Below are 72,089 nucleotides of genomic sequence, written 5' to 3'. Positions count from 1 at the left end.
GACATTAAGTTTGGATGGCAGCCAACTTTCTCCCAGTTAGTCCTAGTCCTAGTTTTTGGCCCTCATGATTCCTTTACTACAATAAGCTGCAATTTGGGACCTTTTATCCTCTAACTTACACGCACTAGCTAGAAATCTAAGTGTCTTTTGATTCAGCTCTAACTTTTTTTTTTTTTTTTTTTTTTTGTCTAAAGCTTTTTCAACTGGACTATTGTTAAATTAAAAACTATTCTGATTTCTAATTATTTAGAGACCGTGATACATGCTTGCTTGTATTTCTTTCAGACTTAATTATTGTTATGCACTTGGGTGTTTCTCAATGCTGGTTCAAAAAGCTGCTGCTAGGCTTCTGACTTGAACCAGAAAGATCTCTCCTGTCTTGGCTTCTCATTGCTGGCTTCCTGTTCAATACAGGATCCAGTTAAAAGTTTTAAAGTTTAAGGGCTAGCATGGTTTGGAACCTCATGTCTGATCTAATTTCCGTACACTAGGCTTCTAGACCTCTACGGTCATAAAATTTACATTTTATGCATTTGGCAGATGCTTTTATCCAAAGTGAACCATAGTGCACTTATTACAGTGACATCTCCCCAGAGCAGCCTGGGGTTAAGTACCTTACTCAAGGACACAATGGTGGTGGCTGTGGGATCAAACTTGCAACCTTCTGCTTGGTGTTCTGTGCTTAATCAAATAGACTGCAGTTAACTGTTCCCAGGGCACTTAAATTGAAAGGTGATCGAGCCTCAGTTGCAGCACCATGGCTTTGGAATAAGTTGTCACTACATATTAAATCCTCAAACTCTTTTTAAATCATTTTTAAAGTCTTGTTTGGTTTAGTATTTGAAACTATGTAAGTGTAGCATTATTATTATTATTATTTTTTTTTTTTTTTTTATCTTGGTATGTTTTAATTTTGTGTATTTTATGGTAAATCTCAATGCCATTTTATCTGGTTTATTTGTTCAGGTATCTAGATAGATATAATTAGATATTTATCTATCTATATATAATATTTATTTATTTTAAATGTGCCATAAAAAGTGACTAAGGAGAAATATCCAACATCAGACTGGACTGAGATGGAGGTAGTTGAACATGTGATGGTTGAGTGTTTGAGCTTTGACAGACTGCAGGCATTTGTAAATACTACTATTCTGTGAGGGGTCTTTCAGCAGACATTCAGAGACTGAAGTTTCCTGGCCTGGAGAACAAACCAGTGTCTGTGGTTGTGGAGAATGTGAAGACTGGAATGAGCTGTAGCGAAAACTGATCAAGATTGAGGCATTGGGTTTACAAAGGCTTGCGGATACACTGAAATGATGCAACCAGAAGGTCTGGAGTGGACACCAGCATGGTAAATATCTGCCTTGTTTTTGATAAGTGCAACATTTCAGTAGTAATGTAAAAACTGTGCTTCAGAAATTCTTCAAATATTTATGTAATGGCTTCAGGTGATCCATCAGTGGAACCCTTGTCAATGTTAACTGATTTAGAGATTAGGCTTGCACATTGGTAAACCTCAATTTGTGGCATTTAAATTCCCCAGTTAACAGAGAGAGATTGGATAACTTTTGGGGGAAAAAATAAATCATGGAAGGTGTAAATATAACACCTTGATTCACAGCATTTGTCTGCATAAATTATGACAAGTTTGTTCTATTCATTGGATGTGAGACAAACATCTGAACTTTGAGAGTTGGCTCCAGGATGGAGTACTCCAGAATTTTTCATTGCATGGCTAATTTGTAAATTCAAATAACTGAGCATATATGATGTACTGGTTGGCAGAATTGCATAAAATCTTACATTTTATTATGGCGAAAACAACATTCCCAGGCCATGAGTCAATGCTGTGCATTGAGCCGCAGTAGTTTTGCTACTTAAACATATATTTTATCAACAGTTGATGAGGGGGAACCTCAGGAGACTGCCGTAATATTTTTGCAGGGGTTACCATAAGTCCTATGGACATGGGATAAATGACACCGGGAGAATGAAAGGGGGCCAGACTGCTGGTGCTTTAACGAAAAATCTTGCTCATACCCATCAATACAGACTATCCCAGGAGAGGCAGAGCAAGAAATAACCTTGGTTCTTGAATCATTGGTTGAACAATGGGATATTGGCCTACACTATGAAGCTTCCCCTGTTAATTTTTCATTTTTATTTTTTTTATTTTTATTTGGATTTAAAATTTATTAAAAAAATAAAAAAAACAGGATTGATGAAACGGCACACACACAAATTGTCTCCCTAACCCCACACTACAAACATCCAGTGGTCCAAAATAAAAGTATACACGCGTACAAAAAACGAAACAAAAAACAAATTAAAACAGACGAGAGAGAGTGTGCGTGTGTGTGTGTGTGTGTGTAAAAATCATACATTTAAAACTACAAATCTCCCTCCACTGCCCCTCCCCGAGAGCCTTTTAAAAAGGCTAAATAGCTTTTATTAAAAACCTGTTGCCTAACCTTCTATATGACATTGCTTCAAATGCCGCTATGCTGCCCATCTCTGTGTGCCACTCTTGAAACGAGGGCGCTCCAGCCGACTTTCATCCCTTAAGTATGATCTGTCTGCCGATCATAACACTGGCTAGGACCCTAAATTCCCCTGTCTTGCTGGTGGGGGAAAACAAATGTATGGTGAGTGGTTTTGTGAAGGACTGGAGATTAGTGAATGGATAGTGCATCCAAGGTCAGGAATGGTATGATACTAAGCCTATTTCATGTTAATTCCTTAATGCAAAACTCTGTTCCTGGAGAGCCATCAATTTTTTTATTTTTTGTCTCCCTTATCTTACTAACCTAGTTCGGGTCATGAAGCCCCTTGCAAATCAGCTTATGACTTGAATCAGGGGTGTTTAAATGTCAGTGCAAATCAGCGTAAAAAATGATCAACATTTTGCATGAATACAGCTTAATCTATATATATATATACCCAGGTAATATGCAGTTTACAGGAACAAAATGTAATTTTCTTCGGTCACATCTTCTGTTAAATTTCTGTTATCTCCTGTGGTTTTATAGTCATGACATCCAGATGAAGATGTGGTGTATATTTGGAGATAGGTGCGCATATCAGTGAATATCACAATGCACTGCACCGCTCCTGTTTTTATCCATTACTATGAAATAATGACAAATAATGCCTAATCCTCTGAGAGCACTTTACTGTTTTTCATCTCTCAATGCAGTTTTCCGTTAGTATCGTTTCCCAGTTGTTCGTCTAGTTTCTGTGGCTTCTACTATTGTGTGTTTTCCCCTGGGGGGTGTGTGCACCCTGAGGCAAAAATTCGTCATTTTAAAAACTATATCTATATACACACCTTGTGCCTCCATAACATTTTTATACATGCTCGGATGCAAGCAAAAATTCAGTTTCAGCATCCATCAATGTCAGGAAAAACTAGGGGAATCCACAGTTAACAACATTCCACAGTTAATGTAGCCTACATGTTAAACTTCATCTTAAGAAATGTATCCATTTTATTAATGGGCATTTTACAATGCATATCTTGTACATACAACTATCAATGTATTAGCTGATTTTGAAAATGGGCTTCATTTTAGTTTTGACTCTTTCAGTTTCAGCCTCACCCACATCTGGTTCTATTTGAACACAACATTTTGCCATTGCAACAAATACAGATAATGGCTTTGCTGGATCTGGATTCATCTTTCACTCATCATTTAAAGAACTTTTGACTCTGATCACAGCTGTATTCAGTGGTATGTTGTCAGCACTTATATGCAAATTTTGTCTCTGGCTTGGGGATAACTGTCACATCTGACTCAGCTCTGAGTCAATTTTTATGTGATAAGACAACTTTGTCCCTTATTCCCAACTCTATTTTGTCTCTTGAGTTCTTTTAGCACCCCAAAGTTACAATATTCTGCCAATACGTGAACAGCAGTAATGAACAATTCCGTGCAATCAATTCCTGCTGATATCTGCTGTTAAAATGAGCTCTTTCAAAAATCACATTGTTTTCCAATGTAATGCTGCTCAAATGCATCTTTCACTTAATTTTTTTTTCAGCAGCAGTAATGATTATAGTGAAGCAAAAGTGTGTAAGCCCCCTAGAGCAACACTGACGCTTCACAGGATGTGTAAAAAATCTTGGTCTTGCAGATATTTGGAGACTTTTTAACCCATTTGGTAGGGATAAAAATTCATCAGTCCATAAGATTTATTCTAGAAATATATATATATATATATATATATATATATATATATATATATATATATATATATATATATCTCCAAGTACCTCATTTCATCTGTTGATTTGCTCAACTGGAAACATTTTGGTCTCAGATCATGCCCTGGTGAGTTTAGAGGTGTTGCCACATGGAGAAAAGGAAATCATATAGTTGGGGCTTTTAATGTATCCCTTTTGCAAAATCCTGAATTCCAACAAATGCTAAAGGCTGAAATTGGTGTCTATATGGAGATTTAACTGGACCTCAGTATTCTCTGTGGGCGTGGCTTGGGAGGCACTTAATGCAGTTTTTAGGGATCAGATCATGCAGTATACCTCATTCATCAAAAAATCCAAAGCATGGGAACTCTGAGTTGGAAGGGAATATTAAATGTGACCTGGTTAAAATATAATACTATTTTGTCACAGAAGGTGGAGTTTTGGCTATTCAAGGCAAGGCGGTCATATTTTGAGTCTGGGGACAAAGCAGGGAAGCTTTTGCCTAGATATATAAAGCAGAGAGTGTCTTTTTTTTTTTTTTTTCTACCATTCCCTCAGTGAAATCTGCTGGTAGTGAAATATTTACCTCGGCCATCGATATTAATAGTGCTTTTAAAGAATTCTATCTTGATCTCTATAGTTCCAGGTTTTTGTCTACTTATGAAGACATTAGAAACTTTGTGGAATCATTAGAACTCCCTAAATTGACGAATGAGCAAATAAAATTCTTGATTCTGAGATAACCTTGGAGGAGCTTGGTGATGTAATTAAGGCCTTGCCTACAGGCAAGGCTCTGGGGCCAGATGGCTTTACCGCTGAATTTGTTAGATCTTATGCTTCAGAAGTGGCTCCACTTTTGTTAGAAGTCTATATGGAATCATTAAAGAATGGAAAGCTTCCAACCATGACAAGCCTGGATCAGTCTGATTCTTAAAAAGGACAAAGATCCAAGCGAGTGTAAGAGTTACAGTCCAATTCCCCTGATCCAGGTAGACGTTAAAATATTGTCCAAATTTTGTCTAACCGATTAAGTTATGACATCTCTTATACCAGGTGGGGTTTATTTGGGGCTGCAGCACTTCTGATAACATTAGGCGTTTCATGTAGCTAGTGAGGAATGATCAGATTCCGGTTGCTGCCATCTCACTTGACGCTGAAAAGGTGTTTGATATGGTAGAATGTGATTATCTTTTTTTAAGATTTTGGAAATATACGGGTTCGGGAATACTACTTTTTTTGGATGGATTACGTTACTTTAGACACCCGGTAGCAGCAGTACAAAAAAATGGATTAATTTCAGACTATTTTACTCTGGATAGGGGCACCCGGCAGGGTTGCCCTCTTTCCCCATTATTGTTCTGTCTTGCCCTGGAACCATTAGCAACCATGATAAGAAGGGAAGATAATTTTCCAGGGGTGGTGGCGGGAGGTGTGGCGCATAAGCTTTTGCTTTTACGCAGATTATATTTTATTTGTCTCCAACCCCATTAGATCTATGCCTTGCCTCCATAGAATTATTAATTCCTTTTTTAAGTTCTCAGGATACAGAGTCAACTGGTCTAAATCCAAAGCTTTGGCTCTGACAGCGTATTGCAGCCAGGCGCTTTCCAGTGGCCCAAACAGGGCATTAAGTATTTGGGCATTTTATTCCCAGCAAATGTGTCTGATTTAGTTAGTTAATTTTGACCCCTTAAAAGGTTTTCGAGTGATGTGGGCAGGGGGGGCTTCATTACATTTATCTATGATTGGGAAGGTTGATGTTATTAAAATGAACTGTATTACAAAATTTAACTACCTGTTACAATCTCTCAATCTGCTTTATTGCCAAGTACGCTTACACATACAAGGAATTTGTCTTGGTGACGGGAGCTTCCAGTGTACAATAATACAAAAACAGCAGCGAGACACGGATAATACAAAATAGACTAATTACACACACAGGTAGTGCAAATCTAATACAATGTTATCTATTATGTACAGTTCAAATACTCTCCCTGTTGATGTTCTCCCCTCTTATTTCAGACAATTTGATAGCATAACGAAGTCCTTCATTTGGAATGGTAAGCATCCTTAGATTACATTTTAATAAGTTACATAGGCCAATTGACGAGCCTACCAAAGATCATTTATTTTTATGCATTTGGCTCATTGGTCACTTCCACCTGAGAGAGCCCCTCCCTGGTTTTGTATTGAACAGGAAGTTCTTGCCCCTATTTTGCCATTGCAAAGCCTTTCTATCAAACTAATCTGAGAAGTTACACCCCGTTTTCTCGCATTTGCACTCTGTATGGACAAAAGTGTCCAGAGTGTTTAATTCAGACATTTATTAAAATGTTGCCTCAAGCATATGGCTGAACCCTAAATTATGTATTAAGTCCCCTTTCTGCTGGTCAGAGTGGATTGTGGGGGGGGGGGGTTACTACACTCAATGACCTATATGAGAGTGGAGTGTTGACATCTTTTTAAAATTTGGTTCAACATTTTGGGATTCCCAGATCTCAGATCTGTAGGTATTTACAGCTGCACCACCTGCTCTGTATTTGTTTTTGGGAGTAGCACACACACCCCTAAAGCTGCAGATACTCTTGGAGAGGTGATTTCTGCTTTTGGAAAAGGTCATGAGGCATCGGTGTATTACTCCCTGTTAATTCAGAGTCTGGGGGGTGGAGCTTTAACTTCTATCAAGAGATTATGGGAGAAAGATTGAAACTTGGTATTGGAGGGAGTGTGGGCTAGGATTCTAAAAAATGTCAAGTCTGTATCTAGAGATGCAAGGGTGCGCCTTATGCAATTCAAGATTTTACACAGATTCTATTGGACCCCCTCTAAATTGTATAGGCTTGGTCTTAAAGACATACCCACCTGTTGGCGATGCCAATCGGAAGATAGAGACTCAACCCATGTTTTTTTGGGGGTGTATTATGATCCAAGAATTTGTTGAAGGTTCAAAGTTGTATGTGTGACGTTTTTGGCACTTAAATTTTACTTTGCCCCAGACTCTGTATTTTGGGTGATGGGGCGGTCATACATTTGGGGGATGAATGCATAAAAAAAAATTGGGTTCTGACCAGTATCGTGATTGGCAGACATTGTTTTAAGGGGATGGAAGTCGGTTGGTGCGCCCTCATTTCTGAAGATGTGGAGGGTGGCAGCTTTCGAGGAGGTGGCAAGTACAAGGCTGGAGTTTAGGGACTTGTTTGTTAGGAAATGGGGCCATTATTTAGCATTTTTAGGGGACTCTCGGGGAGGGGATGTGGAGAGAGAAGTTTAGTTTTAATTATATATGATTATTATATTTTTGTTTTATTTTTTGTGTGTATTATGTGACCACAGGGGTGTTCATTGGGGGTCAGGGTGTGGTTGGTGATTGGGGAGGGATATTAGTGGGGGTTAAATGTTGATTTGATGTTTGTGTATTTTTGAATCAATTATAAATGTTAATTGAAAAAGTGAAATTAATATAAAATGTGTTTATTACAAAATTGTATAATTACATTTTTTTTAAAAAATCAAATCAGAATTGGAATGAGCTTAATTGCAAAGTATGCTTACACATACAAAGAATTTGTCTTGGTGACAAGCTTCCAGTGCACAAACAATACAACAAGACAATAATAGAATAGAATAAAAATAAAAAGCGAATAGAAAATATAAGTGTATATATAGAAATACACAATAAGACAAAATATAGAAGTACATATGTACAAATACAAATCTGTTATAAACAGTGCAAGGGAATGTAATTGCAGAAGAGGTCGGATATGTTAGATAAATATAAATAGGCTAATCTGTGAATTGCACATAATTATTATTGCTCAATGTGGCAGTTTTAACTGTTCATGAGATGGATAGTCTGAGGGGAAAAAAAACTGTTCTTGTGCCTGACTGTTCTGGTGCGAAGTGTAGTGCCGGCCAGAAGGCAACAGTTCAAAAAGGTACTGGGCTGGGTGAGTGGGGTCCAGAGTGATATTTCTTTTTTTTTTAATTTTTTTTTTTTTCTCAGCCTTTTTCCTCACTCTGGAAGTGTACAGTTCTTGAAGGGAGGGTAGGAGGCAACCAATAATCCGCTCAGCAGTCCAAACTGTTCTTTTCTAGTCTTCTGATGTCTGATTTTGTAGCTGAACCAAAACAGACAGTTATTGAAGTGCAGAGGACCGACTCAATGACTGCTGAGTAGAACTGTGTCCGCAGAGACTGTGGCAGGTTGAACTTCCTTAACTGGCACAGGAAGTACAACCTCTGCTGGGCCTTTTTCACAATGGAGTCAATATGGGTCTCCCCACTTCTGGTCCTGTGAGATGGTAGAGCCCAGGAACCTGAATGACTCCACTGCTGCCACAGTGCTATTTAGAATGGTGAGCGGGGTCAATGTTGGGGTGTTCCTCCTGAAGTCCACAATCATCTCCACTGTTTTGAGCGTGTTCAGTTCCAGGTTGTTTTGGCTGCACCAGTGAGCCAGCCGTTCAACTTCCCTTCTGTATGCAGACTCGTCATCATCTTGGATGAGGCCGATGACAGTAGTGTTGTCTGCAAACTTCAGGAGCTTGACAGAGGAATCCATGGCGGTGCAGACATTTGTGTGGAGGGAGAAGAGTAGTGGGGAGAGCACACATCCCTGGGGGGCGCCAGTGCTGATTGTGCAGGTGTTGGAAGTGAATTTCCCCTGTATCAATAGCTGCTGCCTGTCTGTTAGAAAGATTGTAATCCACTGACAGATAGAAGTGGGAACAGAGTTGGTTTAATTTAGTCCGGAGAATAGCTGGAATGGTGTTGAAAGCTGAACTGAAGTCCACAAAAAGGATCCTTGCATATGTCCCTGGTCTGTCCAGATGTTGCAGGATATGATGCAATCCCATGTTGACTGCATCCACAGACCTGTTTGCTCGAAGCAAATAGAATGGGATCCAGAATGGGTTAAGTGATTGTCCTTCAGGTGGGCCAACACCAGTCACTCAAATGACTTCATGACCACAGACATCAGAGCAACTGGTCTGTAGTCATAAGGCCTGTGATTTTGGGTTTCTTTGGGACAGGGATGATGGTAGAGCGTTTGAAGCAGCAGGGAACTTCATACTGCTCCAGTGGTCTGAAGATCTGTGTGAAGATGGGGCCAGATGGTCAGCACAGGATTTTAGACAAGTGGGTGAAACATTGTCTGGGCCCTGTGCTTTTTTTTGTTTCCAGAAGACCTGGCGCACAACCTCTTGACAGATCTTAAATGCAGGTTGAGTAGCAGGAGGGGGAGGAGGGTGGCTGCAGCAGGTGTTGATGTTTGTGTGAAGTGAAGGTCAGAGCAGGTGTGAGACTGGGCTTTTCAAATATACAGTAAAACACTTTGAGGTTGTCAGCCAGTTGTTGATTTCCCTACAGTGTTGGGGGATGGTTTCTTCTAGTAATGTCTTTCAGACCTCTCCACACTGATGCAGGGTCTTTAGCTGAAAACTTGTTTTTCAGCTTCTCATTAGCTGCTTTTAGCCACTGTAATCTCCTTTTTTGTCACTGTGTTTTTGGCCTGATTGTACAAGACTTCTGTAAGCATCCTCTTTGGCTGGACGAAGCTGCCTGAGTTTTGCTGTAAACCATGGTTTGTCATTGTTGAACGTTAAATAAATCCTAGTAGGAATGCACATATCTTCACAGAAACTGATATGTCACGGTATCTGTGAGCTCGTCCAAATTGGTGTCCGCAGCTTCAAAAACACTCCAATCAGTGCAGTCAAAGCAGGCTTGTAGTTCCAGCTCTGCTTCATTGGTCCATCTTTTTACAGTCTTTACTACAGGTTTCTGCCTGTAGGTTGGAAGATGATGAGCCAGACAGTGATCACAGAGTCCCAAAGCTGATTTAGGGACAGAGTGATATGCATCCTTTTAATGTTGTGTTGCAATGATCCAGTATACTTCTGTCTCTGGTGGGGCATGTAATGTGCTGTCTGTATTTTGGCAGTTCACAGGTGAGGTTGGCTCTGTTAAAATTGCAGAGAATAATACCGGATATAGTTCTGTGTCTGTGATCTAATCAGCCAGCTGTTGCAGCGCTGTGCTCACACATGTTTGTGGAGGAATATTCACTCACCAGAATAAACGAGGAAAAAATGAAAGGCTTACATTTGATAGAGTGCTTCCAACAGCACATCATCTTTAACGTTGTTACATCTGTACACCCAACTTTCATTGATTTGTAAAAGCATGTTCCACTGCTTCTCATTTTCCCCGTTAACTCCGCAATGCAATCCACTCTGAACAGTTGAAAGGCCGGCAGATGTAATGTACTTTCTGGAATGGCTTCACTCGGCCAGGTTTCTGTGAAACACAAGGCAGCAGAGTTTGAAAAGTCCTTGTTTGTATGGTTAAGGAGATGTAGTTCGTCCATTTTGTTAAGAGAGTGGAGATGTGCTAGATGAATACTTTGCAGTGCTGTTTGAAAACCACGCTGATGGAGCTTGACCAGCGCTCTGGCTCACTTCCCTAGGCGCCTGAACAACACAGCTGCGCCTCCAACTTAAATGTCCAGCAAAACGTCTGAATAGTTAAAACCTGGAAAAAGATTGTCTAGTATATGCTGCCGAATGTTCAGCAGTTCATCCCTGGTTAAACTAATTGGAAAAAAATGTCTAAACTGGACAAACAAAAAAGAATTGGAGAGCTCCACACTAAGGCTGCCATCTGCGGTGCCATCTTGTATTTCTTTTTAATAAAGTCTAAATACCAACAAATTCCAGATTAAATGAGTTTAATAATGTATTATTGAAATGTATTTTAATATTTAATGTAATGTGTTATAGAAATATTTTTAATATTCTGTCTCCCTGTAATGTTCTGTGTGCACTTGTTTCTCCGAAAATCACCCAAAAAAAATAAAGCTCATTCTGATTTTGATTCTGAATGCATTTCCTTTTTATAAAAAATCTATTCAATATGATTACAGTTCAAAGGTGTTGGCTTTTAATAAACAGTATCCAAGGGTTAATTTCTTGCAGCACCTAAATGCACTAACGATGGCTTTTAATAACCACTGCCGTTCATAATTTGGCATTCAGCTTGAGCAAGGCAGCTGAATAAGGAAGTGTAGACACCCTTCCTGTCTGGACTCGTTGCAGGAATGTGCTCATGTTTTCACATGTCATTGGATCATCTGCAACATTCTCACATTTCAGAAGCGCATGGATCTAATGAACCTCAATAACATAAATGAATCTAGCATAAACATTTATTTGTTTATGTGCTGTTATAAAGCAATACAGCAGAAGGGTTATAATCTGTTAATTTGAGGAGATTGACGTGCTGGTTAAAACACAAATCTGAATGAATGGATCCTGCACAGAAGATGAAGCTCATTTTAATAACCACAATCTCACATTTTCTTGCGAATTTCCAGAGCATGCTACAGGACTGTGGGCAGGACTGAACATGCAGTAGTGTGATTTTTAATAAACCGCTTTCCACAGGAGCCTGAAACACCAATGAGGTTCTGCTTTTGAAAGAGACCCAACCTACAAAACCAACATCTCGAATTCTCCTTTTTTTCAGTAATATTTTCCAACTATTTTACAGGGGTCTTTCTTTTGAAATTGAGAGAAACTATAGCTGCAAGCAGCAATAATCTGGGCCAAGCCCTGCTGGCATTCAATAAGCACAATACAAATCCAGTGCTACAGAGGCACTATGGCAAGACAAGACTAGATGCATCTCAACGGTGGCAAGGACAAATTAAGAGTCAGCACACAACAGCGTTAGATTAGCATGCTTAATTTTTGCATGCGTGTAGCATAACTAAATGGCCTTAAAAGATAGAATAGCCCTATTAAGCATGTTAACTAATTAGCATGCTAAGCTATCATACTGTGTAGCATGCTAACCATGCTAAAGACTTTTTTTTTTTTTTTTTTTTTTTTTTTTTAACTAGGTGGCACTGTCTCCAAGCTTCTCATGTACCCTCAGGACATAATGTCAAAGATGGCCTCTTGTCCACAGGAGTCCCTGTTTGTTCCTGGCAGGCAGCAGATGCCCTCACCCTAATCCTAACTATATGCAGCCTGTATGGCAGAGTAGCCTTCCAGGGACAACGTATGGCACCTTTCTCCCATCGCGGGCAGCCTATGGCAGTTGCCATACCTTGGCTGCCTGGTCAATGCAAAGGAATACATTTTAATTACAGGATTTAACAGAGTTTTAGGTGCCACCAGGACTTGCTAAGGGTGCCACAAAACTTCTGCTCAGTTTACATTTATGCATTTTGGCAGACACTTATCCAAAGCATAAGTTGTGCCCTGATTACAGCAGTATTATTTGGTATAAAAGTACAACATTGATCTCCAAACATAACACATACACCACCTTTGTCTGCCAATAACCAATTAAGAGCCTGTCTATTTTGCCATGTCATTCCGCTTGTTTCGTGTACTTGTTCTCCTAATGCAGATAAAGCATCATCAGTGTAATTAAACCTTTGTTGATTATAGTAAATATAATTGATCCATTCTGTGTTTTTATTTTGTGTGATCCAAACGAATATTGATTCAAACCCTGCTTTGACTTCATCTCTAGCTTTAAATTCATTAGGTATATTCCTGGGTTGACCAATTGAATCTATATACACATTAGGGTCTGTTTTATAAGCTCTCTTAGTTCTGTTCTTATCTTCCTTTATTAAATGTCCTAATTCCCACTGTGCTATGGCAATTTCCTGGATCAGTCGTATTCAACACATATTCCTTTCCATCCTAGTGGTAAGGAGGCCCCAAGTCGTTCTTTTCCACAGACCCAAAAGAAGTCTGCCACCACTATTGTTTGATCCTTGTATAACACTATTGAAGGTAACACTATAGTTTGATTTTTACATTCTTCTGGATACATTTTCATTCCCTTTCCTAATCCTTGTGCTTGAAGTACTGGAGCTCTTACAGGTACATTTGATCACCAAGCATTTGTTTTGTCTAAGTACCAAATAGTAGCACATCTTCCCTTGAATTTTCCCATATCAAGAGTTCCTTCAGGCTTATAGCACTCATACTCTTGGCTATAATCTATGTTGAACCATTTTGGGATTTCTACCTTTTTCTTTTATTTTAATTTTTTCTTTTACATCCCAATATCTACACCAATCTCCCCAATGTGGTTTATTAAATTGCTCCTTAAGGATGGAATTACCCACAAAAGCCAAACACTCACCTAAGCAGTAGGGTCTAAAATGCTTTTCTAGATGACAAAAGTTTCTATTAAATTCAGCACATTTTTGATAGTCATGTGGATTTTGAACTACTATTACCTTGTTTAAGGGTGATTTTAGAACACAGTAAGCAATTTTCCATACCTGTCTCTCTTGCTGTATACGTTGCCCATTCGTTATTTTGCGCTGTTTCCCATAAACTATCTAATTCATTAATTTTTTCATTACTATTAATATCATTATCAGTGTTTCTACGTTGTTTTGATATCTTCTGTTCTTTATTTAATTCTTGTTCTGTTGGGATTATTACTGAGTTGTTACTGGGTCTGACCGAGGGCTGAAAAATCAATTGTAGGGAAGTCTGATTTAAATTGAGCAGTGGTGTTGGCTGTAGCTTGGGCTTGTATTATCAGATACAGTAGACATGTGATGATCATTAGACATGCTACTGGACTCATTCCTTCCACTATCTTGATTCTTTCTGCTTTGCTCAGCTTTTTGTGCATCTCTTTCTGAGCTTTTGCCATTCTGCACTTTTTATGCTGTGTCTCTGGTCTCTCCTCACTTTCTTCCTTATTGTCTGTTTCAAATCTCTCTCCTTCTCTTTCCTTCCTTACTCTGGGAACTCTTGTGCAGTGGTTTAGATGATACCAGGTGGTGCTTCCTTCCACTTGGACTGCTGTTGGAGTAGCTGTCACCACTTTGTAAGGTCCTTCTCTCCTGGGCTCATTCCACTTTCTCCTGAATACCCTTAAATATACTTGGTCACCTGGGACAACTGGACAAGATGTCTCTGTCTCCTCTTTGGGCTCCTTTCTTTTTTCCTGTAAATGGATAGCTTTATGTATTGCAGTTAGTTTCTTCATATAAGACCTAAGTTCCATTTACAATGGCTCTAGAGGGGGTCCTTTATAGGGACCTCTGCAATACGGCACAGGCATGGGTCGACCCGTAAGCATCTCATGCGGTGTTAAGTGCGTGCTTCTGTTAGTTTGCATGCGATAGCTCATTAGCGCAAGAGGTAAAGCATCAATCCAGTTGAGTTTAGTACTTTCACATATATTTTGTTAAGTTTGGCCTTGAGGGTACCATTCACCCTTTCTACCATCCCTTGGGATTGTGGGTGATAAACACACCCTAGCCTCTGTTTTATTCTCAATTGTTGCAATACTTGTTTTACAGTTTTTTTGAATGAATGCTGATCCATTATCTGAACTTATTTCTGATGGTATTCCAAATCTAGGGATTACTTCTCTTGTTAGAAATTTAATTACTGTTCCTACCCCCTCATCTGCTGATGGTATTGCTTCTACCCATCTGTTAAATCTGTCTATTACCACAAGCATATACTTTTTGCCTTGTACTCGCTTTATCATGTCCACATAATCCATCACCAGGTGCTTGAATGGTCCTTCCGGTATTGGTATGTGGCCTATTGGTGTTGCTGTTCCTTTCCTAACATTGTTTTTGGCACAAACTTCACATGTGGACAGAAATTCATCTATTATTGCATGTAAGTATGGAGACCAATATCCCTGCTGTTTAATTTTTTTTTTATCACTTCCCCCCTCGCGCAGTGGTCAAAACCATATGCATCTGGAATAAGAATGTTTAAAAGTGTGGTTGGTGCAACAATTTGTCCTTCATATGAACGCCAAATATCTTGTGTGTCTTTTGTGGCTCCTCTTTGTTGCCACATAGTGTTCATAAGGACCTGCCTGTTGTTGAATTCGAATAATATCATCCAACTAAGGTTGTGGTTCTATAAGAACTACTGGAGCTAACATTTGCTACTTGACATCCTGATGCTTTTTTAGCTTCCAAATCTGCTTTGTTGTTACCTTTTAATGATATAGTCATTTCCTTTTTTATGAGCCTGACATTTGATGACTGCTAATCTTTTTGGTAGCATCATAGCAGAAATTAATTGACCTATTATCTGTTCAGCATGTTGGATGGGAGTTCCATCAGTTTTTTTTTTAAAGCCTCTGTTTCCACATTGCTCCAAATAGATGACATACACCATGAGCATAAGCTGAATCAGTGAAAATGTTTGCTATTTTTCCCTTTGCTAATTGACACGCAGTCGTGAGAGCTTTTAATTCTGCTAATTGAGCAGAACAAGGCTGTACACACTGTTGGGAAATTACAGGCACAAATTTTTATTTTTTTTATTTTTTTTATTTTTTTAACTACTGAGTATCCTGTATGAGTTCCCAAATAATCTCTAAAACTGGAACCATCCACAAAGTATGTGACTTCTGCCCCAAAGATTGGCGTAGACTCTAGATCTGGTCGTAACCTAGTGAATGCCAATGAATTAGCCACACAGTCATGTGGCTCACCTTCATAAGCTAAAGGAATTAATTCAACTGGATTAACTGTATTACATCGCTTAATGGTTACATCTGGATATGTAAGTAATGTTGAATATGCTAGAATGCGGGCTTGAGTCGGAACAAATTTTCCTTGTTCTAGTAACTCCACAATTTTGATGCATATAAATGGTTACTGGGTATCCCATAGTTAATGTAGATGCTTTCTCATATGCGTAATATACTGCTGCAAGGCCTTGTCGGTAACATGGTGGGTAACCTTGCGCTACATTGTCCAGCTTAGTGCTATAGTAAGCTATGGGTTGTTTTTTCCTACCACTACAGGTCTCCTGTATAACCATCAGCTCTGTTTGCCACATATAGGTGAAACTGTATAGTGTAGTCGGGATTACAGAGGGCAGGTGCCCTTTGTAATTCTTTCTTTATAGATTCAAATGCTAGCATCGCATCTGTATTCCATTTTAGTGGAGTACTTAAATTTTGCAGTCCTGCTTGTTTCATGATTTCTCTTAGTGGAGCTATTTTTACTGCATATTCCTCTATCCAATCAGAACTGAAGCCCGTCATTCCTAAGAAAGTCATCATCTGTCCTACTGTTTGTGGCAATGGTGTTTTACTTATGCCTTCTAAGTGATCTGGGGCTATAGCTTTTGTGCATATGAGATCAATCGTCCTAAATACTCAACCTGTGGTTGGCAATACTGTAGTTTTGTTTTGGATGCCTTGTGACCTCCTTGAGCTAATTTAGTAAGTACTTTAATAGAATCTATATGACATTGTTCTAATGATGTGGAACAAATCATCTACATACTGCAGCAGAGTACTGTCTATCATTAGGTCTTCTAAATCAGCCTTTAGAACTTGATTGAATATATGTGGTGAGTGTTTAAATCCTTGTGGCATTCTGGTATAGGTATACTGTTTACCAGCATATGTAAATGTAAACAAGTGTCTACTTTCCTCTGCTACCGGAACACTGAAAAAGGCAGAGCATAAATCAATCACAGTAAAGTATTTTGCATCAGGAGGGACATTTGTCAGCAGCGTGTGCGGGTTTGGAACATCAGCTGGCCAATCCTCTACTATATCATTGATTGCTCGTAAGTCATGAACGAGGCACCATTTAGATTTGTTTGCTTTGATCACAGGAAAAATTGGAGTGTTACAGTAACTTTGTTTCCATTAACACTCCTGCTTCTACTAGACCTTCAATAGTGTCTTTTTATGCCTGTTTCAGCCTCAGGCCGCAAAGGGTACTGCAATTTTCTTGGCAGTCGTGCACCTGGCTTAAGTTGTATTCTTACTGGGCTGGCTGAATTTACCAGTCCTACATCTGTGTCATGCTGAGACCATAACTTAGTTGGTACCTGATGCTCTACTTCCTTAAACAGTTCAGCATTAATAGTCTCTACCAATTTGGGTGTTATCATCTGTTTGTATTTTTTTTTTTTTTTTTTTACTAATGACTACTTCCTGAGGAGTACCCATCAATAAACTTTCACAAGATTTTGATGTAATTTTTGTCAACAGAATGAAAAATCAATGGATTTACTGTTGGTTCCCACTGGCACTGTTTAACTTTCATCATTGGCCCCAAATCTTTTGCATTCCAATTTTTCCCTACATATAATGATACACGTGGAGCAGAATCTGCTACATTTAAACCGATTTTTTATAAATTCACTCTGTTATACTCAAAGCTGCTCCCTGTTTACTTATGATGTATTGTGAGGTCATTTCAATTTTTTGCCCTTCAGTTCCTCCTTGCCATTTCTTTTCTATTTATGCATCTCTCTCAGGATCATATATCATTGTACAGTGAAATTCTGATTTTGGCAACTGTGCTTCAGGAATTTGTGCTTCAATAAACTTTCCCCATTTATTAATTGTTTCTCACATCATTTTCTATCTGTCCTATCCAGTACACATTTGCTCTTGGCTCAGAAATCATCATTTGAGTTCTTATTCCCTGTAAGTCTATATACACTCCCTCTGGAGAACACCAAATTTGAAGTCCCAATCTACATAATGCATCTCTCCCTAACAAATTAACAGGAGTCTGATTTGATACTAGGATAGGTATAGTTGCACTTTTGTTTTTAGTTTGTAGACACACTGGAGCAGTCATAGGAATTAGCTGCATTTGTCCCAAGAATCCTACTGTCTTTGCAAATTTTCCAGACAAGGGGAGATGTGAGGCATAATTTGAATTTACACACGTGTAAACCGCTCCTGTGTCTACTAGCATGGGTGTGGTTTTTCCCTCTATTTTAACCTGCAGCATAGGTTCTTAATCAGCATTGGTTGTTAAAATTGGAAGCTGACTGTCCCCTGTAGGATTCTCTGGGCATCCCTAATATCCTTGATTTGGACCTCCCCAAGGGTTTACTGGGCCTTGAGATGGACCATGAAAGGGCTGTTGCCAACCCCCACCCCCCACCCCCTTCCACCCCCAGGTGGCTGTTGCCATGTACTTATGGGGCAATCATTTCTGTTATGTCCAGGCTGTCCACATCCCCAGCACCTTCTTTGAGGAAAATTATTTGGCCTGCCTCTTCCTCTCTGTCCCCCTTGTGATGGTTTGGTTTTCCAACCCATCGTCCCTGGCTGTTGAGCATAGACATTGACAATGGGTGCAGGGATCTGGTGTGTATTTGTAGGGATTGCTGTAGGTGGATTCAGCTGGATAGTAGGTGGTGGAGCATTTACAGGAGCCATTACTGTCATTTGCTGTGATTCTTCTTTCTTTACTGTAGCTTGAATCTTTTTCTTATGCTTATGTGTTAGTTCAAGTTGTAACTGAGTCAGTTTTCTCTGTAGCTCTTTCTCTTGGTTCTTAAGCTTTTGTTCATTTTTTCTGTATTGCTCCACTGCATGAGTCACATGATCGCAAAACTCCTTGTGTTTTTTTGGAGGTTAAGCCAACTATGTCCTCCAGTTTGCTCTTTACAGCTTGTGGCATGGCATCTATCACAGCATTTCTAAACAATGTAGCCATTAATGGGTCTCTTTCTGGATCCCCTTCAGTCTCTTGCTTCCATCTGTTTAGTTGTCTCTGAACATATGTGATTGGGTTTTCTGTTTTCCCCAGCTGCTCCCCCTTTAATGCCTTAGGGTCCACTCTGGTTGGATACTCAGCACGCATTGCCTGCCACACTGCTGGATGGTATGCATCAAAAACAGTTCCATACATGTAATAAGAGTCCACAGCTCTATTCAGACCAGAAGTTTGAAGGATTTCTTCCATCTTTGCTCCTCCTACAATTTTTGCCAGGAGTGCTTTAATGTCCCCCACAGATAAAAGTCTGCCCATTGTTTGTTCTTCAAACACTCTAATCCACTTCCCAGCCCCCTCATGGATATCAGGGAGGCGAGTGACCAGCCCCTCAAGGTCCTGTGTAGCCCAGGGCACATAATGTCCCTGCACACCTTTAATTAAAATGGGGAGTTGTTGTGCCAATGGTCTAAGCCTTCCTCGTTCTCTCCCTTGTGTCCACCTTCCTCCATCAAATGATGACTCCTCTTCACTTTCTATATCCCTTCTGTCTAATAGTCTACTTCTATTTCTCACCAATTTATGTGTCTTGTATTAATTTTTCCGTTTCTATAATTTTCCTATTTATTTGTGCTTCTATTACTTGCGCTTTCTCTTCTCACTTGCTCTGTTGGTTCTTCACATTCTTTTTCTTTTTCATACTGTACTTTTTATTTTCTCTAACGCTGTCCTTGCCTGTTTATAACAATCTAAAGGCAAGTTTCTCACTTTTTCTATCCTGTTTCTTCTTTGGTCTCACTCCCAGTTTTGTTTGTTTCTTTTTCTAACTCGACATGTCCCTCCATCTGCATTTCTCCTAAAACCTCTACAGTTCCCTTGAGTATTGGGAACTGACCTTCCGAGGGCACATATGGAGGTGGTTTAACAAGGACTTGTTCTCCTTTTTTACTCATCTCTTTTTCTGCATCCTTCAGTATTTTTCTTGCCTGTCTTATATTTTTCAGAGAATTTTCTCCTTTTTGAACAGGGCTAGCACTTCTCTTTCTTTTTCCCTTTTTGTTTCTCTTTTTATTTTTTACTCTTATCTTTAGTTTTATAGTTTATCAACGTTTCCATTTCCTCGCACAACCCTACATCAAATGTCCCTTCCTTTGGCCATTTTGTCATCATATCTTTGGTTCTTTTTTGCCATTTGCTTGAGAGCTTATCTATAAGTTCTTTACACAATGTATATTTTAATCCTAATATGTCCACAGGAGTGGCTGCCATGATTTTTTCCTATAATACACCAAATCCTATCTTTAGGAAAAATATATCACTGTATCAATTTGACAATTTTTATTTTTGGACAATTTTATTTGTTAAATTAATATGATCTTCCTAAAGAAATTCAGTTATTTTTATTTATTTATAAACCAATTTTCCCTTATCGCCTTCATACACTTTATTATACCACATACATGTACAAATTTCCTATATGTTGTCAATTTACTTTTAGGATCACTATCCAAATAGTGCCAAACCACAATAACAGCTAATTTTTCATAGATAAGCTGGATCCTTATTTCTTTATTTTATTCTTTATTCTTTTTTCCTTCCAAGTTATTTGTACTTGGCACACAAAGAATGAAAAATTATTTTATCACCCTTCATTTAGATAAATCATTACATTTAGAAGATGAAAGTATATCTTACTATTTTAATTTATTTCCTACTACAATAATATGTAAAGCCAACAATTTTTCTAATTTCTTTCACCTTCACTTTTTAATACACAGCATTCATACAAGTCCCTTTATTATTTTGTGGGGCTCAAATTCTCATACATACCTATTTTCATACATGTCCCCTTTTTTTTGGGCTCATACACTCATTCTTTGTCCTTTTACTTAAGGCTCATTCTCTCATTCCTTGCCCCTATTATTATTTAGGGTTCATTCTCTCATCCACTCTTCTCAAGTGTAACAATAATTGTGCCCTCTGTTGAATCACACTTACGTGACAGTCCAGAAGGCACCCACTGTCCAAGGTGTTTTTTTTTTTTTTTTTTCTCATTCAGCCACAGTCACAGATATACTCACACAGACACTAACTTAGTCACAGACACTTATATATACACTTTTTACAAACAAGGCATTTATAAACGCAGAGCTCTCAAAGAATACAATAAAATTCCTAAACGCAACTAATCAAACACCCCTCTTAGGTGACCTGCAGGATTTGCCTCTCTTGCCTTCCTGTTTTTTATTTATTATTTTTTTAAAAAATTTATCTGCTATTCATTTACTGTTATTCATCCTTAACAGTAAAAACAGATTATTGCAGGATTTGCCTACGTGGTCAAAAACCTGTCTCTCTTGCCTTCCTGGCTTTTTTATTTACAATTTTTATCAGCTCTTCATTTACTGTTATCCGTCAAGACCCCCTTAACAGTAAAAACAGATCATTGCATGCAATTATTTCTTCTGGAATCAGAACCCTTTTATTTATTTATTGTTCTTTGAATTTGGAGGGGCTTTTTGCAAGCAACACAAACTAATTATATAAGCAAAAATGCTTACCTTTTCTAAGTGGCCACTGTTTGAGTTGCTTGTCCAGATAGCTCGCTGTGGCTTCCACTCTGCTCCTTTCCAGTGCCCCACGTTGGGCGCCAATTTGTTGTGGCTTCTGCCACCTCTGTGAAGAATCACTCTCAAAGTCTTAAGGTTTTGATGCCAGAAGATAGACTTTATTATGAGAGATAGCAAAGCCAAGTCAGTCTGCAGAGTAACTGACTTTCTTTATTCAAGCATGCCTATATACACATTTACATAGGGCGTGACCAATACACCCCATACATTTTGTTCTATGTCTTCCGACTGTTAGAGAACATGAAACTATTTGGGAGGCCCCTTTCCATCTCTCTACAAGGCATTATCCTATATTTCCTCTAGTGTCAAAACATGAGACTCAAGATTACCTTATATGAGTACCATATGTGACCACATTCCATTTTGAGGGGCCTCCCTTACTCAAGCTTCTACACACATACACAGAAAAAATCCATGCTTAACTTATTAGAAATAATTGTAGACAAAAATGGCTATATTTACATTGATTATATTTGATTAATTTATATTTAACTTGATAAAAAATATTCCACACTACATACAATTTCCCAGCCATACCTTCACCAGAAGACTGCAGGAAAGTATCCGAAAGATCCATGACATCGTTCACTTTGTGAGCTTGGGCTCGCGTCACCACACAGGTAGGAAATGCTGTGGGGAAACTGAACAGACACATCAGTTTTCTTATCAGTAATGGGATTATTTACAACAATAGGATGGGGAAAAACTTTACCACTGGTTAAGTAATTTCCTAATATAAATACAACTCCTTCCACAGGAAGTTGAGAACAAAACCCAACACTAACATTTCCCGTCACCAGGTGTGTTTTGAGGTAAATTTTGAGTAGAGGCTCTTTCACACAACCTACACCTACCCCTCGCAAAATTACATTAGAGCCTGTGTACATCTCGGAAGGTAACTGCAGTACATTACTCAGCATAAGAGACTGGGCAGCTCCTGTGCCTCTTAATACTCTCATTGGCCTACATTCCCCCTTACTACTGCTCGAGGCCCACCCTTGCAGCATAAATGGTTCATACCCCGACTTCTCAAAGTACCATATCATTTGAAACTGTATCAAATCAAATTACTTTTGTCACACCCATATACACAAGTGCAATAGTGTGTGAAATTCTTGGGTGCAGTTCTGAGCAACATAGTCGTGACAGTGATGAGACATATACCAGTTACAATAAACATCAGATTTACAACAGTTTAAAATCTAATATACACAATTACACAACACAATATACAAATAATAACATACAATGTACTGTACACAATACACACAATATAGAATACACATTATACAATAAAGTATATTGTGTGTGTGTGTGTGTGTGTGTGTGTGTGTGTGTGTATATGTGTATATATATATATATATGTGTGTATGTATGTATGTGTGTATATATATATATATATATATATATATATATATATATATATATATATATATATATATATATATATATATAAAAAATATTAGAATGTACAGTAGGTTGTATTGTACTGTATTGACATTCAGGCTGTCGGTTGATTAGTAAGTTAAGAGAATATAATATAATAATAATATAATTATGACAGTCCGGTGTGAGATATAGAGTAAGAGTAATAAAGTGCAGTGCTGATGTATTTTGATTGTAGGAGATCAAGAGTTCAAAAGTCTGATTGCTTGGGGGAAGAAGCTGTCATGAAGTTGGCTGGTGCGGGTCCTGATGCTGCGATTACCACCTGCCTGATGGTAGCAGTGAGAACAGCCCATGACTCGGGTGGCTGGAGTCTCTGATCCTCTGAGCTTTTTTCACACACTGCCTGGTATATATGTCCTGGAGGGAGGGAACCTCACCTCCAATGATGTGTCTGGCAGTTCGCACCACCCTTTGCAGTGCTTTGCGGTTGTGGGTGGTGCTATTGCCGTACCAGGCAGAGATGCAGCCAGTCAGGATGCTCTCTACAGTGCAGGTGTAGAACCGTGTGAGGATGTGGCGGTTCATTCCAAACTTCCTCAGGCATCTCAGGAAGAAGAGGCACTGATGAGCCTTCACAATGGCTTCAGTGTGGATGGACCATGTTAGTTCCTCAGTGATGTGGACACCCAGGAACTTGAAGCTGCTGACTCTCTCCACTGGTGCTCCATTGATTGTGATGGGACTGTGTTCTCTATCTGTTCTCCTGAAGTCCACCACAAGCTCCTTTTGTCTTACTGACGTTGAGGGAGAGGTTGTGCTCCTGATACCAGTGTGTCAGTGTGTGCACCTCCTCTCTGTAGGCTGTTTCATCATTGTCAGTGATCAGACCTACCACCGTCATATCATCGGCAAACTTAATGATGGCATTGGAGCTGTGTGTTGCCACACAGTCATGTGTGTACAGGGAATACAGGAGTGGGCTGAGAACACAGCCCTGCAGGGCTCCAGTGTTGAGGGTCAGTGATGAGATGTTACTGCCCATTCTAACCACCTAGCGTCTGCTTGACAGGAAGTCCAGGATCCAGCTGCACAGCGAGCTATTTAAGCCCAGAGCCCGGAGTTTCTCATCAAGCTTGGAGGGCACTATGATGTTGAATGCTGAGCTGTAGTCTACAAAAAACATTTCTCATAAGTGTTTTGTTTTTTTTTCCAGGTGGGAGAAAGCAGAGCGTATTGTAGATGCAATGCCATCATCAGTGGAGCGGTTGTTGCGGTAAGCAAACTGCAATGGGTCTAGTGAGGGAGGGAGGCGGCACAGAGCAGATGTAATCTCTGATTAGTCTCTCAAAGAGACTAGGGGTCACAGCAACAGGATGCCAGTCATTTAGGCAAGTTATTTTGGATCGCTTTGGAACAGGCACAATGGTGGACATTTTAAAGCGGAGTGGTGGTGGCGTAGTGGACTAAAGCACATAAGTGGTAAGCAAAAGGTTGTTGGTTCAATCCCCACGACCACCACCATTGTGTCCTTGAGCAAGGCACTTAACTCCAGGTTGCTCCAGGGGAATTGTCCCTGTAAAAAGCGTCTGCCAAATGCATAAAAATGTAAAGCATGTGGGGACTACAGACAAAGAGGGAAAGGTTGAAAATGTCCGTAAAATCAGCACACGCTCTGACGCAGCCCGGAATGCCATCTGGACCTGCGGCTTTGCGGATATTCATCCTTCGGAAGGATCGTGTTACATCCACTACAGAGACGGAGAGTGAACTAACCTCTGTAGCTTCTGCCACGAGCGAGTTTTTATTCCCTTTAAAGTCCATGATGTTAATTCCCTGCCACATGCTTTTAGAGTTGGAGGTGTTAAACTGTCCTTCAATCTTGTTCATGTACTGATGTTTTGCTGATCTGATTTTCAGAGGGCATAACTGGCTTGTTTATGCTCCGTGTTCCCAGAATTAAAAGCGGAGCTCCGCGCATCAAGTGCCGTGCGAACATCACTATTAATCCAAGGTTTCTGGTTCAGATAGATCCTTATTGTTCTGGTCGGAACGACGTCCGCTACGCACTTTCTGATGAAACGCGTTAAGCCATCAGTGTAAAGCTCGACGTCGTCATCCTAGGCGGACCGGAACATATCCCAGTCCACGTGATCAAAACAGTCTTGTAGCATAGAGTCTGATTGGTCCGACCAGCACTGGATCGTTCTGAGGGTGGGTGCTTCCTGTTTCAGTTTCTGCCTGTAAGTGGGCAGAAGCAGAATGGAAGAGTGGTCCGATTTGCCAAATGGTGGGCGGGGGAGGGATTTGTAGCCATCCCGGAAGGGAGAGTAGCAATGGTCCAAAACCCGGTCCCCTCGTGTGTTAAAACGAATGTGTTGGTGGTATTTTGGTGTGACTGATTTGAAACTGGCTTTATTAAATTCCCCGGTCACAATGAACGCGGCCTCAGGGTGCGCAGTTTCCTGCTTGCTTAATCCCGTACAGTTCCTTGAGTGCCCAGTCTGTGTTAGTTTGTGGCAGGATGTACACAGCAGTGATAATGACCGCTGGGAATTCCCTCGGTAGCCAGAATGGTCGACACAGAAACATGAGAAATTCCAGATCAGGAGAGCAGAAAGACTTGATAATGTACGTTCCTCTGATCACACCAGGATTTGTTGATCATAAAACATACACCACCACCTCTGCTTTTACCTGAGAGGTCTTTCGCTCTGTCCGCTCGGCGCACGGAGAACACTGTGGGTTCAATGGCTGAATCTGGAATCTCAGCAGACATCCAAGTTTCCGTTAGGCAGATAATGCAGCAGTCTCTCGTCGGAAAGATCCGTGCTTTCAGCTCGCAGAGCTTGTTATCCAGAGACTGAACATTTGCCAGTAGAATACTGGGTAGCGGGGGTCGATTTGCATGACGTCTTACTCTGAGAACGCCGGCTCTGTTTCCCCTTTTCCTCCTGTGTTTTCGCGGCCGGGCAGCCCAGACAAAGGGCTCTGCTGGTGTGTTTGTAAACAGCATTGAGGAATTTGAAGTCCGGTTTACGGTGTGTAATTGCTGAACCAATGTTCAAAAGTGTTTTATAAGACAATAAGGCAGACAACATCCAATACAAAAAACATAAGAATTGTAAACAAAACAAACAAAACACTCCAATGTTATGTCAGAGCTCACAACGCAGCAGCCATACTCGGCGCCATCTTGAGTCCTATATGGTATGTACAAAACCTACACTTATAGGCTTAACTGAACTGTTTTTCTTCAGGCTTCACAATCAGCAATAAGGTGACTTGCTTCAAGACAGTAAAAACACACCCTACCATCTCCTGAGTGGTTCTGAGAAGTTCTAGGACCCCCGTAGTCACTTCCCTGCCCAGACTTGATAGCAGCAGTCCATTCTTTTCCCTGCCTTTCAGCACCATGGAAAGCAGTCTTATCACCTCTCACCACTGGAGAAAGAACTGTCCTATGTGTTAATACAAATTCGTCTGCTACCACAGAGGCTGCAGAGAAGGACATAATTTTTTGCTCATTTAAATGAACAACTAGATTTTCTGGAAGATGGCTCTTAAAATCTTCTAATAAAACAAGCTCTTTCAAAGCTTCAAAAGTTGTCTTATTAGCAGCACACCACTTGTCAAAAAGAATTTGTTTTTCACTGGCAACTTCCACAAAAATTTGTTTGTCTGATTTCCTGTGGGCCCTGAATTTTTGTCAATATGCTCTAGGCACTAACTCGTAAGCACAGAGAACAGTCTGATTCACCACATGAATCAGACTCTGCTCTACCGGCAACACAGAACAAACTTCCTGTGCTTTGCCAACTAAATTACATTGCAGCAGAAGAGCCCACATCTCTTTCAGCCACTGCAATGTAGCTACCAGCTGTAAAGTAGCTATCCACCTCAGTTTCTCTGAACGCAGGTACCAAATTAATGTGCTTGCATCAAAACCCGGCAAGTTTACTGCCTGCGGAACAACGGGTCTGGAAGAGACAGGCACGTGACCTGCGGGTAATTGAGCAAATGGAGATGCTGGGGAACTATCCAATAAGCCCTCAGCAAGGTGAGGACGACTGAGAGCTTCTCGAAGCCATTCCCTCTCCAACTGCAACTCCAATTCCCTTAACTGAAGCCTTTTTGTCTCACTCCTCCCATTTAACTTCCAATTCTAATTCTTTAATTCTTAGTGCTAATTGCGGGTCAGAATGTGGTACCATCAATGAGCTACTGGGTGGCGCAAATAATGGAAACCTAGGAATTACAGGTGAGAGTTGAACAGAGGGGGGCTTTTCATCAGATTTCACCGGCGCAACAGCTCCCTCTATATTAATCACGACTAACTGCTCAGGCAAAATCTGTTGAATAAGTTTCTGCTGTAACAAATTTAACCTCTTTCTTAGTGACATTACGCGGCACCTTATTTAAAATTGCAGAGTTTTTAAAATTAAGTCATCTTTACGACAACGTTCAAACTGCTCCGTGCTTGGAGATAGTGTAAAGGAGTAAATCAAACTCTATACTAATCCTCTACTCACTACCCTTTTCCCACACCATAAACAGCCAAACAAAGTAGAGTGAAATTACTTACCCCACGCACAGCCACAAGGGTTTCACAAATGATTTCTATAGGGTCGGACGAGCCCTCAATTTGTGACCCCGGTCTATAGGGTTGAGGTGTAACAAAGTTATTAAAAATATATAAATCGATAATGAGTTTGACATGTTTCTTTCAATTCTTTGATTTCTAATTTAATGTTGGAAAGATTTGAAATAATCACAATAAAATAAATAACTCGGAAAGCAAATTACCTTCAGGGCTGGGCAAGGCCAAAATAATAAACAAAAACAGGAGCTAACTTGACCCTTCAATTTAAATAACCTAACAACAGAAAAAGGGACTTCAAAATAAAATAGAGTTTAACATAACTCCCTTGTTAATTCAAAAACAGAACAAAAAGATGGTCTCAAAATAAATGGCACCTAACCCCTGCAGCTTTCCTGATACAAAGAAAATAAATATTTACACTGTTACAATATATACAAATAAGGCGTACACTCAGCCATAACATAAAGGAAGGGATGAAAACATACAATACCTAAGCACCAACAATAGGTAACACATCTCAAGATAAGATGCCCAATCTTCTCCTCTCCAACCACCGTGCACATTGTCCTCCAATTAAGGTGGAGCGATCTGTAAGAAGGGAGCGATCTGCGAGAGAGGGAGCGAGAAAACGCACCCGCACAATACATCTTCTGAAGTAACAGCACACTAAATATTGTTATAAAAGCAAGCGCACAGTTATTACAAAAAAAAAAAAAAACATTAATACATTTTATATACTGCTTTTATATACATTTATTAATCCATTTTATTGTGTATGTTTGTTATATGATCGCTCATTGTCCATGTGTTTAGATTGCACAGTTTGTTTGTCTTAGTTCTGCACAGAAACAGCCAGATATATGAAAATAAAGCTCAGACTTGACATTTCTCTACAAAACACAACAGGTGGACTGAACACTTCTGTTTCGCAAAAACAGTGAGCAAGTAAAGCTATACGAAACGAAAGGCGTGAGGATACTAGGGCTGTATGGTGATGGGAAAACAGTCATAACAGACACACATCATTGTAACATTGACATATGAAATCTAAAATTGCTCTTTGGATTACTTTGCTCATGTAGAGCACAGTGATTCCCAGTTTTCCAAGATCTATCATATTGCTTGCCCATTATCCAGAGTTTGATCAAAAATCATTTTTGCTACACCTCTCACTAAGTTTGTCTTCACCAAACATGGGTCATATAACCACATCTATTTTTGACACGTATTAATTTCAGATGTTTCTATCCAAAGCTGATCAGATCGTATTAAGAACATTAAGATAACTGAGTTTCTAACCCTTTAGAGCGCAATGAACTAAACCATGAAGGCATCAAACAGAAATTGAGGCAACACTTAGAAAAGAAACTTTGGAAAACATCTAGTCAAAAACTGCACTCCATTTAAATCTAATACACGTTGTTCCTCATGTCCCAAAATCTTGTTCTCCTTCGTTATATTTAAGAGGGAAATTCAAACGGTCTATACTTTTGTGACTCACTTTAGTGATGGCAGAAACCAAGCTTTCTGAAAATACGAGTCAACTGAACCAATTGATTTGGGAAATGATTCACTATTTCGAAGCGCTTGTAATGCCGCACACTGAGGACATTTGCTGGTCACAGGCGTGTAAATGTAATGAGAAGACTCGAGTCAACAGTAGCTACAATGACTCAATGCATTACAATTAATTTACTGCCCAGCTGTATTTGTCATATATTTTTCATGGTTATCTACATTATCCTTGAATAAACAGATCTGTATATTTTCAGAGTATGATGACCTTATATAAATTGGCCTTTTTATGATTACTGTTTTAAAATAATTTTAAATACTAATATATATAACAACACTTTGTATAGTTCTTTATTTATAAACATTTATGCTTTGACAGTGAAATTAATATTTTATAAAGAAACATTGATAAAATACTCACTCAGTGTGGGACTCAAACACAGATATCAAGTGTTTTACAATGTGAGAGTATTAACTACTACACTGTGGCATTTCTAACATTACGAAATTGGGTGTACCAAATTAAAGAAAGTGGGGCGCGTTATGTACAATAATTGAAATTCCAGATTCACTTTTTGTAAAACAAATAAGTCTCTTTAAATATCACTATGCATGTCTCTCTCAAATTTCTTTCTTATAGACACATTTAGATTTTTTCCCCCTGTGAGAACACAACTCAAGATGATCCAAAGGGAAATTCAAATGACTAAATTCAAATCAGTAACACTTCTTTGAATCAGTCTGATTTAAGTTATTGCTGAACTGACTCGATCAGTTAGTCTCCATTTAACACTGATTCAGGGTATCACTGTGGGATCAACGCCCTCTAGCATAACCGCGAAACATTTTGAAACAGTATAATGAAAACGAAGCGTCGTTTGCTGAATCATGTGACTTGACCAGTTTGATATGTGCTTCAAAGCACTGGTTCATGAAGCACACCTGGTTTAGACAGGTCATGTGACTGATCACACCTGGTGAGTGGCCTGAGGTGGAGGGTCGTTTTCATTTTTATGGTTAACAGGTGTTTGTTGTTGTTGTTGTTTGAGTTGATTTTAAAACAAACAGTGAATATTTAAATAAACTGAAATGGAAAAACCAATTGACCCGTTTCATGTGACGTCACAAATGTCATATATCTTTGCGCTGAGCTATGCGAGAAAAGTCGGCAACATTTTTCTCTTTGTTTTATTAATCTTGAGGAAGTGATACTGCTGGTAGCTCAACAGAGCCAAAATGTTATTTTTCTTTCAATATAGTTTTATCTTTCAAGAGACATGGCATAATTTAGCCGAAGTCAAGCAGCAATGAAGGGGGAGAGCAGGAATTAAAACACTTGTTGGTTTTTGTTATCTGTACATGTGTCCGTTATATTTATAACATTAATGGAGTCTGATACAATGAAACTGGAAGTGCTCATAGGACATGTTAAATTCAAAACACTCAGACTGTATAAAGTATGCCATTATTGTAACATTGTAATAAATAAAAAGCACTTTAATGTCAGTATGCAGTATTTATATATTTAATGTGTATATAGTCAAACAACACATCATGAGATTATTCACACCACCAGACTACAATATAAACATATTAATCATAAATACTTATTAATATACGCCTTGGCTGCTTTCCGTGTATTCTTCGTGATTTTTTTTTTCTTTTTTAAATCTGTGCAGTTGTATAACAAGATTACACACTGAAGAAGGTCATAAGGCAGAATGTCTGTGTTCTGTACTGTGAGATACGAATAAAATAAGAAACTGAGAAAAGGAGTGTAGATCATCTTGTTTTTGAGACCGTTATAAAAATGTGTGGATCTACGCACCCTGAACCGGAAGAGTGGAGTGATTCCATTTCTTTAAAAGCAGTTCTTACATTCATACAGATGGGATAATCACAGACATTTTTTAATATTATGGCTAAATCAGAGCAGAAAACAAAACATTTTTAACTTCTGAATGAGAGGGATGTTTACGGTGATGTGCTGGTGGGTGGGTGTACTTCTAGGGATATATTTAGCTCTCACTGGCTAAATAAATTGGTTTAAATTTACAGAATGTTCTGTGAGTGTAAACTTGACCTGTAAAAAACACTGTTCTCCCTCTTAACTGAACACTTGCTTTTAAAAAGGGGAACAAATCCTCAAGTTTTGAGTTGGAGCAGATATTGAAAGTTCAGCAGAGATCAAGTGTCCTTTATACATGTGAACTCCATCAACAGTGTTTGAAAAACATCTCGGGACGAAGCATCTCATGAACAGAATTACACACACAGAAAATACAAGATTTCACATTATTTTTGACATTAATCTGGTCACTTCATAATCCCCATACTTTAATGTCATTTCATAGTTTTGATGAATTTATTATTAACATTTTCCACATTTTATAATAAGAGTAAAGAATGAGATGTTTTCTTTATACACTTTAATCGCATTATACAATGTACTTATTCAGTACAGTGTTCAGTATCAATTTATAGTGTCATTTATTTATTCTATTGCTTATTAAAGCATTTCTAAATGATCCACTTTATAATGTGTTGCTTACTATAAATTATTATACTAAACTGGACAACGTCTTTGGGTCAACTTGGTAAGCTACCTCACTGTTTCCTGTCTACATAGGCAGCTGTCTTCTATGGCAGCATCTTTTCTCAAATAATGCCTCATAAGTGAGCAATTTGGAACACCCTACATAAGCAGCAGCTCCTCGCACACGGGACACTTGACCTGCAACTGATTTCAACAGAGGTGACGCAAGAGAAATGACACAATCCTCTAATGAGCATAAATATGCATGACACACTCACATTTTGGCTAAAATAGTCAGTTTTGTATCCTATTAAACTGTTATTAATCGATACTTTTCAATATGGAATGGATAAGTATATTTACAATCTAAATTTCTCTCACTTCGTCTGCCATCATGGATTTATTTTTCCATCAAGCTCATCACGGTGCATTCTGGGATCACCTACCTGGGGAAGGATACATATGATGCTACTTTAGGATTTGGCCAAAATGAAAGATCTTAAGAGGCAACATAATTAAAATACCTCCCTTTTGGAACAGCCTTCATGACGGGAACGCACCTATGATGCCTTAAAATGCTGCTTCCGGAGGACGCTCACTAGGTTTTGGAACAGACCCTTTGTAAATTGATTTATAATCATTAAATCAGGAAGATGAGATGGAGACATTTTGTCTGGAAATATTTTTATTGCATTACCTGAAAATGTTCTGTTCAAACTGTGATCTTTCAACTGTTGCCCTCTAGTGGTAAGAAGGCATTCCTGCAGCAATCCAGGCCTTCAAAAGCTTCTACATCATTCAAAGTGAACTATGGATGTCTCGACTCTACCTGGATAAATTATCTCCATCCTGCTTAGTAATTGGACAGTTGAGGGTGTAAACAATCTGTTTTCAGTGTTTTAACTGGCAAGACAAATATTTCTACATTTACATGAGACATTTTATTGCCTCTTAAATCCATCAGATCAGAGAACTGAATTGGATGAAAATAAAATGGTCCAAGATATGTTTCTCAAGAAGACAGATGGTGGGGCAAAAGCCATGTTTACATGGGTATTTACCTCAAGTCTGGACAAGCAACGGCTGTAATGTATATGCTGCAAGTGAGAAATTTTTGCTATTTTGTGACAGTTTCCACTCCTGCCAAAAAGATTCAGTTTCCTGATGGATTGTAGGGTTAGGATGGTCATCGTCATGTTCAGGTTAATGCTCTGTGTGTCAAAACCTCACCTCTGGGTCTATTTCATTAACAGACATGCACTATTCTTTTCTCATGTAAAAATGTCATTTTTAGTCTGTTAAAAACATTTAGGATGAAGATTACAGTTCAGAGAAAAGAGAATAACCTCCCCCCCCAAAATCCAATTCAAACACTACAGTATAAAAACTGTAAACAACCTTGATATGACAAAGATCCTGCAGAACAAGTGGAGAAAAAAAATCTGTCATTCAGGAGTTGTTAATAAATATATAAATCAACAAAGTACTGTATATGTGTAATAAACATTTTCATATGAAAGTTGCAACAATCAAATCACATAATATTAACATAGCAGGACATTTTCCAAGCCCAGGACAGACAGATGTAAATGACCGTCATCACTGACCACACGACTCTGAAACGACAAGAACACAAAACTATATCAGATGTTCCACTTCTGCCAACAGACTCTTGCAATGTAAAAACAACAACAACAAACAAAAAAACATTAGCCATGCAGAGGACTGCCTTTTTTGACATGACTTATTAATAAAAATGCTTTGCCTGCAGAAGTTCTGCAACTGTACACCAGAAGCACGCGGACTCTCCCTCACAGCTGATCCAGACTCAAGATTGTGGACTGACACCAAACAACAAGTTTAGCACTAATTATCTATTAAATAGACTGCCAATTCAACACCATACATTTTTATTCCATTAGTGCAACAATAGGTTTTCATACTGTAATTCTCCACTATTACTGCTGCCACTCAAAATTAACAGATTAAATTTCACAGACAAGTTCTGATCTACAAATTTACAAGGGCTTTCCATTTCTGGTTGCTATCTTATGGTTATGTTGAGAGGGTCAAGGCTTGATATTTATAAAGCTGCAAATGTATAAATAATCAGAACACCAGCACTAACTGCGTCTTTCTTATAATATTGAAGCATCTGCACAAAACTCCCTGAAGAGAGTATTAACTATCAAGAATATATATATATATATATATATATGTATATATTTATTTTGAGACTATCTTTTTGTTCTGTTTTTGAATTAACAAGGGACTGCATTCCTTCTCACAGCGCAAACCATTTTGTCTGAACGTCATGTTTGATATGACTTATTTATAAATATGCTCAACTTGCAAGTGCTATGAAACTGTATACCAGTGACATTTGACAGCTCCTCCACGGCTGTGCCACACATGGCTAACGTGCCAGTAAGATTAGCTGTTACCACGAAGTAGTGGTGGCTTAATGCGGGATTCAATCCAACTTACTCCGAGCCAAATGTCTAGGATATTTACTCTTGCCAAAACAAATCTATTAATCATGACACAACTTCGGAGTCTCCTGTATGTGAGCAGATTAAGTATTTGTTGGGAAGCCATCATCATGCTTGTCTAATATACTTTAGTTATTGCTCTTGAGACAATCAGCTTATATCTGTCCAAATAAATGATTGATTTTAATTTTTACCTTGCCTTTCATTGCAGTGCTTTGTCTTTAGAAATTATATGAGGGATAAATTATAGGATTCCAATATTGCCTATAATTTTCACAATTTTTACAATATAAAGTAAGTGTGTGTGTGTGTGTGTGTGTGTGTGTGTGTGTGTGTGTGTGGGGGGGGGGGGGGGTTGCAGTGGTCTTGCCGTTCATGTCAGGTGTACGGTTATACAATTATTTATATACAAAAGACACAATAATGGTTTGATAAAATCATGCAATATTCAGCAATGATCAATTGGTCATAATCAGACATGTAACTCCCTATTAGGACAAAAATAAAACAAGAATTTAACACAATCATACATAGGCAGTAAAACCCTACCCATAATGGCCAAATACAGTGAGGCAGAGCTGCTGACAGAACATTGAGTGTTTATAAAAGGAGAAGTCTTGAACTCTCCCAAGGACATCTGGCACAAAGTGAAGGTGAGTGAGCCAAGACTGAGCAGTACCAACTGCATTTTATTGCTAGTAGATTTTTGTTGACATTAACTGATAAAATAACAATATGAATATTCAGGATTTCCTCAATAATCTGTCATGTATTTAACAGAATCCATCAGAACCCTGCACATTTCTGGTCTGGAGAGTCAGACAAAGTGAGTAGTTTAAGAATATTGCATGATTTTTGTTATTAAAATTTTTATTGATTGATAAATTAACAAAAAAATACAACAACATATATATATTTAATCAATCACTTTAAACATTAAACCCCCACAATATCCCCTCCCCCTACCAAATTCCCACCCCATACTGACCCCCCCCCCCCCCACGAACACCCCTGTGGTCAATAGAATATAGACACAAACACAGAAAAAAAATTTGTTTTATTTTTTATATATATAAAAATACAATAATCAAGTATAATAAAAAAAACTAAACTCTAAATTACTCCCTCCACTGCCCCTCCTTGAGATTCCCCACAAAATGCTAAAGTAATTCCCCCATTTCTTATTGTAATAATCCCTAACTCCCATCCTTATGCTCGACCCCTTCTCGAAGGCAGCCACCCTCCCCATCTCTGTGCTCCACTGGTGCTCCATCCGACTTCCAACTCCTCAAAATAACCTGCCTACCAATCAACACAATGGTCAAAACCCAGTCCTTCATGTACTTATCCTCCAAATCCATGACCTCCCCATCTCCTAAAATACAGAGTCTGGGGCAGAACGAGACCTGAGTGCCCAACACATCACATACAAAACTTTGCACCTTCAGCCAAAATTCTTAGATCTTATGACACCCCCAAAAAACATGGGTGGTGTCTCGATCTTCAGAATCGCATCGCCAGCAGATGGGTGTGTCCTTAAGACCAAGCCTATACGATCTAGAGGGGGTCCAATAAAATTGATGTAAAATCTTAAATTGCATAAGGCGAACCCTTGCATCTCTAGATGCAGACTTGATGTTTTTTAGAATCCTAGCCCACACTCCCTCCTCCAATAACAAATTTAAATCTTTCTCCCATAATCTTTTGAGAGAATTTAAAGCTCTGTCCCCCAGACTCTGAATTAGCAGGGAGTAATACACTGATGCCTCATGACCCTTCCCAAAAGCAGCAATCACCACTCCCAGATTATCTGCCGCTCTAGGGGGGTGTGTGCTACTCCGAAAAACAGTACAGAGCAGGTGGCGCAGCTGTAAATACTTATAAAATTGAGATCTGGGAATCCCAAAATGTTGAATAATGGGTTCAGCCATATGCTTGAGGCTACGTTTAAATAAATATCAGAATTAAACACTCTGGATACTTTTGTCCATATCGAGTGCAAAAGCAAAATAATGGGGTGTGACTTAACCTCTCCGGCTAGTTTAATCGAAAGGCTTTGCAGTGGCGAGATGGGGCAAGAACTTCCTTTTCAATACAAAACCAGGGAGAGGCTCTCTCAGGTGGAAGTGACCAATGAGCCAAATGTCTAAGACCAAATGCATAAAAATAAAACAAAATCTTGGGTAGGCCTAACCCTTTGTCACTCGGCCTATGTAACTTATTGAAATTTAACTTGGGACGCTTACCATTCCAAATGAAGGACTTCGCTATGCTATCAAATTGCTTGAAATAAGAGAGAGGGACATCTACAGGGAGAGACTGTAGCAGGTAGTTGAATTTTGGAATACAATTCATTTTAATAACATTAACCTTCCCAATCATCGATAAGTGTAATGAAGCCCACCTGTCCACATCATTCGAAAATCTTTTTATTAAGGGATCAAAATTAACTCTGACTAAATCAGACAAATTTGCTGGAAAAAAATTCCCAAATACTTAATTCCCTGTTTGGGCCACTGGAAGGCACCCGGCTGGAAGGCTGTCACTGGACAGTACGCTGTCAAAGCCAAAGCTTCGGATTTAGACCAATTGACTTTGTATCCTGAAAATTTGGAAAAGGAGTTAATAATTCTGTGGAGGCAAGGCATAGATCTAGTAGGGTCGGAGACGAATAATAAAATATCATCTGTGTAAAGCAGAAGCTTATGCGCCACACCTCCTGCAATCACCCCTGGAAAATCATCCTCCTTTCTTATTGCGGCTGCTAATGGTTCCAGGGCAAGATAGAACAATAATGGGAAAGAGGGCAACCCTGCCGGGTGCCCCTATCCAGAGTAAAATAATCTGAAATTAACCCATTTGTTTGTTCCGCTGCTACAGGGTGTCTATAAAGTAACTTAATCCAACCAATAAATGTACTCCCGAACTCATACATTTCCAAAATCTTAAAAAGATAATCCCATTCTACCACATCAAACACCTTTTCGGCATCAAGTGAGATGGCAGCGACCGGAGATTGATCATTCGCTACTGACCACATGATATTGATGAGATGCCTAATATTATCAGAAGAGCTACGGCCTCGAATAAACCCCGCCTGATCTATATGTACAAGTGATGTCATAACTTTATCGATTAACCAGAATTTTGGACAAAATTTTTACATCTAACTGGATCAGGGAAATTGGGCAGTAACTTTTACACTCACTTGGATCTTTGTCCTTTTTAAGAATCAGACTGATCCGGGCTTGTGTTACAGTTGGAGGAAGCTTTCCATTCTTTAATGATTCCGTATAACCTTCTAACAAAAGTGGAGCCAGTTCTGTAGCATGTGATTTGAAAAACTCAAAGGAAAAGCCATCAGTAGGCAAGGCCTTAATTACCTCAGCAAGCTCCTCCAACTATATGATTTCTTTTTCTCTGTATATGGCAACACCACTAAACTCACTAGGGCATGATCTGAGACAAAGATATTTTCAATTGAGCAAATCAACAACAGATGAAATGAGGGATTTGGACATAAATAAATAAATAAATAATCTATTCTAGATTAAATCTTATGTACTGATGAAAAAAATGTATAGTCCCTACCAGATGGGTTCAAAATTCTCCAAATATCTGCAAGACCAAGATTTTTACACATCCTGTGAAGCATCAGTGTTGCACTAGGGGGTTTACACAATTTTGCTTCACAGTGATCAAGGACTGGGCCCATCAAAAGATTAAAGAATTCTCCCAATATTATATCATGAGTGGTGCCAGCAATTTGCAGCATCCCTTCAAGATCTATAAAAAAGCCCTGGTCATCAGTGTTAGGTGTGTAAATATTAACCAAAATCAACCTTTGCCCTTGAAAACAATAATGACTCTCCCTAATTTATCTTTAGTCTGTTTGAGAAATTTGAATTGTAAATGTTTATTTACCAATATGATTTCTTTTTCTCTGTATATGGCAACACCACTAAACTCACTAGGGCATGATCTGAGACAAAGATATTTTCAATTGAGCAAATCAACAACAGATGAAATGAGGGATTTGGACATAAATAAATAAATAAATAATCTATTCTAGATTAAATCTTATGTACTGATGAAAAAAATGTATAGTCCCTACCAGATGGGTTCAAAATTCTCCAAATATCTGCAAGACCAAGATTTTTACACATCCTGTGAAGCATCAGTGTTGCACTAGGGGGTTTACACAATTTTGCTTCACAGTGATCAAGGACTGGGCCCATCAAAAGATTAAAGAATTCTCCCAATATTATATCATGAGTGGTGCCAGCAATTTGCAGCATCCCTTCAAGATCTATAAAAAAGCCCTGGTCATCAGTGTTAGGTGTGTAAATATTAACCAAAATCAACCTTTGCCCTTGAAAACAATAATGACTCTCCCTAATTTATCTTTAGTCTGTTTGAGAAATTTGAATTGTAAATGTTTATTTACCAATATAATGACTCCCTTGCTCTTACTTGAGCCAGCACTAAAAAAAAAAAAAACATGTCCACCCCATATCTTCTCAAATTTGTCAGCTTCCTGTGGGGAGAGATGTGTTTCTTGAAGAAACACTATATCATATTTCTTACGTTTAAGAAAAGAAATTACTTTTCTTCTTTTTATGGGGTGCCCCAACCCATTCACATTCCATGTGGAGAGAGATAGTACACTCATATTAACATTTGACATTTTGATAAAATAGAAAAAAGTAATTTTGAGTCAAAAACAAAAGTATACAGACCACATTCCCCATTAGTGAAACAAACCCCGAACATCCCCCCGAACAAAACAAACAGAAAAAACGTGCTCATTAACCCCGCGCACGACAGCACCAACCGGCGACAAACCCTCTAAACTCAAAAGGTCCATGTACACCTACAAGAGTCCCTGTGACAAATTTGCCATCAGATTGCTCAATTTTACCTCACAAATTTGTGAGGCAAAATTACATAACAGAAAATACTTTGTAAATTAAACCCCAGCCAATAGGAAGAATGAACACAAAGAACGTGTAGATTCAAAGAACCGTCTCAAAAGGTGTGATCTTCCACAAAACAAATTCCAGCTGATATAAAACCATTCAGATTCCTCAGACAGACAAACGAATGTTCAGTGAGCCAGCTGTTATGAACTCAGCGGCTGACGTAATCATTCCAATGTCCCATAAAAATACTCAACAAAACAAACTCCAGTCAGCAGGAGTTAGGGTTAGATTAGCCTAACCTTAACCCTAACCCTAACCCACGAAGAACGAACAGATTAATCCACAGCTGTTCCAAAAAAGTGTTATTCAATAGAAAAAGCTCCAGCCACTATGCGGAACCAATACAAAATGAAACAAAACTGGCATCCCGGTTCCCCGGATGGGTGAGTCAATTCACTCAGAGACCGCTTAAAAATATATACCATGACTTACACAATCTGTCAACTATAGAAAAGACATCCTTTGTGTGAGCATGTAAATATTTTGCGGTCATCCATAGTGTCCATTCTCAAACTGGCCAGGAACTTCAATGCAAAAGTAATCTTTCGTTAATTTAAAAGTTTCTTTAAGGAAAAGCAAAACAAACTCCAGGCGCTCAGCAGAGCCAACGCAAAAAGAAAAAAAGAAACCAAAATGATGCCCAGCTTCCTCAAAAGCCAGAGTAAGTACAGCAAGTCGATCCACTCACATGAGAAATACCCAATGATTTACTCACCCATTGATTCAATAAAAGACATTGGCTGATTGGGACATGTAAATACTTTGTGACTGTCCTTTGTTTCTTTTCTCAGTTTGGCCAGAAACATCAGAGCAAAAGTGATCTTTCACTGATGTAAGAGTTTCTTACATTCCTTGAACTGATCGCGTTTCTCTCTTGTTGAACTTGCAAAGTCCGGGAACAAGAAAATATTATGGTTCTTCCAAGAAAGCTTCCCTTTGCTTCTCACCTGGTGCAACACAAGATCTTTATCGGATGATCTCAGAAATCTGGCCAGAATCGATTAAGGCCTGTCTCTCTCAGCAAATCTGTGAGCTGGGACTCTGTGAGCTCGCTTGATTTCCAGCTTGTGGCCTGTTATGTCTCGGGAAAAGCTTGTCTAGGAATTTCACTATATCTCTGCCCTCCTCATGCTCAGGAATTCCAACAATTCAAATGTTATTCCTGCGGCTTCTATTCTCAAGATCTTCAAGCTTTTCAAGGAGATGTTCCAAATCAACTTTGATCGCGGGCAGATTAGCCTCTCCGAAGATTCCAGACAATCGATTCATCTCTCAACATCAGTCACTCTTGTAACTAAATCAGAGAATTTTATTTCCATCGCCGTAATCGTTCAACGTATTTCAGCGAGATCCTCCAAGTCAGCAAGAACCTTCATCAACATCACCAACATGTTGGACAACTGACGCTGGATCACCTCTCCCATCCAAATCCAGTCCCTGGTCTGTAGGCCTGTCGGGGCTTTCATCCTGAACACGTAAGTGTCTTTTAATGTCTCCAGAGCCCGAGGATTTTGACTTCTTTGCCATGTTTTGCCTCAAAGAGCAAATGTGTAACTGGGTGTATCAAATTTCACCAGATTATAACATGAAAATAATAAAAAATTTAGCAAAGTGCGCAGAGCTCGTCGCTCACATTATTGCATGGCGTCACATGACCTCCACCAAGAATATTGCATGATTAATTAAAAGACTACATGAAAGCAAAGGAATACTTATTACTGGGTAGCACTTATGATAACTAATAAAAGCTTGTCTGTTTAACAACGTGAACTACTTGATATTTCAAATAGAAAAGAGTCATCATGGATGATGGTGAAATGGAGTGTTTTGGCCCGGCAGCAGTTTTCTTCCGGAAGCCAGAAAGAGAGAGGATTGAGGCTCAGAACACCCCATTTGATGCCAAAACAGCTTTCTTTGTGGTAGATGCTGATGAGATATACCTGAAAGGTACTCTTGTTAGAAGAGAAGGTGGCAAAGCCACTGTCAAAACTCTAGTTGGTGGGAAAGTAAGTAAACAATAAATGATTAATGAGTAATCACTTCAGATATTGTTGTGATCGAGTGGTTCAAGCTCAAATTTGTTGAGACGCGAGTACAAAAAGGTCTAATTAACCTTGATAACAGATTTTCAGACTGTCATGGCAAAAGAAGATGAAATATTCCCCATGAATCCTCCAAAGTTTGAAAAACTTTTAGACTCAGTGAGCCTCCTGTGATGTATAACCTCAAAGAGCATTACACAGCATGGATGATCTATGTAAGTCTATATGAATAACTTTTTATTCCTAAGAAAAGGGGGATGCTGAAGTGTGAAAATAGACAATTTATTTCTGTTTCAGACATACTCTGGTTTGTTCTGCGTCACTGTCAATCCCTACAAGTGGCTTCCAGTATACGATTCAGTTGTTGTGGTTGGATACAGAGAATAAAAGAGGTTTGAAGCCCCACCTCACATCTTCTCCATCTCTGACAATCAATTCATGCTCACTGGTAAGTGGATTGTATAAGTGTGCTAACAAATGAGGATTTGTTGTACAAATGACTCATGATGAATAAAAGAAAACTTTCATATATATGTTGGAAATCTGAATGCCTTTGCCACTCTACTCACTTTATTTCAGATTATGATATTCTTCTTTTGAAAGTAAGAGTGAGCCTTTCAATTAAAAATCCATGGAGGTTTATGTGACTAATGAAGATCTTGTGTGAACCTCCAGTGGATAATCTGGTGCTTGAAAGACTGTGAACACAAAACGTGTCATTCAATATTTTGCAACTGTTGGTGCAATGTCTGGAGGCAAAATGGCAGAAACTGTCCCTGGAAAAATGCAGGTTTGTGAACACCTCTTCCAAACAAATATATTGATTATAGAATGTTATTGTGCTTTATCTAAACATAATTCTGCAATTATATCTAGGGATCACTGGAGGACCAAATTGTTGCAGCCAACCCCCTGCTGGAGGCTTATGGTAATGCTAAGACTGTGAGGAATGACAACTCCTCCCGTTTTGTGAGTTTCTCCACTTAGATGAAACATTATAAAGTTTCAGTTAACTTTTCAAAGGTGGTTGTTCAATACTGTGGTTAATTTTTTCTCAATTTTTTTGAGGCAAATTTATCAGGATTCACTTTGGCTCCACTGGAAAATTGGCTTCAGCTGATATGGAAACTTGTGAGTTGTGTTGTTTCAAGACAGACATGTGCTTTTATTTTTGTGCCAACATGTGGATGAGTCAATTAAAGTCAACGTTCTGTTGTCAATGATCTGCTGGAAAAGTCAAGAGTTACATTCCAGGGGGCCTGGGTAGCTCAGTAGTAAAAGACGCTGGCTACCATACCTGGAGTTCGCTAGTTCGAATCCTAGGGCATGCTGAGTGACTCCAGCTAGGTCTCCTAAGCAACCAAATTGGCCCAGTTGCTAGGGAGGGTAGAGCACATGGGGTAACCTCCTCATCACATGGGGTAACCTCCTTGTGGTCTCTATAATGTGGTTCATTCTCAGTGGGGCACGTGGTGAGTTGAGCGTGGTTGCCGCGGTGGATGGCGTGAAACCTAAAGCCATCAACAAGCCACGTAATAAGATGCATGGTTAATGGTCTCAGACATGGAGGCAACTGGGATTTGTCCTCTGCCACCCTGACCGAGGTGAATCACTATACATCCACGAGGACTTAGAGCACATTGGGAATTGGGCATTCCAAATTGGGGAAAAAAAAAAGTTACATTCCAGCTGTCAGCTGAGAGGATCTACCACATCTTCTACTAGCTCAGAACTTTGTGGTATGAGAATTGTATTCCATTTCAGTGTTGATATGGTGTTCAGTGTAACATTTTATTAATTAAATTTTATATTGCTTAATAAAACAAGGTCATATGAACAATCATGTCTTACAGAGGCCCTGCTCATCACCACCAATCTATATGATTTAACAATGATCAGCCAGGGTGAAATCACTGTCAGCTGTATCATTGATGATGAGGAGTTCATTGCTACAGATGTAAGTGGTCAATGACATTATTATTCTTATCAGAATATATTCAATGTATATGTGTAAAAGAAAAGAGAGAAAGCACATTATATTACAAGAAATTAGACACTTCTCAATTCTCTGTAATTTGTTCTATATAAATAGACTGCTGTTGACATTCTGGGCTTCAGTGCTGATGAGAATATTAGCATCTGCAAGCTTACAGGTGCTATGATGCATCATGGCAACATGAAGTTCAACAGAAGCAGAGAGAGGAGCAAGCTGAACTTGATGGCACTGAGGGTAAGATGTAGTATGTAGTGGGTGTGAGAGTCATGCATAGAGGTGAACTCGCCTATTTTTGAAAATCAGGCATCTGTTCAAATGTTACACTCAGTTTCATAGGGTTAGGGTAAGCAAACATTCTTTAAAACACAGACAATTGACTGGAAAACTTTTGTTCCTCAGTGGCTGATAAAATCGCTTACCTCATGGTCCTGAACTCTGCTGACATGCTGAAAGCTTTGTGCTTCCCAAGAGTGAAGGTCGGAAATGAGTTTGTGACCAAAAGCCAGACAGCCGCACAGATGAAGATTTACCACCTTAAAAGCAATTAAGAGGTGAAAAAGATAAAGATTGCTCTGAGATATTCTTCTGGAGAACACAAATAACAATTTTAACATTTGAATTTCTCAGGTAAACAATGCTGTCTCAGCTCTCTGCAAGTGTGTCTATGAGAAAATGTTCTTGTGGATGGTTGTCCGTATCAATGAGATGTTGAAAACTGCAACAGTTTTTCAACCACCACATGTTTGTGCTGGAGCAAGAGGAGTACAAAAAAAGAAGGTACTGAGTGGGAGTTCATTGACTTTGGTATGGACTTGGCTGCCTGCATTGAGCTTATTGAGAAGGTAAGATAATGGGCTTTCAGAAACAACTTTTCGGAGTTTTCACAAAATGAAATGTACAGGTTGTACTTGTGTCAATGTCCCTTATACAGCCAATGGGCATCTTCTCCATCCTTGAAGAGGAGTGCATGTTCCCCAAGGCCACAGACACAAGCTTCAAAAATAAGCTACATGATCAGCATCTCGGCAAAACTGCAGCCTTCCAAAAGCCAAAGCCTGCCAAAGGTAAGGCAGAGGCCCACTTCTCTCTGGTGCACTATGCCGGCACTGTAGACTACAACATTTCGGGCTGGTTGGACAAGAACAAGGACCCACTGAATGATTCAGTTGTGCAACTCTACCAGAAGTCATCACTCAAAGTGCTGGCCTTCCTGTATGCTGCTCATGCATCTGCTGAATGTAAGACCATTGGAAATTCTTGAGTTTGTTCTAAACTCAAGTCAAAGACATACCTGATATTCAGCAAATTTCAGAATCTGCTGAAAATTACAGAGCTACCCAATACAAACAATGACTGAAGAGTTTATATTTTGTCTTATAATTTTTAAATAGATTAATGCACATTAGAAAAATAACAACAACTTTTCTCTTTGGCATTAAACAGAGGCAGGAGGTGGAAAGAAGGGAGGCAAGAAGGGTGGTTCCTTCCAGACTGTGTCTGCACTGTTTAGGGTATATAGATTCTGTATCCTGTCAGTTTCATTATATTTAAATACAACTATGAATAATTTTTTTTTAAACATTTCCACAGGAGAACTTGGGCAAGCTGATGACTAAACTGAGGAGCACTCACCCTCACTTTGTGCACTGTTTGATCCCTAACAAGTCCAAGACTCCAGGTAAATTTGATACCTGAAGTGTTCAAGGCCCCAAAGATTTTTTTATTTATTTTAAAAAGTTTTTAAATCCTTAAAAACAACTCAATTTCAAGTCTGATGGAGAACTACCTGGTCATCCACCAGCTCAGGTGTAATGGTGTGCTAGAGGGTATCAGAATTTGCAGAAAGGGTTTCCCCAGCAGAGTCCTCTATGGTGACTTCAAGCAGAGGTAAACATCATTGCATATAGTACTTACACTTCATCTCAAGAGGAAAAAACCCTAGGTTGTTTTTAACATTTCAAAACAAAACAATCCTCCTAAATATCTTCTAGATACAAAGTACTAAATGCTTGTGTCATCCCTGAGGGACAGTTTATTGACAACAAAAAGGCTTCAGAGAAACTGTTGGGCTCAATTGATGTTGACCACACCCAGTACAAGTTTGGGCACACTAAGGTGAGCTACACATAAAAAACTAAGGTCAAATCTTCATAAAGGACAGTTTCTTCATTATTATACTCCTGTTGTCATTCAGTTATTCTTGTAGGTGTTTTTCAAAGCTGGTCTGCTGGGTACCCTTGAGGAGATGAGAGACTGGCATCGCTGGTTACCATGACTCAGGCTTTGTGCCATGGATACCTCATGGAGGAGAGAGTTTGTCAAAATGATGGAGAGAAGGTATAATTATAAAATTATTTTTTAAAATATTACTGATTAGAACAGAGGAGTAATGACTGTTTGTTAATTATATTTTATGCAGAGAATCAATTTATAGCATTCAATACAACATTCGCTCATTTATGAATGTGAAACACTGGCCATGGATGAAGCTGTATTTCAAGATCAAGCCTCTTTTGAAGAGTGCAAAGACTAAGAAATGGCAGCCATGAAGGAGAATTATGAGAAAATGAAAGAAGATTTAGCAAAGGCACTGGCCAAGAAGAAGGAGCTTGAGGAGAAAATGGTGTCACTCCTACAGGAGAAAAATGACCTTCAGCTGCAAGTAGCAGCTGTAGGTATTTCAGTTCTTATTTGTAGAGTACATATGGACCTCACAGGCATATAACTAAATGTGCCTGCATAATGCATAGTATCAGCTAGATCAATAACAAGTTTAATGTCTTGATTTATCTCAATAAACAGGAATCTGAAAATCTCTCTGATGCTGAGGAGAGATGTGAAGGTCTCATTAAAAGCAAGCTCCAGCTCAAGGCCAAACTCAAAGAGACAACTGAGAGACTGGAGGATGAAGAGGAAATCAATGCTGAACTGACTGCAAAGAAGAGGAAACTGGAAGATGAATGCTCTGAGCTGAAGAAAGATATTGATGACTTGGAGCTCACCTTGACAAAAGTGGAGAAGGAGAAACATACAACTGAAAATAAGGTTCACACATATTCTACACTCTGCTTATTGGTCAGGCTCTTGTGAATGAAAGCACTGAACAACATTTTCATTTAGGTGAAAAACCTGACTGAGGAGATGGCGTCTCAGGATGAGAGCATTGCCAAGCTGACCAAAGAGAAGAAAGCCCTCCAAGAGTCACACCAGCAGACTCTTGATGACCTTCAGGCAGAGGAAGACAAAGTCAACACTCTAAGGTTAAGACAAAGCTTGAGCAGCAAGTGGATGATGCAAGATGCTTGGCATGAGAATAAGGCCATAAACCAATGAGAAGGTGAATATTACATTGTTTTGTTGTTGTATACCACATTTTAATGCACTGGTTTCTATGACAATAGCTTGAGGGCTCACTGGAGCAAGAGAAGAAGCTCTATATGGACCTTGAGAGAGCAAAGAAGAAACTTGAGGGTGATCTGAAACTGGCACAGGAGTCCATAATGGACCTGGAGAATGACAAACAGCAAACAGAGGAAAAGATCAAAAAGTGAATGGAAGTTAGATGTTTGCAAGAATCATTGTGCCAGAACACCTGTGCCAGGTATTTAAATAGCAGATTTTATGAAACACTCATTTTTCAAAACAGGAAGGACTTTGAGATAAGTCAGCTTCTAAGCAAGATTGAAGATGAACAGTCTTTGGGAGCACAGCTTCAGAAGAGGATCAAAGAACTTCAGGTAATTTAGATTTTATGTTAAACTGTGAAGTAGGTATACTGCTAGTTAAAGCCATGTTACCAGTTTACCAAGGTAATTCGATTTTTTTTCTGTAATAAGGCCCGCATTGAGGAGCTGGAAGAAGAAATTGAGGCTGAGCGAGCTGCTCGTGCTAAAGTGGAGAAGCAGAGAGCTGATCTCTCCAGGGAACTTGAAGAGATCAGTGAGAGGCTTGAGGAAGCTGGTGGAGCAACCGCTGCCCAGATTGAAACGAATAAGAAACGTGAAGCTGAATTCCAGAAGTTGCATCGTGATCTTGAAGAGTCCAACTTGCAGCATGAAGCTACAGCAGCAGCTCTCCGGAAGCAGCAGGCAGACAGTGTGGCTGAGCTGGGAGAACAGATCGACAACCTCCAGCGTGTCAAGCAGAAGCTGGAGAAAGAGAAGAGTGAATACAAGATGGAGATTGATGACTTATCAAGCAACATGGAGGCTGTGGCTAAATCAAAGGTAACCACATCAGTGTCACTAGAGGGTCATTAAACAATAATGCACCTTTAAAAGACACATGTATTTAATGTTTGTATTTTATTAGACTAATTTAGAGAAGATGTGTCCAACCCTTGAAGATCAACTGAGTGAAATCAAGGCCAAGAGTGATGAAAATATTCGCCAACTAAATGACATCAATGCACAACAAGCAAGACTACAGACTGAGAATGGTATAACACAGGACAATTAGCTAAAGACTTTAAAAAAATCAAATATAATGTTTGAATAAAACATTTGCTTTTCATGAGTTCATGCTTACATAGATATTCTTAACCTGTTTCTAAGGTGAATTTAGCCGCCAGCTGGAAGAGATGGAAGCACTTGTTTCACAATTAACTAGAGGAAAACAGGCCTATACACAGCAAATTGAGGAGCTTAAGAGGCATATTGAGGAAGTCAAAGGTATTTTTACACAAAATTCATTTAGATTTTTTTTGCCATGTAAACCACCGCAAAAAATTTCAAACTGTTCTAAAATTTCTAAATATGTATCCTTGCAGTCCAAGAACGCCCTGGCCCATGCGGCCAGTCTGCCCACCATGGCTGTGATTTGCTCAGAGAGCAGTTTGAGGAGGAACAGGAGGCCAAAGCTGAACTGCAGCGTGGAATGTCAGTGGAGAACCAAATATGAGACTGATGCTATCCAAAGTACTGAAGAGCTTGAGGAAGCCAAGTAAGTAAATCAAAATAGTGTTGAGCAACCCATATTTAAAGACTAAGATATCATTTTGTACATATTTCCTCAGGAAAAAGTTGGCCCAACGTCTTCAGGAAGCTGATGAATCCATTGAGGCTGTGAACTCCAAGTGTGCCTCTCTGGAAAAGACCAAACAAAGACTGCAGGGTGAAGTAGAGGACCTCATGATTGATGTGGAGAGGGCAAATGCATTGCAGCCAACCTTGACAAAAAGCAGAGAAACTTTGATAAGGCAAGGAAGATGTGGAATCATCTACAAATCTAAACTTGGGTTCATGGACAAATGGTCCATTTCATGATGACTACATTTCTTTCATTCACAGGTCCTGGCAGAGTGGAAACAGAAGTATGAAGAAAGCCAGGCTGAACTGGAAGGTGCTCAGAAAGAAGCTTGTTCCCTTAGCACTGACCTTTTCAAGATGAAGAACTCCTATGAGGAAGCTCTTGACCAGTTGGAGACCCTGAAGAGGGAGAACAAGAATTTGCAACGTAAATGCCACATGTACAGTATTTGTGTATCAAGGATTTGAAGAAGATATATAAAACAGCTCATTTTAACATTCTGTTCTTTAAATCCTCCAGAGGAGATTTCTGACCAATGGAGCAGCTTGGAGAGACTGGAAAGAGCATTCATGAGTTAGAGAAATCCAAAAAGACATTGGAGTCAGAGAAAGCTGAGATCCAGACTGCACATGAAGAAGCTGAGGTGCTATTCTTTAACAATACTAATACGATGATATTATTGTTTTCAGTAATATGTTTGAATTGTTGCATGAAGAGTCTAAGATTCTTCGTGTCCAGCTGGAACTGAACCAGGTCAAGCGTGAGATTGACAGGAAGCTGGCTGAGAAGGATGAGGAGATGGAACAGATAAAGAGAAACAGCCAAAGAGTGATTGATTCAATGCAGAGCACCATGGACTCTGAGGTCAGCAGCAGAAATGATGCCCTTAGAGTCAAGAAGAAGATGGAGGGAGATCTTAATGAGATGGAGATTCAGCTGAGTCATGCCAACCGCCAGGCTGCTGAGGCCCAGAAGCAGCTCAGGAACATCCAAGGCCAGCTCAAGGTATTATTCTTTTTGCTAAATGTCATTATGAATTATTTTATGTCTGAAATCCTAACCCTAACCCTAATTTGAACTAACCAAAGCCTTATTAAAAAATATGATTGACTTCCTAAACTTGTCACAGGATGCCCAACTGCACCTTGATGACGCTGTCAGAGGACAGGAGGACATGAAGGAGCAGGTTGCCATGGTGGAGCGCAGAAATAATCTGATGCAAGCAGAGATTGAGGAGCTGAGAGCTGCACTGGAGCAAACAGAGAGAGGCCGCAAAGTGGCAGAGCAGGAGCTGGTTGATGCCAGTGAGCGTGTCAGACTGCTACACTCTCAAGTATGAAAAATGATTACAATACCAACCTGGAAAAGTGCACTTACAAGACAGATAAAAGCATCACTGGATGAAATCTGCTTCTGTTCCACAGAATACGAGTCTCATTAACACCAAGAATAAGCTTGAGGCTGATCTGGTTCAGGTTCAAGGTGAGGTAGATGATGCAGAGGAGAAGGCCAAGAAAGCCATAACTGATGTGAGTCTTTAATCTTTAGTCTCTTATATTTTCTTATTTTATTTTTTTGTTTACAGTTCTTTGACTTGTGTTTAGCTGCATGTGCTACCATATGGAGCCTTCAGAAAAGTTGTAAATAAAGCCTATTTAAGTTTGTTTTTTATTTCAGGCTGCCATGATGGCTGAGGAGCTGAAGAAGGAGCAGGACACCAGTGCTCACCTGGAAAGGATGAAGAAGAACCTGGAGGTAACTGTCAAAGATCTGCAGCACCGTCTGGATGAGGCTGAGAGTCTGGCCATGAAAGGTGGCAAGAAACAGCTCCAGAAACTGGAGTCCAGGGTAGGTTTGAGTACTCAAGAGCTTAGCACAATTGATCCTTGGTTGTCCTGAACATGGTAGAGATTCCTTGTATTACAACAAACACTTTACTGAAGGTGCGCGAGTTGGAGTCTGAAGTTGAAGCTGAACAGAGACGTGGTGCTGATGCTGTAAAAGGAGTGCGCAAATATGAGAGGAGAGTGAAGGAGCTCACCTACCAGGTAAAACTCACAGGAATTTGAAATATATAAACCACCTTATATAATAACAAACAGAGTTTAACAAAGACAATTCCTATTATTGACACTCAAAGACTGAAGACAAGAAGAATGTGACTAGACTGCAGGATCTGGTAGACAAGCTGCAGCTGAAAGTGAAGGCCTATAAGCGCCAGGCTGAGGAAGCTGTGAGTCTATTATTAAGTGTCTTAAGCTTGACATGCATCGTGTCCCAAACTATCCAATGTAATGAGCTGGATATCTTGTGTAACCATCACAGGAGGAACAGGCCAACACTCACCTGTCCAGGTACAGGAAGGTGCAGCATGAGATGGAGGAGGCTCAGGAGCGTGCTGACATCGCTGAGTCCCAGGTCAACAAGTGGAGAGCCAAGAGTCGTGATGCCGGAAAGGTATCAAACCATGGTTGTTAATGTAGATTTATATAAAAAAATGAAAATTCAGCAAGCTGCAATCTGAAAAGCTCTAGTTTATATATGAAATTCTGAATAATTTTTATACCAAACCTAATTAGTTTTTCTAATCCATTTTTAAGAGTAAAGACGAAGAATAAAGATGACACCACACCTGCAAGCAAGCATATAATATGACTTACTTGTACTGAATCTGCCTATATGTATCTAATAAAAAATGCCATTTTTATCATGTCCTCCATTCCTTTTGTTCACCATATATAACTCCTTTAAATAGATATAACTATGTCTCCAGAATGACATAAATTCTGTGGAATAGATTCAGTAGGGTCCATATTGACACAATCAAAAGCCTCACAGTTTCTTCAGATTAATAAACTGTAAATTCATGCAGTGAAAATGCTGTTCCACCTATATATTATTCTAGTCCCTATTTTGGAGTGATTAGGCTGCAGTGAGCATGTTTAGGATATTCCACTGAATACATTTGGCAGACAGTTTTATCCAAAGTGATTTACAGTGCCCTTATCACAGGGACAATCCCCCTGGAGCAACCTGGAGTTAAGTGCCTTGCTCAAGGACACTATGGTGGTGGCTGTGGGGATTGAACCAACAACCTTTTGCTTACCAGTTCAGTGCTTTAGTCCACTATGCCACCACCACTCCATACTTCTCATACCAGTAAATAATAAACTTAACATTCACTAAATGAAGCATTATTCTTCCCTATTTTAATGGCAGACCCTGGCATACATGTCATATTTACCTCAAGTGGAACTGTATATTTTTTGGGCAGCATTAGCCATTGCCTTAGTACAAAGTGTTCAGACTTGCATTCCAATTCCCTATTGCTCATCCTCAGTCAGTTATCCAGTATACTGATACCCATCTACTGACAATAAGTTGCTAGTTGAATAAATTTGCATGAGTTTAGAACCCTAAATTCTCACACTTGTAACAAAAAAAACATACCTCTGGACAAAAGCTTCTTTTAGTCTGATAAGGTCCTGAGCCCCTAAGACTGAGTCCAAGTCAACACTAATCTGTTTTTGTTTGGAAAATAATGACATTTGAAAATTAATTTTTCAAAGTATGTGGTTATGGAGAACATTTTCAATAATGTTTGCTTTGGGTGGAGGAGAGCCCCATTCCAGTATGGATGAAAGGTGTAAATGTAGCAAAATCAGTTTGTGTGGGCAAGGCCAGAAATCTTTGAATTGCCCCTGTATCCAAGAAATGATCTATTAGATTGAGATCTGGTGACTGAGGAGGCTACTGGAGTTTACAGACCACACTGTCAGGTTTGTGGAAGCAGCTAGAGATGATCTGTGCTTTGTAACATGGCATGTTACCCTGTTGGAAGTGACCATAACAAAATTAATATAGAAGTTATCAAGTCATTCTGTCTGAAGAGACAGAACCAACTTACCGACAGCCATGGAACACAATTATTACAATAATCAAACAATACCAATAACCAAACACAAATCCTGGCAAAGAAAATACAGACAAAGCCCAAACTACAACCAACAGGGTTGGACACAAAACTTTCCATGGGTGGGCAAAACAAACAAACAAACAGAAAAACCAAACACATAGACAACAATGGACAGAACTTTCACAAACAAATCTGACAGGGGATATGAGGGGCAGAGAAACAGACCAACAGAACACAAGAAACAAGAAAATAAATTAATCAGTACAGAAAAAAAGCAGACAGATGAAATAAAAGTGGGAAGAAATCAGGAAAGCAAACAAGTAGGGCAGGTGGGCTAAATTAACAAATAATCAGGGAAAGGAGGGATGGGACAAAAGGGAGAGACATGAGTACTGAGACTGCGTTCCACTTCACTTTAAACAACCAATCGCTAACTCCCCCTAAGCACTTCCCTATGGGGGAATCCACGGCGCCATTCTGGAAGTCCGTTCCACTTCGTTAAGTGAGTGAGGGAAGTTTCTGTTGATAGACCCTCAGACCCTCAATTTAGAGCGAGGGAGTGAGCCTACTCAGATGTACACTTCAGGCAGCTCCATATCCCACAATGCAACTCGACTGTGACATGACAGCAGATCATGCTTCATCAACCCACCATCACACAACTCTAATGTATGATGAAAGTGAAGTTAGTTAAATTAAATAGTTTAGAAAAGTTATATTGAGATTTAACAGCATAAGACTTGTAGCTTAAACTACCTGTTTGTCACACAGTTATAGCCTGTGTGTTCATTATGTTATCATTTTCATTTTTGTAAGTCTTGATTAATCCTTTCTAATAATTAATTCTAATACAATTTTTTTTTGAACATATAAGATTTATACATAAGCCTCTGAGATTACAATTAAACTTTACCTGAATTTGTGGTTGCATCGATCTCTGAAAACATTGTTTTCTCAGGTGCAAAAATCACTAAATAATTCCACAAATTGACATGCAGCCCTCAATGTGCTTCAAGTGATCAAGGGTTTAGGGTGTTCCAGTTAAACTTATTGCACTGGTTCCACCACTAGCAGGCACTTAAAACACCCAGTGAGTGGCAGTTCTTCAGGTGGAAATGCCTTGTTGATTAGATTGAAAAAATGATCAATCAATCATACCCCTCACCTGCACATCATTCCTTAATGGATTTTTCCACCATTGGAACAATTCAAGCTTGAAGTACCACCTTGAGTCAGCACAGCATCAGCTGCTACAACAGGCAACGTGCCCTAAACCTTGACACAACCTTTACTGAAAGCAGGAGCTTTTCACACAGAACAAATTATTGCATTCAAAAACAGTGAAACAGAATGCAAGGGTCTCAACATGTGATGTGATTTATAAAAGCTGAACTGTTTCTAACTTGATATGTCTTAAAAAGACAGAGCTCATGGTGTGAAAAAACAATGATACATAGTGCAACAGTCAGTCTCTTGTCTAATGCATGTGTACATACTACAGTCAATTGACCTAATAAATACACAATGGGATTTCATAACTTTAATATCTGAAAATATTTTTCTACATTCTAGAGCAGTGCACTGAAATGATAGCACAATTAAGACATGGTACCTCACTTTCAACAGTTTTAGATAAGTTTAGGAATAGTTTATGTTCAATATTTGGGTCCATATACTTGGTCCATATGTTTCATACAAGTCATCAATTATATTTTTTGGGGTTCTCTGTCACCTTTTAAGAATTCAGTCACATGATCATTAAATATACATTGTGAGATTCAGTAAAAGCCATATAAGCTCAAATTATAAACTTGTATGAATTTTCATTCCTTGGTCTATTACCATTAGATGGAAATAATAATAGATCTTTTATCTAAAGGAATGCCTAAACATGTTGTAATTTACCCACAGTTTACCTGATAGAAATCAACAAAAAGCAGAACTTTAAAAGTATGACAGAAAACACCAAAAACAACTGATTGTTTTTATTTTATTGAGGACAAAGTATGTCATTTTTTATTTAATTGCAGACACTTTTATGCAGGTTAAGCAAAATCATTACTATTTAACATTTTCTTTAAAAGATGATAAAAGAACTTCACTTTCTGTATACCACAGAACATCTAGTGTTATTTAAATGTGTTAGTGCAAATTTACCAAAGCACCTTTTCTGATTATAAGGTTTTTTATATGTAAAAGGTAAATTCAAAATGAAGCTGAAAACTTAGTCAGATCTTGTTGGCATCAGATAAAGCACTTCACTGTTGCCTGGATAAGTGACCTAAACCTTATAACAGCAGCCCTTGATGTGCTATATTTATTAATATATTTTTCCATATATGAACATGCTGTTTATAACTTTGAGAGTCATAATATCACTATGAGCCTAGTTTATTAAATGACTTGCCTACTGAACTTTAATTGCCCAATAAAAAATCTGCCAGAGATATTATTTTCACTTGGATGAACTGTTACAGTCCAGCTATGGTAATAAATCTTTAACGTTTTGAAGACTTTAATTTTATCTTCTGCTGGCAAAAGATGGGAGAACTCTTGATTGCCAGAGCATGATCTCTGATCACATGCTCACTACTCACTAACAACTTGAATAACAATCTATATCAATATCTTAATTGCATGAAACAGAAAAACAGGAATATACAAAGCTGATGAATGCTTTTATCACTTAACATTCTTCCACTTCTAATGGCCAGTATGACAAGATCCAACCCAACCAAAAGCACTATATTAGCTAAAAAAAAAAAAAAAACTTATTGAGATTACAAAAGATTCTATATTACTAATTATATAAGATTTTCAACTTTGTTGAACACACAATCATTTTAAATGGCAACACAACTGTCAGTATGTCATCCAACATCATGTGGTTATGAAATATCAACTGTAATGTCATAGATGACTGTCTGAAAACATTGTCAAATGAAAAAATAAACAAACAAACAACTAACAGCTATTTAAATTCTATTCACCTGGGAATATAAAAAGCAAGTCTTGCGGTCACCTGAAACTGAATACAAGTGAGATTTTACTACTTTTCTGCATATGAACCAAGAATTTCCATTCATTAAAATTAAACTTCTCAAATTGGAACACTCTTCTGTATAAAGACAAAAGCATTTAAAAAAAAAAAAAACTGCATCCGACTTCAGCATGAATTGCGTAAAATTCATATTATGCATATTATCCAAAAATCTGGAATATCAATGTCTATTAACATTAGGCTATTAATTTAAATAAAAACATCTCAACATTAAGATATTTAATATGAAAACATTGTGTATAGTTGAGGTAAAACATGAATATTTATATTCCTGTCAATGAATGAGAGTATCTTGCTGTTTTCCACGGGTGCAGAGAAACATCATACCAAGTAATATTACATGACCAAATCCAGCTGGACAGTTCTGCTGAGTGTGTGTAATGAAACTATATAAAAGGCAGCCCCTGACCCCTAAGACTCACACTGACCCAGCAAAAAGGTGGGGGAGATTCAACATTGTTTAGCAGCTCTGAGTAACATTTATTTGGACCTTTGAATTTTTTTTCTTTTAAATTTATGAATTATTGTCTAAACTGAAATTATAAATATTTTTAAATAACCTACTATTTTACAACTCTGACTGGTTTGCATTCACAGAATCTTTTCAGAAACATCACGGCTGCTATTTATCTCTCTGGGCATCATACAAGGTGAAGTGCAAATGATGAAAGTTACATTTCTCAAAACTTTTTGCATAGTCTTATTTAACTGATGCTGACAGTACCATTTTATTAATGAAAACTTTTCATATCAGAGCAAACTAATTAATATAAAATATACATTAAGAAAAAGTCACAGTAAGCATGAGGCAGTAAATATGTAAAAATGGAAAGTTAAAGAGTGAACAAACATAGGGATAAACATGTAAAATTTAAGTAGGTGTACAGTATAACAGCATTTTGGTGTTAATTGTGCTCCACAGTGAAAAGTCATCATGGGTGATGGTGAAATGGAGTGTTTTGGCCCAGCGGCCATTTTCCTCCGGAAGCCAGAAAGAGAGAGGATTGAGGCTCAGAACACCCCGTTTGATGCCAAAACAGCTTTCTTTGTGGTAGATGCTGATGAGATGTACCTGAAAGGTACTCTTGTTAGCAGAGAAGGTGGCAAAGCCACTGTCAAAACTCTAGTTGGTGGGAAAGTAAGTGAATAATAAATGAATAATGAGTAACCACTTCAAATGTTATTGTGGTTGAGTATTTGAATGTTCAAATTAAAATAATTTGAGATGTGAGTACAAAATGTCTAATTCATCTTCATAACTGTTTTTCAGACTGTCACGGTGAAAGAAGATGAAATCTTCCCCATGAATCCTCCCAAGTTTGACAAAATTGAGGATATGGCCATGATGACCCACCTCAATGAGCCTGCCGTGCTGTTTAACCTCAAAGAGCGTTATGCAGCATGGATGATCTATGTACGTCTATGTGAATAACTTTTTATTCATAAGAAGATGTTAAAGGTGATTGCTGAAGTGTGAAACTGGACAATCTATTTCTGTTTCAGACCTACTCTGGCTTATTCTGCGTCACTGTCAATCCCTACAAGTGGCTTCCAGTGTACGATTCAGTTGTTGTGGCTGGATACAGAGGAAAAAAGAGGATTGAAGCCCCACCTCACATCTTCTCCATCTCTGACAATGCTTATCAGTTCATGCTCACTGGTAAGTGGATTCTAGAAGTGTGCTAACAAATGAGGATTTGTTGTACAAGTGACATGATGAATAAAAATAAACTTCCATTATATATGTTGGAAATCTGAATGCCTTTGACTCTCTACTCACTTTATTTCAGATCGTGAGAACCAGTCTGTTCTGATTACGTAAGTAATCATTACTATGAGTAAATGTTCTTCTTTTGATGTAAGAGTGAGCCTTTCAGTTAAAAATCCATGGAGGTTTATGTGACTAATGAAGATCTTGTGTGAACCTCCAGTGGAGAATCTGGTGCAGGAAAGACTGTGAACACAAAACGTGTCATTCAGTATTTTGCAACTGTTGGTGCAATGTCTGGAGGCAAAAAGGCAGAACCTGTCCCTGGAAAAATGCAGGTTTGTGAACACCTCTTCGAAACAAATGTATTGATTTTAGAGTATTATTGTGCTTTATCTAAACATAATTCTACAATTATATCTAGGGATCACTGGAGGACCAAATTGTTGCAGCCAACCCCCTGCTGGAGGCTTATGGTAATGCCAAGACTGTGAGGAATGACAACTCCTCCCGTTTTGTGAGTTGCTCTAATTAGATGAAACATTATAAACTTTCAGTTGACTTTTCAAAGCTGGTTGTTCAACACTGTGGTTAATGTTTTCAAAACTTTTTTAGGGTAAATTCATCAGGATTCACTTTGGCACCACTGGAAAACTGGCTTCAGCTGATATTGAAACTTGTGAGTAGTGTTGTTTCAAGACAGACATGTGATTTATTTTTGTGCTAACATGTGGATGAGTCATTTAAATTCAAAGTTCTGTTGTCAAAGATCTGCTGGAAAAGTCAAGAGTAACTTTCCAGCTGTCAGCTGAGAGGAGCTACCATATCTTCTACCAGCTCATGACTGGACACAAGCCAGAACTGCTTGGTGAGAAATCTATAGTATTTGTGTTTAATAAAACACAATTTTTGTTTTGAAACATTGTTTACATACCACACTTCAACTCTTTACAGAGGCCCTGCTCATCACCACCAATCCATATGACTATCCAATGATCAGCATGGGTGAAATCACTGTCAAGAGTATCAATGATGTGGAGGAGTTTATTGCCACAGATGTAAATGGACAAACACATTATTATTCATCAGAATATACTGAATAATAAAAATAAAGTCAAACAATGCGTAGAATACATGACATAGTCTAACAAACGCTTCTCAATTCTCTCCAATTTTCACTGTGTAAAAACAGACCGCCATTGACATTCTGGGCTTCAGTGCTGATGAAAAAATGAGCATCTACAAGCTAACAGGTGCTGTGATGCATCATTGCAATATGAAGTTCAAACAGAAGCAGAGAGAGGAGCAGGCAGAACCTGACGGCACTGAGGGTAAGATGTAGTATTATGCCCATTTCATACTGCACAGGAAAGCAATAGTAAACAGTGAATATTATTTATGATGCCTATATTAACAGGTTACAGTACTCACGCTGGGCGTGAGAGTCATGCATTGCACTGTAGAAGTGAACTCACCTATTTTTTTTTAAATCAGGCATCTGTTCAAGTTTTACACTCAGTTTCATAGGATAAGGGTTAACAAACATTCTTTAAAACACAGACATTTGAATGGAAAACTGTTGTTCCTCAGTGGCTGATAAAATCGCTTACCTCATGGGCCTGAACTCTGCTGACTTGCTGAAAGCTTTGTGTTTCCCAAGAGTGAAGGTCGGAAATGAGTTTGTGACCAAAGGCCAGACAGTCCCACAGGTTAAGACTTACCTACATAAAAGCAATTAAAATGTAGAAAATATTTAAATATCTCTGAGATATTCTTCTTGAGAACTAAAAGAACAAACTTAATTTCTCAGGTGAACAATTCTGTCTCAGCTCTCTGCAAGTCTGTCTATGAGAAAATGTTCTTGTGGATGGTCATCCGTATCAATGAGATGTTGGACACAAAGCAGCCCAGACAGTACTTCATTGGTGTGCTGGACATTGCTGGATTTGAGATCTTCGATGTGAGCATAAGCTACTAATGTATCTCTAAGAATCAGGATATAAAGGCAACAGTTGGTAGAAATAACTTGCCTCTGTTTAAATATCAGTTCAACAGCTTGGAGCAGCTCTGCATCAACTTCACAAATGAGAAACTGCAACAGTTTTTCAACCACCACATGTTTGTGCTGGAGCAAGAGGAGTACAAGAAAGAAGGCATTGAGTGGGAGTTCATTGACTTTGGTATGGACTTGGCTGCCTGCATTGAGCTTATTGAGAAGGTAAGATAATGGGCTTTCAGAAACAACTTTTCAGAGTATTCACAAAATGAAATGTACAGGTTGTACTTGAGTGTCAATGTCCCTTATACAGCCAATGGGCATCTTCTCCATCCTTGAAGAGGAGTGCATGTTCCCCAAGGCCACAGACACAAGCTTCAAAAATAAGCTGTATGATCAGCATCTCGGCAAAGCTGCAGCTTTCCAGAAGCCAAAGCCTGCCAAAGGCAAGGCAGAGGCCCACTTCTCTCTGGTGCACTATGCCGGCACTGTTGACTACAACATTGGGGGCTGGTTGGACAAGAACAAGGATCCACTGAATGATTCAGTTGTGCAACTCTACCAGAAGTCATCACTCAAAGTTCTTGCCTTCCTGTATGCCGCTCATGGATCTGAAGGTAAGACCATTGGTATATCTCTGTGCTAAATGCAAGACTAAACATACCCCTTGTTCAGCAAATTTCAGAATTATATAAAATATTATAAACCTTCAAAAAGAGTCAATATGCTGCAAACAGTGACTTATTAAATGGGTTCATTCACAGCAGCACAACAACAATAAGAAAACTTTTATCTCTTAATTAAACAGCAGAGGGAGGTGGTGGAAAGAAGGGAGGCAAGAAGAAGGGTGGTTCCTTCCAGACTGTGTCTGCACTTTTTAGGGTATAGAGATTATCTATATCATGTCAGTTTAATTACTTTTAAATATACTATGTATAAACAAATTATATAAACAATTCCACAGGAGAACTTGGGCAAGCTGATGACTAACCTGAGGAGCACTCACCCTCACTTTGTGCGCTGTTTGATTCCTAACGAGTCCAAGACTCCAGGTAAATTTGATACCTGAAGTGTTCAATGCCCCACAGTTTTTTTATTTTTTTATTTTTAAAAGTTTTTAAATCCTTAAAAACAACTCAATTTCAGGTCTGATGGAGAACTACCTGGTCATCCACCAGCTCAGGTGTAATGGTGTGCTAGAGGGTATCAGAATTTGCAGAAAGGGTTTCCCCAGCAGAATCCTCTATGGTGACTTCAAGCAGAGGTAAACATCATTGCATATAGTACTTGCACTTCATCTCAAGAGGAAAAAACTCTAGGTTGTTTTTAACATTTCAAAACAAAACAATCCTCCCAAATATCTTCTAGATACAAAGTATTAAATGCTAGTGTCATCCCTGAGGGACAGTTTATTGACAACAAAAAGGCTTCAGAGAAACTGTTGGGCTCAATTGATGTTGACCACACCCAGTACAAGTTTGGGCACACTAAGGTGAGCTACACATAAAAAAAAAAGGTCAAATCTTCATAAAGGACAGTTTCTTCATTATTATACTCCTGTTGTCATTCAATTATTCCTGTAGGTGTTTTTCAAAGCTGGTCTTCTGGGTGCTCTTGAGGAGATGAGAGATGAAAAATTAGCATTGCTGGTTACCATGACTCAGGCTTTGTGCCGTGGATACCTCATGAGGAGAGAGTTTGTCAAAATGATGGAGAGAAGGTATAATTATAAATTTTTTTTTAAAATATTACTGATTAGAACAGAGGAGTAATGACTGTTTGTTAATTATATTTTATGCAGAGAATCAATTTATAGCATTCAATACAACATTCGCTCATTTATGAATGTGAAACACTGGCCATGGATGAAGCTGTATTTCAAGATCAAGCCTCTTTTGAAGAGTGCAGAGACTGAGAAAGAAATGGCAGCCATGAAGGAGAATTATGAGAAAATGAAAGAAGATTTAGCAAAGGCACTGGCCAAGAAGAAGGAGCTTGAGGAGAAAATGGTGTCACTCCTACAGGAGAAAAATGACCTTCAGCTGCAAGTAGCAGCTGTAGGTATTTCAGTTCTTATTGTAGAGTACATATGGACCTCACAGGCATATAACTAAATGTGCCTGCATAATGCATAGTATCAGCTAGATCAAAAATCAAGACATTAAACTTGTTAATCTCAATAAACAGGAATCTGAAAATCTCTCTGATGCTGAGGAGAGATGTGAAGGTCTCATTAAAAGCAAGATCCAGCTCGAGGCCAAACTCAAAGAGACAACTGAGAGACTGGAGGATGAAGAGGAAATCAATGCTGAACTGACTGCAAAGAAGAGGAAACTGGAAGATGAATGCTCTGAGCTGAAGAAAGATATTGATGACTTGGAGCTCACCTTGGCAAAAGTGGAGAAGGAGAAACATGCAACTGAAAATAAGGTTCACATTTGAATCACATATTCTACACTCTGCTTATTGGTCAGGCTCTTGTGAATGAAAGCACTGAACAACATTTTCATTTAGGTGAAAAATCTGACTGAGGAGATGGCCTCTCAGGATGAGAGCATTGCCAAGCTGACCAAAGAGAAGAAAGCCCTCCAAGAGTCACACCAGCAGACTCTTGATGACCTTCAGGCAGAGGAAGACAAAGTCAACACTCTGACTAAAGCTAAGACAAAGCTTGAGCAGCAAGTGGATGATGTAAGATGCTTGGCATGAAAATAATGCCATAAACCAATGAGAAGATAAATATTACATTGTTTTGTTGTTGTATATCACATTTTAATGCACTGGTTTCTATGACAATAGCTTGAGGGCTCACTGGAGCAAGAGAAGAAGCTCCGTATGGACCTTGAGAGAGCAAAGAGGAAACTTGAGGGTGATCTGAAACTGGCACAGGAGTCCATAATGGACCTGGAGAATGAAAAGCAGCAATCAGATGAGAAGATCAAAAAGTGAGTAGAAGTTAGACGTGTGCAAGAATCATTGTGCCAGAACACCTGTGCCAGGTATTTAAATAGCTGATTTAATGAAACAATAATTTTACAAAACAGGAAGGACTTTGAGATAAGTCAGCTTCTAAGCAAGATTGAAGATGAACAGTCTTTGGGAGCACAGCTTCAGAAGAAGATCAAAGAACTTCAGGTAATTTAGATTTTATGTTAAAATGTGAAGTAGGTATACTGCTAGTTAAAGCCATGTTACCAGTTTACCAAGGTAATTCGATTTTTTTCTGTAATAAGGCCCGTATTGAGGAGCTGGAAGAAGAAATCGAGGCTGAGCGAGCTGCTCGTGCTAAAGTGGAGAAGCAGAGAGCTGATCTCTCTAGGGAACTTGAAGAGATCAGTGAGAGGCTTGAGGAAGCTGGTGGAGCAACCGCTGCCCAGATTGAGATGAATAAGAGACGTGAAGCTGAATTCCAGAAGTTGCGTCGTGATCTTGAAGAGTCCACCTTGCAGCATGAAGCTACAGCAGCAGCTCTCCGAAAGAAGCAAGCAGACAGTGTGGCTGAGCTGGGTGAACAGATTGACAACCTCCAGCGTGTCAAGCAGAAGCTGGAGAAAGAGAAGAGTGAATACAAGATGGAGATTGATGACTTATCAAGCAACATGGAGGCTGTGGCTAAATCAAAGGTAACCACATCAATGTCACTAGAGGGTCATTAAACAATAATGCACCTTTAAAAGACACATGTACTTAATGTTTGTATCTTATTAGACTAATTTAGAGAAGATGTGTCGAACCCTTGAAGATCAACTGAGTGAAATCAAGGCCAAGAGTGATGAAAATATTCGCCAACTGAATGACATCAATGCACAACGAGCAAGACTACAGACTGAAAATGGTATAACACAGGACAATTAGCTAAAGACTTTAAAAAAATTAAATATAATGTTTGAATAAAACATATGCTTTTCATGATATTTCATGCTTACATAGATATTCTTAACCTGTTTCCAAGGTGAATTTAGCCGCCAACTGGAAGAGAAAGAAGCACTTGTTTCACAATTAACTAGAGGGAAACAGGCCTATACACAGCAAATTGAGGAGCTTAAGAGGCATACTGAGGAGGAAATCAAGGTAGAGTTACACAAAATTGATTTAGCTTTTCCATAGAAATTTAATGTGAGAATCACCGAAAAGAAATCAAATTGTTCTAAAATTTAGAAATATGCTTTCTTGCAGGCCAAAAATGCCCTGGCCCACGCGGTCCAGTCTGCCCGCCATGACTGTGATTTACTCAGAGAGCAGTTTGAGGAGGAACAGGAGGCCAAAGCTGAACTGCAGCGTGGAATGTCTAAAGCCAACAGTGAGGTAGCTCAGTGGAGAACCAAATATGAGACTGATGCTATCCAACGTACTGAAGAGCTTGAGGAAGCTAAGTAAGTCCATCAAAATAGTGTTGAGCAGCCCAGATTTAATAGATAAAATATAATCATTTCATACATCTTTCCTCAGGAAAAAGTTGGCCCAACGTCTTCAGGAAGCTGAAGAATCCATTGAGGCTGTGAACTCCAAGTGTGCCTCTCTGGAAAAGACCAAACAGAGACTGCAGGGTGAAGTAGAGGACCTCATGATTGATGTGGAGAGGGCAAATGCATTGGCAGCCAACCTTGACAAAAAGCAGAGAAACTTTGATAAGGCAAGTAAGACATGGAATCATCTACAAATCTAAACTTTGGTCCATGGACTAATGATCCATTTAATGATGACTACATTTCCTTCATTCACAGGTTCTGGCAGAGTGGAAACAGAAGTATGAAGAAAGCCAGGCTGAACTGGAAGGTGCTCATAAAGAAGCTCGTTCTCTTAGCACTGAGCTTTTCAAGATGAAGAACTCCTATGAGGAAGCTCTTGACCAGTTGGAGACCCTGAAGAGGGAGAACAAGAATTTGCAACGTAAATGCCATTTTTATTTGTGCATCAAGGATTTTAAAAATGCATTAAAACAGCTTATTTTACCATTCTTTACTTTAAATTGTATAGAGGAGATTTCTGACCTAACGGAGCAGCTTGGAGAGACTGGAAAGAGCATTCATGAGTTAGAGAAATCCAAAAAGACAGTGGAGTCAGAGAAAGCTGAGATCCAGACTGCACTTGAAGAAGCTGAGGTACTATTCTTTTGTAACAATACTAAAACTATGATACTATTGTTTTCAGTAATATTACCAAATCAGATAAGATGTTTGAATTGTTACATTTCTATTTCCTTTGTAGGGCACACTGGAGCATGAAGAGTCTAAGATTCTTCGTGTCCAGCTGGAACTGAACCAGGTCAAGAGTGAGATTGACAGGAAGCTGGCTGAGAAAGATGAGGAGATGGAACAGATAAAGAGAAACAGCCAAAGAGTGATTGATTCAATGCAGAGCACCCTGGACTCTGAGGTCAGGAGCAGAAATGATGCCCTTAGAGTCAAGAAGAAGATGGAGGGAGATCTTAATGAGATGGAGATTCAGCTGAGTCATGCCAACCGCCAGGCTGCTGAGGCCCAGAAGCAGCTCAGGAACATCCAAGGCCAGCTCAAGGTATTATTCTTTCTGCTAAATGTCATTATGAATTTTTTTATGTCTGAAATCCTAACCCACCTAATTTGAACTAACCAAATCCTAATTAAAAATATGATTGACTTCCTAAACTGTCACAGGATGCCCAACTGCACCTTGATGATGCTGTCAGAGGACAGGAGGACATGAAGGAGCAGGTTGCCATGGTGGAGCGCAGAAATAATCTGATGCAAGCAGAGATTGAGGAGCTGAGAGCTGCACTGGAGCAAACAGAGAGAGGCCGCAAAGTGGCAGAGCAGGAGCTGGTTGATGCCAGTGAGCGTGTCGGACTGCTACACTCTCAAGTATGAAAAATGATTACTATACCAACCTGGAAAAGTGCACTTACAAGACAGATAAAAGCATCACTGGATGAAATCTGCTTCTGTTCCACAGAATACGAGTCTCATTAACACCAAGAAGAAGCTTGAGGCTGATCTGGTTCAGGTTCAAGGTGAGGTAGATGATGCAGTCCAAGAGGCCAGAAATGCAGAGGAGAAGGCCAAGAAAGCCATAACTGATGTGAGTCTTTAATCTCTTATTTATATTTTCTTTTTTTTTGGTTTACAGTTCTTTGACTTATGTTTAGCTGCAATGTGCTACCATATGTCACCATCAGAAAAGTTGTAAATAAAGCCTAGTTAAGTTTGTTTTTTATTTCAGGCTGCCATGATGGCTGAGGAGCTGAAGAAGGAGCAGGACACCAGTGCTCACCTGGAAAGGATGAAGAAGAACCTGGAGGTAACTGTCAAAGATCTGCAGCACCGTCTAGATGAGGCTGAGAGTCTGGCCATGAAAGGTGGCAAGAAACAGCTCCAGAAACTGGAGTCCAGGGTAGGTTTGAGTACTCAAGAGCTTAGCACAATTGATCCTTGGTTGTCCTGAACATGGTAGAGATTCCTTGTATTACAACAAACACTTTACTGAAGGTGCGCGAGTTGGAGTCTGAAGTTGAAGCTGAACAGAGACGTGGTGCTGATGCTGTAAAAGGAGTGCGCAAATATGAGAGGAGAGTGAAGGAGCTCACCTACCAGGTAAAACTCACAGGAATTTGAAATATATAAACCACCTTATATAATAACAAACAGAGTTTAACAAAGACAATTCCTATTATTGACACTCAAAGACTGAAGAAGACAAGAAGAATGTGACTAGACTGCAGGATCTGGTAGACAAGCTGCAGCTGAAAGTGAAGGCCTATAAGCGCCAGGCTGAGGAAGCTGTGAGTCTATTATTAAGTGTCTTAAGCTTGACATGCATCGTGTCCCAAACTATCCAATGAAATGAGCTGGATATCTTGTGTAACCATCACAGGAGGAACAGGCCAACACTCACCTGTCCAGGTACAGGAAGGTGCAGCATGAGATGGAGGAGGCTCAGGAGCGTGCTGACATCGCTGAGTCCCAGGTCAACAAGCTGAGAGCCAAAAGCCGTGATATTGGAAAGGTACTGCACAAAGTTCCAAATCATTAACCCATAATCTGTAAACTTTTTCAAATGAATACATTTTTAGTATGTAACTAGGAATGTAAAATTAATTGTCTTGTCTTCTGATGTACTGAAGAGCAAGGATGAATAATGAAGATGAGACACCACAGAATGAAGACACCAAGCCTACAAGCAAGCATATAATATGACTTGTTCTGTCCCCTTTTTGTCTATTAAATGCAGTTTATCATAACAAAATCTTCCTCCCTTTATGTTGCCTCATGAAGCAAAATTTTATTTACATTTGTTTCATTTTGGAGACAATATTCTGCTAAATTACAAAACAAATTAATTGTTTTTTTATTTTTGTGCAGGGGTATAGAGACAGAAAAAAATGGTAACAATAATATTTGCAAATAGAGTTGTAAAACACATTTCACAACAGGGCTGTAAAGTACAAGATTTTCAGCTGCATTTGCAAGTGATAATGACTGTGCAAATGTGAAAAATTATGGTACCATCAGAATTAAAACGTATTAATTAATTTAATGAAAATTATGTTTCACACCATGATTGACTGTTGTTCAATTCTTTCTCACCCAAGGCAACCAAGAAAGCTTAAAAAAATAACTTTCATGTGTGCAAATTCAAAGTTACAAATTTTACTATTGTATAGGCATAAGGTTGATTGTAGGATCTGACAACATCTGGGGCTCAAAAGGGGGATTTTAGAGGGATTTTTCCCTGTGTCAAACTGTTTTCATATTTTATAATTACAATAATTATTTTTTAAGCATTTTGAGATTGTAGTTGAGGTCATAGATCAACCTATATTTTGTTCTCTTTTCACAAAGTATAATACCACAACATGGGTGGTTGAAGCATAATACAAGCTAATTAATGCCCTATCTAAGTGCATGCTGGGAGTAGACGGTGTGAATTTGATACAATTTCTTTCATTTATTTTGTGAATTGTGGTAAACTTAGAGTTTGCACTTTTGTCTTTGGGGAGAGTACTATATAGAATATTTGCTGGATGACATGGCTGTGCCGGTGTCAATGGCTTTTGAAAAGCTAACCTCTCTGCATGGAGTTAGTCATTTCTGAGGCGCAACGCTCGGAGAAGCAGTGTAGTTAAGTGCGTAGCATGAAAATGACTCTGCAGCATATGTTTGCTGTAAAGCTCTAAAATACATAAAACATTACAACTTAAAACATGAGAAAACACACAAAAATCATATACACACAATCACATATCCATGCAAGGAAGTGCAGGCGAACTCCTTGCTTTACTCAATGTGCAGGGATGCGGAGCCAATATACAATGTATCTACTTTTGTGGAGGATGAGGAGATAAAGTATGTTGAGTCATGGCTAAATTGGATGAACACTTTGTTCCAAAGCAGAACATAATTCATGAACATGCATGCTTTTACAAACAAAATCAGGTGGGTGAATCAGTCATGACATTTTTTAGGAGTGTATGAGCTTGCAGAACACTGAATTTGGAGCAACAAAAGATACATATGATGCAAAGGGGCTCAAAAGAGGGAAAAATGCAGAAGATGTCATAAAATAGGATATTTCGAGGCTGCCTGCAAAGCAAAAATGGTTAAGGAAGTTACAGTCTGCAACAAGGATAATCAGGAGACATTTTTTCTAGGCTCAATTGTTCAGCATGCATTTTCTGAAGGAAAGAGGTACTAATTTTGGATTTATGTAGTCCCAGAGTCATACAGTATTTCAATAGGCTGGTAAGCAGAGAAGTCATCTGTAAAATGGGGTTGGTCTACAGACTAAACAAGCTGAATTCTGATGTGTTTGGAGACACAGGGCTTCTACACAGAAATAAATCTTAGAAATCCACAAAATCGATTCTTTATGATAACTTATTTGAGTCTAAATATATATTTTCAGCAGATGGTGTCTTGTATTTTGTTAAGATAGACTACAATAGTTTTTCCATTTACTTAGTCTAGCCATAAAATATCTTTAACCTAAGCTAGCCATAAAATATCTTTAACCTAACCTAACCCCAACCCCCACATGACTGCTCTGTGCGTTTTTGATTTACCATGTAGCAGCAACTAATAAACAAGTAATAAATAAATAAAAAAAATTTATGTAGAGAAAATAGTTTTCCTAAAATGTGGCCACATATGTAGACAGCGAGACTATGTTGTGAATTTTTCAATAATACCAAGCTATAGAGATTTTTTCATCAAATTGTTTATGTTTCCAGGATTGTTGGATATTCATGTTTTTGAGACATTACACACATTACAGCTGATTTTCTATAAAGATGAATTACAGAGCGGTATCGAGGCTCCATCTAGTGGTCATTTAAAGCACTGTATAAAGTCAGCAACAGACTGCTGTATTTCATTCCTACTCTAAGGATATAAACAACAAATAAAATAAGTGGACCCAAGTGAATAGAGCAAGACCTGCCATAACTCTGAGGCAATAGCTGTTAGTACCCAAACTGGTTTAAGGTACTCTTTTTCCACTGCAGTGCCAATTGCAAAACCTTACTTGTTTCAGGGTATGCTTTGCAAAATACAAACGCGCTGCCATGATTTCAGGGATCCCCTCAGAATTTTAAATCTGCACTGTCTTGACATTATTCTATAAAAATGTGGGAAGCAATTCAGGTGAACGTAATAGGGATATTTCAAAGTCTGTTAAAAGCGACACGCTTCCTTCCGCCAGCTGGTGGCGCTACGACCGTGACAGGAACAGGTGTAATTGTACAAAAGCTTATAGAGCGGTATCGAGGCTCCATCTAGCGGTCATTTAATGCAACTTCATCTTCTACTGTACAAAGTCAGCAACAGACTGCTGTATTTCATTCCTACTCTAAGGGTATAAATAACAAATAAAACAAGTGAACCCAGGTGAACAGAGCAAGCCCTGCCAAAACTCTGAGGCAATAGTTGTTAGTACCCAAACTGGTTTAAGGTGCTCTTTTCCACTGCAGTGCCAGTTGCAAAAGCTCACTGGTTTCAGAGCATGCACAGGGATATTTCAAAGTCTGTTAACAGCCACACGCTTCCTTCCGCCAGTTGGTGGCGCTACGACCGTGACAGATGTCCACAGAGCGTAACAGCAAAGGTTGTCCGTTGAACGGGTCGCTCCGTGAAGCCAGATGGAACGAATGCAAGTCTGTGACACAATGTTGACTCCCGTTTTTGTTTTCCCACTGGATGGCAGTCTACACAATGCGAGTCTATGGAAAAACGTTGGTTCGTGGGTGGCCGCTACGCCGAAGGTGCTGGCAGTCTGATAGTCAGGCCCGCCCGGGGGTTTTCAGGGTGGCCGAGAACACCAGCACTGGCCCCGTGACTCTGGGAGGTACACTCGCGGAGATACGGGGCTTCGCTATGGCCCGCATCACATATGGTGCTGGCCGTAGCGAAAACTGACAGCCGGATTCTAAGTCCAGCGAGGACGGGTTCTCCCGTGGGCGCCCCGGGGGACCGTGCTAGGAGCGCGTTTCAGGGCGTTTGGAGTCGACTGGTGAAGGTTTGTGGGGAGCGTTTTTGGGGGCCCGTAGCAGGCTTGGGTCAGGCCTTTAGGTTAGGGATATAGGGATGAAAACCACCACGCTCGTGCCGGATCGCCATAACTTTTGCCGGGAAGGTGGCAGAGGCACGATAGCGAGCCCTACCCTCCCGTTTTCGAGGGCGCTCTTTCCAATGGCGCCACCGCCGAGTCTCTCCGAGGTCGGCGAGCACCTCAACCGATTGGCCCTCGTAAGAAGTGCCGTTTACGCCTTAGAGACTCTGCGGCGAGTCATACCCCCCCGTTTGGGGGCGGGCCGGGTCGATCGGCACCGGCCTCGCCCTGCCACGGCCCCGGCAAGCGGTAGCGACAGACCCGCGGCGTGCGTTTCCCGGGGCTGGCTCCACGAGGGGCCGTGGCCAGAGGCGTGTCCTCTGGCGGGTGGATGTGGCCCGTGACACTGGACTCCTGGCAGCAGGGTCCATGCGCCTAGGTTGCCGCGTTGTCGAGTTACGCTTGCGGAGATACGGGGCTTGGCTATGGCGATATGATATGAACATATATGATATGAACTAACTAACTAACTAACCAACTAATTAAGCTTTTAAGTAATGTGTCAGCTTTTTATTACGGTTATCATTATTGCATGACATTAATTTACTTGTTTGTGAGGAGGAATCTTTTTTTTTTTTGGGCAGATTCCCAACTTGAGTTCAGTTCATTTTATGAAAGAAATGTTTCCAAAAATGAAATAAATGAAAATAAATAACAGAAGGACTTGTAAAAAAAATAACTAACTAAATGAATAAATAAAAAAAATGAGAGAATATACTGCATCAAATATTGCCCTAATAACTTTATTTCATAAAGTGAGCAATAGGTTTAAAGGGGTAAGTGGTAAAGTGCAATTCTCCATCAGTCCACTAGGGCTAACCCCAGACAGCTGGGGTTAGTTGGGGTTAGATCTCTAGATAACCCTAGCCCCTAGCCCTTAGCCCCCCGGGGTTAAAAACAAACAAAAAAAATCTCTCGCTCCCATAGACAGGCATTGAAACTGGGTGCCGCTATAGTGTCAAGCAGTTGTACATGCTAAAGGGTACTGCCAATAGTTTCTCAATTATCAAGCCATTGTTTTCTTATGAAGAGCAAAAGTTGTTTCGTTTTCATCGATGGAATAAGAACAATCATAACAGCAACGAGAGTAGTATTCATTCATTTTATTGATGAAGCGCCTTTTGAGACACAGATGAGAGACAGACATTCACCAAGTGAATGTCCTGATGCTGCGATACTGCCTACCTGATGGTTCTCACTGCTACCATCAGGGTTAGGGTTAGGGTAAAGGGATGAAAACCACCATGCTCATGCCAGATTGCCATAACTTTTGCCAGCAAGGTGATAGAGGCATGAGAGCAAGCTCTACCCCCCCCATTTTCGAGGGTGCTCTTTCCAGTGGTGCCACTGCCGAGTCTCTATGAGGTCAGCAAGTGCCTCAACCCGATTGGCCCTCCTGCAAAGTGCCATTTACATTTTAGAGACTCGGTGGCCACAACACACTACAAAGGCACTGCTGGGATTTGAACCCACAACCTCCTGTTTACTAAACAGGCACTTTAACCAACTGAGCCACAGCACCTTCTGCTGCAAAGTCTCCATGGGAGGTCATCAGATCAAGGAATAGGCCATGCTATTGAGAGGATGAAAGTGTTTGTTTGAGAAAAGAGTTTTGGTGGTCAGATAGACTTGTTTGTTGGCCAAGTGAGCTTAGCAAAATGACTAAGACAGGGTTAGGGTTAGGATATAGGGATGAAAACCACCATGCTCATGCCGGATTGCCATAACTTTTGCCAGGAAGGTGATAGAGGCACGAAAGCAAGCCCTACCCCCTATTTTCAAGGGTGCTCTTTCCTGTGGTGCCACCACCGTGTCTCTACGAGGTCAGCAAGTGCCTCAACCCAATTGGCCCTCCTACAAAGTGCCGTTTACATCTTAGAGACTCAGTGGCCACAACACACTACAAAGGCACTGCTGGGATTTGAACCCAGGATCTCCTGTGTATTAGGCAAGCATTTTAACCAACTAAGCCACAGCACCTTTTGCTGCAAAGTCTCCATGGGAGGTCATCAGATCAATGAGTAGGCCATGCTATTGAGAACACGAATGTGTTTGAGAAAAGAGTTTAGGTGGTCAGATAGATTTGTTTGTTGGCCAAGTGTGCTTAGCAAATTGACTAAGACAGTGACTCTGTTGGGACTTGAACCCACAACCTTTGAATGGCCACATTTTTCAATCTAGAAGTCCAATGCGCTATCCATTGCACCACAGAGCTCATCATGTTGTGTTGTCAACACTCTGAGGTTACACTCTCTGTAGTAAGGAAATCAACTTCCCAAGAATTAAGAACTGAACACACTTTCAATAGGAGGTGTCAGGACCTCCTATCCTCAGGAGGGGCCAGATAGCACAGTCACTGTCAGATAAGCACTGCTAAGATTAGTTAGGGTTAGGGTTAGGATATAGGGTTAGGGTTAGGTTAGGATAGGGTTAGGTTAGGGTTTAGGGTTAGGGTTAGGATATAGGGATGAAAACCACCATGCTCATGCCGGATTGCCATAACTTTTGCCAGGAAGGTTAGGGTTAGGGTTAAGTTAGGTTAGGGTTAGGTTAGGGTTAGGGTTAGGATATAGGGATGAAAACCACCATGCTCATGCCGGATTGCCATAACTTTTGCCAGGAAGGTGATAGAGGCATGAAAGCAAGCCCTACCCCCTATTTTCGAGGGTGCTCTTTCCAGTGGTGCTACAACCGAGTCTCTACGAGCTCAGCAAGTGCCTCAACCCGATTGGCCCTCCTACAAAGTGCCGTTTACATCTTAGAGACTCAGTGACCACAACAAACTACAAAGGCACTGCTGGGATTTGAACCCAGGATCTCCTGTGTATTAGGGTTAGGGTTAGGGTTTAGGGTTAGGGTTAGGGTTAGGGTTAGGGTTAGGTTAGGTTAGGGTTAGGGTTAGGTAGGTTAGGG

General features: G+C 39.4%; 1 protein-coding gene, 1 non-coding gene and 1 pseudogene across 2 annotated transcripts; 2 read left to right on the top strand and 1 right to left on the bottom strand.

The window, feature by feature from the left end:
* Positions 1–40,650: 40,650 nt before the first annotated feature.
* LOC127415928 (myosin heavy chain, fast skeletal muscle-like) lies at positions 40,651–50,567 on the top strand (annotated as a pseudogene).
* A 5,258-nt stretch (positions 50,568–55,825) lies between these two features.
* LOC127416276 (myosin heavy chain, fast skeletal muscle-like) lies at positions 55,826–65,603 on the top strand. Its single transcript, XM_051655529.1, has 38 exons — positions 55,826–56,029; positions 56,162–56,305; positions 56,395–56,551; positions 56,682–56,709; positions 56,823–56,937; positions 57,024–57,116; positions 57,215–57,278; positions 57,369–57,467; positions 57,554–57,657; positions 57,792–57,930; positions 58,190–58,308; positions 58,410–58,559; positions 58,647–58,817; positions 58,909–59,212; positions 59,404–59,477; positions 59,560–59,647; positions 59,742–59,859; positions 59,964–60,087; positions 60,179–60,315; positions 60,397–60,652; positions 60,783–61,025; positions 61,110–61,286; positions 61,395–61,540; positions 61,640–61,730; positions 61,829–62,218; positions 62,304–62,430; positions 62,548–62,666; positions 62,772–62,968; positions 63,045–63,228; positions 63,320–63,485; positions 63,573–63,697; positions 63,804–64,112; positions 64,232–64,435; positions 64,527–64,652; positions 64,794–64,964; positions 65,060–65,164; positions 65,257–65,352; positions 65,445–65,603. Exons 1-38 carry the CDS (start codon positions 55,826–55,828, stop codon positions 65,601–65,603), a joined length of 5,823 nt encoding a protein of 1,940 aa, XP_051511489.1.
* A 5,479-nt stretch (positions 65,604–71,082) lies between these two features.
* trnai-aau (transfer RNA isoleucine (anticodon AAU)) lies at positions 71,083–71,156 on the bottom strand. The gene has a single exon. It is a non-coding gene; the product is annotated as a tRNA-Ile (tRNA).
* Positions 71,157–72,089: the final 933 nt, after the last annotated feature.

Source organism: Myxocyprinus asiaticus, chromosome 25, assembly GCF_019703515.2.
Source record: "Myxocyprinus asiaticus isolate MX2 ecotype Aquarium Trade chromosome 25, UBuf_Myxa_2, whole genome shotgun sequence".
Taxonomy (NCBI): domain Eukaryota; kingdom Metazoa; phylum Chordata; class Actinopteri; order Cypriniformes; family Catostomidae; genus Myxocyprinus; species Myxocyprinus asiaticus.
Note: the sequence above shows the minus strand (reverse complement) of the source record. Positions and strands in the feature narration are given on the sequence as shown.

Excerpts from the sequence above, each read along its gene's own strand:
- LOC127416276 (XM_051655529.1), top strand. The coding sequence starts at position 55,826 with ATGGGTGATGGTGAAATGGAGTGTTTTGGCCCAGCGGCCATTTTCCTC. Across the intron at positions 57,279-57,368 it reads TTCAGCTGATATTGAAACTT|ATCTGCTGGAAAAGTCAAGA; the intron begins GTGAGTAGTGTT and ends CTGTTGTCAAAG. Across the intron at positions 59,478-59,559 it reads CTGTGTCTGCACTTTTTAGG|GAGAACTTGGGCAAGCTGAT; the intron begins GTATAGAGATTA and ends ACAATTCCACAG.